At 34.3% G+C, this 72,089-nt stretch overlaps 3 protein-coding genes and 1 long non-coding RNA gene across 4 annotated transcripts in view; 1 reads left to right on the top strand and 3 right to left on the bottom strand.

Moving 5' to 3' along the window:
- Window positions 1–15,864: 15,864 nt before the first annotated feature.
- On the bottom strand, window positions 15,865–17,803 carry LOC131605859 (uncharacterized). The gene is made up of 3 exons (XR_009284697.1): window positions 17,542–17,803; window positions 17,146–17,245; window positions 15,865–16,353 (listed from the first exon to the last, which is right to left on the bottom strand). It is a non-coding gene; the product is annotated as an uncharacterized LOC131605859 (long non-coding RNA).
- Window positions 17,804–39,448: 21,645 nt separating this feature from the next.
- On the top strand, window positions 39,449–41,854 carry LOC131637454 (AT-hook motif nuclear-localized protein 1-like). Its single transcript, XM_058908040.1, has 5 exons — window positions 39,449–40,117; window positions 40,523–40,590; window positions 40,687–40,818; window positions 41,148–41,309; window positions 41,448–41,854. The coding sequence occupies exons 1-5, from the start codon at window positions 39,715–39,717 to the stop codon at window positions 41,682–41,684; spliced, it is 1,002 nt and encodes a 333-aa protein (XP_058764023.1). The 5' UTR covers window positions 39,449–39,714; the 3' UTR covers window positions 41,685–41,854.
- A 543-nt stretch (window positions 41,855–42,397) lies between these two features.
- Window positions 42,398–45,630, bottom strand: LOC131637464 (ATP-dependent Clp protease proteolytic subunit-related protein 2, chloroplastic-like). Its single transcript, XM_058908049.1, has 9 exons — window positions 45,494–45,630; window positions 45,361–45,404; window positions 45,209–45,287; window positions 44,951–45,071; window positions 44,545–44,682; window positions 44,316–44,432; window positions 43,285–43,353; window positions 43,087–43,182; window positions 42,398–42,754 (listed from the first exon to the last, which is right to left on the bottom strand). Exons 1-9 carry the CDS (start codon window positions 45,547–45,549, stop codon window positions 42,617–42,619), a joined length of 858 nt encoding a protein of 285 aa, XP_058764032.1. The 5' UTR covers window positions 45,550–45,630; the 3' UTR covers window positions 42,398–42,616.
- Window positions 45,631–64,406: 18,776 nt separating this feature from the next.
- The window catches only part of LOC131637447 (protein cornichon homolog 4-like), a 10,647-nt gene continuing 2,964 nt past the window's right edge, over window positions 64,407–72,089 (bottom strand). Inside the window, exons 3-4 of the mRNA XM_058908034.1 lie at window positions 64,760–64,882; window positions 64,407–64,670 (exon numbers count right to left, since the gene is read on the bottom strand). Coding sequence (XP_058764017.1) covers window positions 64,634–64,670; window positions 64,760–64,882 — 160 coding nt within the window. The 3' untranslated portion in view covers window positions 64,407–64,633. The remainder of the gene's footprint in view (window positions 64,671–64,759; window positions 64,883–72,089) is intronic.

Genomic DNA, 72,089 nt, shown 5'->3' with positions numbered 1-72,089 from the left:
ATTTTTATTTTTATACTATATTATTTTTTTTAAAATCTCTTTCTTTCTTTTCAAATCTTTTTTTTCAAAATCAAATCCTAGCTTTATTCTATACCCTTTTTCTTTTCAAAACCTACCATACTTTTTTTTTCAAATCCTACTACTATTCAAACGGTACACTCCACTCCCAACGTCTCTATCTCTCTCTTTTCACTCTATAAATACTCCTCATTTTTTCCATAAATTCTCACATCAAATTTCACTCATCTCCCAAATTTCTCAAACTTCTATCTCATAATTATTTTCTCTTCTTCCTCGGCAAAAATGGCAAAGTGGATGGATACACTTTTTCTTATAGTCATCACTATTTTTACGGTGATCATGTCCTTCTTCTGTCTGCATAGTCCTGAAAAATGCGGACCTGCGATGGTTACACTTCCGATCATCTATTTTCTGTTGTTCATAGCATGGATTATTAATCGTCATTTTTAAAGTTTGTTGTATTTGTCGCTTTCAAATAGTGTACCGTTTATTTTATTTGTTGTACTGTTCATTATATTATGTAATATTTGTACTGTTAGTATTAAATGTTGTACTATCTGTCGTACGGTAGTTTAATTATCAAGATAATATTATGTGTGTTAAATATTTATTTTTCTGTGCATTAAATATTTTTTTTCAAGGTTATTATCTGTATTTTCGTTCGCGTACAGTATATTTTATTTATTTATTATGTTTGTGTTTTTCTAACAGCTCAGGTAAATAAATTTTTCACCATTAACACAACAAAAACAAAAAAAGAAAAAATTAACTTTAACTGTTGAATTTTCACTTTAACTGTTACGTTAATACCCGGACAGCTAGTTACCAGTCAAACCCGCTATCAGCGCAATTCTCCGTGTTTGTACCATCAGTCAAATCAATTTTTCGCACTTCAAATTTCCAAGATTTTGTTCTAGAAGTCTTCTGATAATCACGTGGTCAACAGAGACTCAACACTGCACAAAAATCAGGTACGCCTAACTGTCTCCTACACAAACAGTCCCTAACTAGGTTTTTTTATTTTTTTCAGGAGAACGAGTTTTTGAGACCTCAAATGGATTTCATGGATCTACATACGTCTCAAAGTACCACCAGACAAATTTTCAAACTTCGATTCGCTCGGACGCACAGTCAACAGCTCAAACAGTCAACAGACGACCAGTTTGACCAAAAAGTCAACAGACAGTCAAAAATGCAATTTTTGGTCAACATCCATATTTTGTCAAAAGATTCATCATGTGATCAATGGTTGATCATAATTCATCAAGAAAAGTTCAGAAATCGACAAAACTCAAAATTGCAAAATTAGAGTTTTTTACCTAAAAGTCAACTGAACTTTGACCGACCATAACTCTCTCATAATTTATCAGAAAAATTCCAACCAAAGCTCATTCTCAAGGAAATTCAATTCTCTACAACTTTGATGTTGGGACCAAGGTCAAGAAATGCTTCCGCCTAAGAGATATAAGCCAAAACATTACGGGTCATTTTGAAAGTCAACAAAAAGCAGTTTTTTGTCAAAGCCCATATCATCAAAATAACTTCTCCAAATGCAAAAACGCTTCCAAAGTGGCTTGTAGAGGACATCTTGGGCTTTCCAAAAAGTTAAAGAACACTTTCATAGGATCAAAATTGAGGGAGATATGCCTTGATGAAGTTGACCTTTTTTGGAAAAATGCATGAAACAAGTAATGACCAAAATTTGATTTTTTTTCAAAAAGGCCAATTCTTTTGTGATTCAATCTTGATTCTCATATGTTTAAAGGGCATCCACGACCCATCCATGATTCATGACATTTTTATTTCATTTTAATTAAATTTTATTCATTTAAAGTTTAATTAAAGTGAGATAATTCAAAGATATTATCAAAGATGCTTATGGTTGCCAATCAAGACCAATTCAAGATGTTTAAATATATTATTGCAAGATTGAAGAGAATAATACTTGAGTGTTTTAACCATGGTTAAGAAATACACTCATTGAAAATATTCCATTATCATATTTTTTCCACAAAATCAATCATGACAATTTCCACTTGCAAGGCTTCCAAGATCAGACTCTTTGCCTATAAATAGAACTTCATTTTCTTCATTCAAGGGAGAGAAAAAAGAGGAGGAGGAACAAGAGAAGAATAACAACACACTCCAAAAGCATAGCATAAGTTTTATATTTTTCAAAAGTTTCAAGAAACTTGTAAAAATCAAGGCTCATTCAAATAGCCACTTTCAATCAATTTCAATCACTCTATTCCACTCTTGGAACATCATAGAGTAAGTACAATGTAATTTTTAATATGTAGTAGTGTTAGGAGTTCATGAATTAAAAACTCCATATTTATGCATATTTTCAATTTCTCAAAAAAAAATTTTTAATTTTAGTTTTAAGTTGATAAAATGTTTATTTAATTTTTAACATAAAAATATTTTATTTCTTTTCATAATTAATTTATTTTGCTTAATTAATTAGTAATTATGTAAATATTGCTTTTTTTTTAATTATTTTCAACCAATCAAAAAACTCCAAAAATATTTTCCTTTTAGATTTAGGTTTATATTTTTATAATCTAATTTTTGACATAAAAAAGAATATTTTTTGTTAAGTTTAATTATTTGTATAATTATTTGTTTAATTAGTTTGTTAATTAACTAAAAAATCAATTCCAAGAAAATCACAAAAAATATTAAGCTTAATTTGTTTTATATTTATATTTATTTATTATTTGATATTATTTCTTATCTTTTTCTTTGTCTTGAATTGGGATAAAAAAGATCAAACATGGAAGAGAATTGTATGCGGTTGATTTAAGACTTATGGAATTTTATCGTGTAGTCGCTATGATTTTATCAAGCTTCTGATAAAGTTCCATTGAATTTAAATCCGAGAACATCCTTCACTCACCATCAATCTTTATTACTAACTTTGATAACATACTTGACAAGTTTCAAGATGGTTATCTTTAACATCTAACAATTAACTTTAAATTCCGCATTTTATTATATTGTTCTTTATATTTCTTGCTTTATACTTTATTTTATTATTCATATTATTTATGTTTCTGTCATTTTTTCTTTGTCCATTTGGACATATTATTTATGTTTATGTTATTTTTTCTTTGTCCACTCGGACATATTATTTATATTTCTGTTATTTTTTCTTTGTCCACTTGGACATATTATTTATATTTCTGTCATTTTTTCTTTGTCCATTTGGACATATTATTTATGTTTATGTTATTTTTTCTTTGTCCACTTGGACATATTATTTATATTTCTGTTATTTTTTCTTTGTCCACTTGGACATATTATTTATATTTCTGTCATTTTTTCTTTGTCCATTTGGACATATTATTTATATTTCTGCTATTTTTTCTTTGTCCATTTGGACATATTATTTATATTTCTACTATTTTTTCTTTGTCCATTTGGACATATTATTTATGTTTCCGCTATTTTCTCTTTGTCCATTTGGACATATTATTTATGTTTCCGCTATTTTCTCTTTGTCCATTTGGACATATTATTTATGTTTCCGCTATTTTTTCTTTGTCCATTTGGACATATTATTTATGTTTCTGTTATTTTTTCTTTGTCCATTTGGACATATTATTTATGTTTATGCTATTTTTTCTTTGTCCATTTGAACATATTATTTATGCTTCTGTTATTTTCTCTTTGTCCATTTGGACGTATTATTTATGTTTATGCTATTTTTTCTTTGTCCAATTGGACGTATTATTTATGTTTCTGTTATTTTCTCTTTGTCCATTTGGACATATTATTTATGTTTCTGCTATTTTCTATTTGTCTATTTTGCTAACATACAGGAAAGATCTTATAAATTAAGAGTAAGTAACTCCTAATTGCTTGCTCAAACACTTCCATTTTCAAACAACGAATTTTCAAAACTTCTCATCTATTTTCAAAACTTTCATCTGGTATTTGAAGGGCATTATTCCCGGTGAAACTCTTCAGAGACCTATGTGACCTATTGTCCATCTTCACTTCTTCTATTTTCAAATCAACAAAGCATTTAAAAAAGTGAGCTAAGCAATTAAGAGCCCATGGATAACCATGGATACAAAGGGTGCTTAAAACCTTCCCTTTGTATAACCAACCCCCCGAACCCAAAATCTGTCAAAAGGTCTTTCCTGTTCTTTTATGCCTTTCCTTTTTTGGATAAAATAAAAGTCGGTGGCGACTCTTGCAAAAAAATAATAATAATAAAAAATAAAAAATATAAAAAGAGCAAGGAGTCAGTTCGCCTCAAAAAACCGAGTTTACAGAACTGGCGACTCTGCTGGGGACTTGAAATTTTTTTTAGAGGGGTTACCTTATAGTTTTTGATCACTTTAATATCTGCTTATACTTGGTTATTTTGTACATACTTGTTATTTCATGCTATTCTTGATATATGTGTGGTTCCATCACTTGAGATACATTATGGACAAATCCTAACCCGGATTAAGTACACATAAGAATTAGGTGGAGGGTATAGTCATGTACAGGCGTACGTGAGAATCCTTCCGCTCAGTGGAGGTTCCTTGTTGGTAATATATGTTTAGCATGTTTCGTAGCTAAGACATTATTGCTTTCATTGAACTGTAGAAGCTGAGTTGGCTGTAGAACCCATAACCCATCCTGGCCTTATTAGGTTGTGGCGCAGAAACTATTCAGGTGAAGACTTGGATTAGTTGTCATGCGGAGAGCCACACTCAGACGAGTTTTTCTTGAGAATATTATTGGCTCACAAGTTCAGTTGTGCAAGCCGGTAATATCCGAAAGAAGAATGTGGACTCTGACGTATCAGTAGAACATGTTGTGCAGGTGATTAACCCCTAGTACTATCCCATGTTTGGTTCTTTGACCTCATGCTCGTGACGTTGAACTTTGGAACCTACCTTATGTGCACCATGTTTGTGTTACCATTTCTGTATATGTGGCATTCATGCATTCATACATTCATAAAAATCTTTTCCTTTGATTTCCAATGAACTCAGAGGTCTTTTTTGTAAACATCGTAAGTTTCATCAAACTCAATGGATCTTGGGTGTTGATAGGGTGAAAACTCTAATCCACCAAAATGGATGATTGATTTTGATGATAACTTGATCAATGCTTTAATCCAATGCTTGAATGTTTGCAAATTAATATCTTAAGTTCTTTGAAACTAAATAAAAAATAAAAACAACAATTGCATCATTTGCATACATACATCCAGGTTATCCATGAAACTTATCCTTGTCTGTCTCCATCTTCAAAGTTATCTGTCTACCATCGAGCTGATTCTTCCTCCTCGAAATCCTCTTCCATAAGGTTTTAGGTCTGATCTTCATTGTCCTTTCCATCAAGGGGCAGCAGGCCATGATTTAGAAAGATGTTTCCCTACTGTTTGCATTTCCTCAGTTATATTGTTTGCTTTTAAACTTTTTTCATTCCAGAATGTTAATTTTAATGAAATGAGCATCGTATTTTTGAATTCATTTTCATCTACTATGTCTATGTTTATGCTTCTTTTACAAAAAAAAAAAATCTATTTTGCTTTCTCTATCAAACTTGTGTTTTATGCAAAGATTGGAGGGAGGATGATGACAACGAAATACCCAGGTTGTTGAACTGTATGCTTTCAAATAAAACTTTGCTGACGATGTACAGGCATTGTTTCAATTCCCAAACACTGGAGAAATAAGGAAGTTAATCCCTCGTCAACCCCTTTGAGCCTAGAAGTTGGTGTTTCTTTCTGTACGAAATAACCCACATTTTAACCCGGGGCAGGGTAGTTCCCAGTTAATTTGGTTGTGCATTCTATTTTAAGAGAATCATTCAATACGCCTTTCAACAAGTGTTTCAATCACAAGCTTTCCTCCGCATACATCAAAGAAGTGCTGGAGATGCCAATCAAAAGCTGGTAATGGTTCATTATAATCATTAAGCAGAATAGTCACTATCTTTCAAAAAAAGTATCAAAAAAAGAAAATCGACGAAAAGCCTGCTAAGTCAAAATCAAAAATGACTTAGGCAAAAATTAAGGCATCCCGCTGACTGTAAGTTCAAAATAAACAGCTCAGGCAAAAGTTAGGGATATCAAAAAGAAAAATAGAGATAAGTCAATAAATTCTTGAACCACAAAATGTTGTGACTATCAAAAGGAAGAAGTGACTGGCATCTCCAAGTTTTCTTGGCTTGTGAACTTTCATCATTACAACAGGTAAAATTCCAGAAGTCTCTTGGTACCTGAATGCATATTTTGAATTAACTGGGTTTAGGAATGAAGATCATCACGGAGATGGGGTGGGTTACAAAAATTTTGAGCCTTATACCTTTTATTTTTTTAAACCGTGAACCTGACCACGTTACAACCTTCAAAAGCCCTAATTGAAGCAAGGTTTATTTTGAAAGCATACTACAACAAGGTTGCGTAAGCTGACTCCCAAGAGATTTACCAATCATTTATGTTGATACCATATCTTTGCTTTATCTTTCACGTTGATTGTCTTAACCTTTATGTTTTAACCAGTGATTCCATTTTCTTTACAAAGTGATTTTGATTTCAAAAATATGTTTTGAGCATTGCATTAAAATTACCATTCTTGAATGAACACTTTATTTGAAAGTAAGTACTTATCTTTCGGGAAGTTCAAACAGTCGAGAAACTTGATCAGTGATCCTATCAGGGGCACGTTCCTTCAAGATCCTGTTGTTCAGATGTTTAATCAAGATTTGTTGATCAGAATATCCTCTTCAAGATGTATACTATGGCAAGTCTTCCCAACATTCATTTCAAGAGTTGAATCTGTGATTAATTCATCCCCAACATAGTTCAATTGAAGCCATGATCAGTTAACTTGCAACAATTATTCAATCAGGGGCAATCTTCTTCAGCAATCCCCAAGCACAGTTTATCAGTCCTTCTCAAAGGATCATTTGTTTGATACAATTATCAGTGTGACCAGAAGTTTGTTCAAGCATCTTCTTTCCAAGCGGATTTTTTAGAATTCCCGTGTTGAGGAATCAAAGCTCCAATCTTACCTCACAAAAGAGTCAATTCCAGTCGTCATGAATAACTACATTGCATTGAGCATTCATCATGCATAGATAACTTTAACATCATGCATAAAAACAAAATCATGCTCATTTACATTCTTCTAAGGTCCTGTTGTTGTCAACATCTTACCTTGAGATCAAAGTCCAACTTACTTGGCACCTACCCAAACAAATTTATCCTTTTGATTCGTTTTGTCTGTATCTATCTGATATTCTTCATGATATGTCTTGTTTGTTCTGACAATTTTTCAGAACTTTGTCACCTTTTATTCAAAGCTTCTATGGATGTCCCAATTCCCAATAAAGTGTTATTACCTCATTCAATGTCACTCTTGAATGTCTCTGAGTTCAATCATGTTTTATCTTGATTGTCGTTTGATGCTGCTTCATTCATGGTGTATCTTGAAACGCTTTTGATATTTTCTTCTTAAAGTTCAAATCATGTTTTACCTTGATTGACCTTGGTGTTCTCTAATCATGTTTTACCTTGATTGTCACTTGGTATTCTCTAATCATGTTTTACCTTGATTGTCATTTGGTATTTTTCAATCATGTTTTACCTTGATTGTCATTTGATGTTATCCAATCATGTTTTACCTTGATTATCCCTTAATGACATCCAATCATGTTTTACCTTGATGGATCTGTGACGATTATCTAATCATGTTTTACCTTGATTGTCCGTTGATGATTATCCAATCATGTTTTACCTTGATTATCCTTAATGACATCCAATCATGTTTTACCTTGATGGACCTGTGATCATGTTTTACCTTGATTGTCCGTTGATGATTATCCAATCATGTTTTACCTTGATTGTCCGTTGATGATTACCCAATCATGTTTTACCTTGATTGTCATTCGATGTTGCCCAATCATGTTTTACCTTGATTGTCATTTGATGTTGTCCAATCATGTTTTACCTTGATATTCATTTTATGTAGCCACATTCATGTATGCCTCAGATATTCTCTTCTCAAAGTTCAATCATGTTTTATCTTGAAAGCTTTTGTCAACTGTTTCTTTCTTGTGTGAAGTCTGATTCTATTCCTAGATGACGTATACCTTTTCCCTAGCGGAGTCTGTTTACTTCTCCCCATTAGTGTCCTGTTTCCATCTCGTAGAAATCATGTGAATTCTGAAGGATAGAAAAACACTTAGAAAGGGGGGGATTGAATAAGTGTGACTTAAAATCTTGAGCGATAAAAATAAAATGCACAATTATTTTTATCCTGGTTCGCTGTTAACGAAGCTACTCCAGTCCACCCCCGCAGAGATGATTTACCTCAACTGAGGATTTAATCCACTAATCGCACGGATTACAATGGTTTTCCACTTAGCCGCAACTAAGTCTTCCAGAGTCTTCTGATCACAACCTGATCACTCCAGGAACAACTGCTTAGTTCACTCCTAAGACTTTTCTAGAGTCTACTGATCAACACGATCACTCTAGGCTTAGTTCACTCCTAAGACTTTCTGCTCAGCCAACTGCCAAGACTTCCTGCTCAGCCAACGGCCAAGACTTCCTGCTCAGCTAACTGCTAAGACTTCCTAGAGTATACTGATCAACTGATCACTCTAGTTCCTTACAACTTAATGTAATCAATTCAAGAGTTTACAAATGCTTCTTAAAAGCGATAATCACAACTGTGATATTTCTCTTACAATTTAAGCTTAATCTCACTAAGATATTACAACAGCAATGTAGTGAGCTTTGATGAAGATGAAGATTCTGAGTTTTGATTTGAACAGCGTTTCAGCAAGTTAATTTGAATTGTATTGGTGCGAAATCGTTAACCTTGCTTCTCATCAGAACTTCATATTTATAGGCGTTGAGAAGATGACCGTTGAATGCATTTAATGCTTTGCGTGTTCCGTACAGCTTTGCATTTAATGTTATACGCTTTTGTCAACTACCTCGAGCCTTGTTCACGCTGTGTCTACTGACGTAGCCTTTAGTAGCTTTAACGTTCCTTTTGTCAGTCAGCGTAGTCTGCCACGTGTACTTCCTTCTGATCTGATGTTTGTGAATACGACGTTTGAATATCATCAGAGTCAAACAGCTTGGTGCACAGCATCTTCTGATCTTCTGACCTTGAAGTGCTTCTGAGCGTGATACCATCTTCTGATCTTCAGTGCTTCTGATCTCATGTTCTTCTGATGCTTCCATAGACCCATGTTCTGATTCTGCTTCGACCATCTTCTGATGTCTTGCCAGACCATGTTCTGATGTTGCATGCTGAACCATTTGAGACACATCTTCTGAGCGCTGAATCATGCGTACTCTTTATATATATTTCCTGAAAGGGAAATTGCATTGGATTAGAGTACCATATTATCTTAAGCAAAATTCATATTATTGTTATCATCAAAACTAAGATAATTGATAAGAACAAATCTTGTTCTAACAATCTCCCCCTTTTTGATGATGACAAAAACATATATAAATGATATGAATTTGCGATCAGAAAGAGTAGACGGCAAAAGACAAATTACACAGCTATAGCATAAGCATATGAATATGTCTCCCCCTGAGATTAACAATCTCCCCCTGAGATAAATAATCTCCCCCTGAAATAAATACTCGAAGAACTTTAATAAAAGACTTCCCTGATTATTTCGGTAGAGACGATCATATGAGCTTCTGTCTTCAGAGAATCCATAGCTTCTGACTTCTGCTTCCATTGGACAGCTTCAGAACTTGAATTTCTTTGATCTTCAGAACATTCACAGCTTCTGACTTCTGCTTCCATTCAGGACAGCTTCAGAACTTGAATTTCTGGATCTTTTAGAACATTCACAGCTTCTGACTTCTGCTTCCATTCAGGACAGCTTCAGAACTTGAATTTCTGGATCTTTTAGAACATTCACATCTTCTGATTTCTGCTTCCCTCGGATAGCTTCAGAACTTTGAATGTCTACTAACATCACTTCATGCTAGATTTGTATCAGAACATTGTTGAATGTACCAGAGCATCATCTGAGCATCTCTACATCCTGAAATGTTACAGAACAAAAACTAAACGACAAAAGTCAGCATGAACGAGTTAGAACATAAAATGTATATTCAAATACATGATATGTATCAGAGCCAAATGTATCAGAGCATTTTAGGCTAAAAACATGTATCAGAGCAAATAATGTATCAGAGCCATAACATTATGTGTATCAGGGCAAATAGAATTTTGTCAGAACAGGATAGACAATGATATTCAAATTCTATTATCAGTGCTTCTGATTCATTCTTCTTTCTTGCTTCTGATCTCTGAAGCTTGACAGCACTCAGCTTGCTTCAGTTTCAATGGTTTTGCTTCTAGTGTTTGCTTTGAAGATTCACTTCACTTCTTTGTACCTGCAAAACACTTAAACCATATAGAACTTGCAGTTCTTGTTAGTGAATGTGTGGGAGCCTTTACCCAGCAACTGATAGATTTAATCACATCATTTATCATTTATCTTTCTCCCCCTTTTTTGTCATAACATCAAAAAGTATATATAAAAAGATTCAGATGTATAAGACAGAACACATGGAGGAAGAAGATGATTTCATTAAGGTTCAACCAATGGGTACAGAAGTACAAGATGAAAAAATCAGATGCACAGAAACAAAACAGATGCAAAGAAAAGAAAGAAACAACATAGACTCAATCTAAGATGGCCCTAGTCTTGACAAGATCTTGGCCAGCATCTGTTTGACATCATTGTTGTGTTCTTCTTGCCTCTCAATGAAAGCATCATACTTCTCATTGAGTGAACTTTGATCATCCTGTCTCCTCTGAATCGCTTCTAGAGTCCTTGCAAGACGAGAAGGTTCATCAAGAGAAGTTTCACCGCTTTCAACCACAGGAATGACACGTTGATCTGCAGCTTCCATAGAAGTATCATTTGCTGGGATATCCTCAACAGGGTCTGATTTAGCAACAAGATCTTCAGCATCTGCTTCTTGCATAGAAGCATCTCCATACTCTGCAGCAGGAATTTCAGAGTCTCCATTCTCTAGAGCCTGAAGAATGGCAGCTAAATTCCTTGGAGCAGAGGGACCTTCCACTTCTGGTGGGTCAACAACTTCTGGAATGACCAAGCTAGGGTCTTTCTTAGAAGGGTTTTCCCTCAGAAAGTCAAATAAGGTCATGAAGTCTCCAAGCAGAACAGGATACTCAGGAATCCAGATAACCATGTCCCTGCATGGGTTTGCTTCCATTTCAGCAGCCAGTCTCAATACTTCCAATTCATCCACAAAGGGCTTCTCTTCCAAAAGATATCTTCCTTTGAGGCGAGCAAACCAGAAGTCTTCATAATTCCTCAGAATTCCACGAGGCCTTGGAGCAGCAGCTACACAGGCTTCTTGAAGTTCTAAAAACAGAGCATCTGATTTTCTGCGAAAGATCCTCCAGAAGTTCCGCATAGCAACATCATTCAATCCAGAACTTTCAGCAATTCTGAGAGTATCAAAGGTACTTCTGAGATTCTTCTTTATGTTTTCAAAAACTACACCAATAGGATATACAGGGCTGGATTTTAATTGGGTTTTTGAAAAGGCAGGGTTGGAGGTGAAGTATGGAAGAGGTTCTCTATCCAACCTATAAGAAGATTCTGCTTCAGTATCAGAATCTAACACTACCACTTCAGCTTCAGGACGAGGCTTGGGAGTGTAGTTGCAATCACGGAGCAGTTGCTCATGTGATGCAGAGGTTGGAAAAGGAGAATCACAAGGATTGTTTTGAGAGGTGGAGGGAGTATGTTCAAGAGTGGTATTGGGTGAAGGTTGAGAAGGAAAGAGAGTTTGAAGGGGTTGTATATTCAAAACCAGATTGTCAACAGCTTGGTCAGAGACAAGATTAGTGGAGGGTGAAGGAGACGGAATGGATTGAGGAGATGGTGGAGTTTTTGTAAGGGGAAATGGTGAGGGAGGAAGAGAATTGGATTTGTTTGCATGTGAAGAAGGAATGGTTATAGGGGAAGATGGTGGTGTAAGAATATGGACAACAACGGGTGATTCTGATGAGGCTTTTTCTGGTTCAGGGGTAGGTACAACTTCTATTGGTGTAACTTCTGATCGAACAACAGGAACAGAAATAGGTTCAGAGATGCATATTCCTTTGGAACCTTTCAGAAGCGCTTTGGTCACATCCTCCGTTTTCTTCAGCTTTTTACTCTTCGGCTCTTCAATAATCTTTGCTTTGCCTCTAGAGATTTCTTTTCTTCTGGCATAAGCCTGAACTTCTTGTTGTTTTTCAGCTTCTTGAGGGATATTGTCTTCATCAGAGCTTTGAATAATCATTTTCCTCTTCTTGGTTATCTTCTTTTCAACAACTTCAACTATCTCATCATTTTTGTTTGACTTCTTCTTCTTTTTCTTTTTCTCAAAGTCATCAGATACGGCCTTAACAACATTAGCAATCACCTTTTTAGAAACCTCTTGTTTCTTAGAGACAACAGAAGGATAATCATGCTTTCTTTTAGTTCTTTCTTCCCTCTTGCGATTTACTTTGAAAGGGGCACCTTTGTCTTGATCTTTAAAGCTCTTATTCTCTTCAAGAGATTTCAGATAAATAGTTTTGACTTCAGGTACCTCACTATTGAAGAAGGTTTCAAAGTCAGCCAAAACTGGTTCTCTTATGGTTCTTGTTCCAGCTAGAGGATCAGGAACTTTGAGAAAAGTGTCAATGATTTTCATCTTCTTTAAAGAGAAAGCATTCAGACAAGATCCAGTGGTGACAGCAAGATCTTTGATGATACCTTCAGACTCCAGACTTTCCACAATCTTGGAATGTATCAGAAGGTTTGTAATAATCCTACCAAAAGGAATGGTTGTTCCAGCATTTTCCTTTCTGAAGGCATTTCTGGAATCCTTTACTGCTTTCCACATATGATTGAAGATAATGTAAATCGCATCAACCTTCTTCTGAGTGGCAATGCAATAAAGAATATACCTTTGATCATTACTGATGAAGTCCGGGGCATGAGTTGATTTCCTATGGTAGAAACACCCGAGAAGGATCTTTGTCCAGATTCTGTAGATATCCTTCAAATTCTTAACATGTGTAGTTTTCTTGACATTTGAATAGAGAGTGGATAGAATATCTTCCACATCTTCTCTTTGATCAAATTCAAAAGCCCCTTCAGGATTTTTCAGATCAAACATCACTCTTAGGATGTTTTCAGTAACAACGACAGACTTTCCATGGACGAAGGAGAGAATAGCTTTTGGTGCAACCACAGCATGTACCCAGAACTCTTTGACAAGATCCGGATAAACAGGTCCAACGAACTCAGCAAACAACGAGGTCCATCCTTGAAAGATGATGTCTTCCTTAAGATGAAATTGATTTTCTTCAAGGTTATCAAAGTCGACCATGAGTTCACACAAAACTTCCAATTTATCTTTGGGGATGGAGCATGCAACAACAGGGGTGAGTTCCTGGTGTGTTTCATCGTGCATATGAAGAAGAGTAGATGAACCAGCAAAATGAGATGAAGAAGCAGCCATTGATGCAGAATGAACGAAAACGAGCAGGAGAAGCGAACTAGGTTTTCGATTAGGGTTTTTAGAAAAACGGCTAAAAACTTTTCAAACGAGAGAATGCAAGAGGAGAAAGAGACAAAGGAGCGAAAAAGATGTATGATATGATTTGAAAAACATATATAGGGACGGATTTAAAAAATTGAACAGTTTCAGAATCAAAGGAAATCAATTTTATTAAATGATGAGTGACGTGAGGAGAGAGAACGTGGTAAATGAAATAATTAAAAACAGTTACCTAGGTCGGCGTCTTTTCAACTGCACGCTTTGTACAAACCGTACAGACACGTGTTCATCATTTGATAATAGATGACAGCTGTAAATATCAGAGGGATTTTACGCCTTCAAATTCTGATCACTGCTTCTGAGTTGATCAAGTTTCTCTTCTGGAAATACTCCTTCTGAAGTGTGCAGATATAAGACTGAATGATCTTATGATCCATTACTTCTGATATACACAGCTTCTGGAGGTTTACTTCTTTGTTCTGCAGCTTCTGATAGGACACAACTGTATCTGCAGAAATTCTTAAGCTCTTTGTTTCATCAGAAACAAGTTTATCATCAAAACAGATGTTTACTGATTTGTCCACAATTAATGTTTCAATGTTTTGTATATTCTGTAGTATCAAGAATGAAACATCAATGCTTCAGAGACAGACAAAAACAAATGGTTCCAAGACTGATAAACTTTCTTTTCTGAATTCCTACAAACAAAGTTTCTTCAACAGATTTAAGAACCAGAACTTGAAAGACAATCTTTCTTCCTTTCAAGTGTTGAGACCAACTTGAATCCAGGTGTCAAGTCATGTTGAATGTTGTCTTCTTTGTTATCAAGAGAATCTGCAAAAGAAATAATCTTTTTCTTTGGTACCCACATCTTCTTGGGTCCTTTCTTGTTAGATTTTCTCAAGTTCTGATTGAACTTGGGTTTAACATTGTAAGCAATAGGAGGAACATCATGATAATTCTTAATGTGAGTTTCATGATATTTCCTAGGTTGTGTCACATGCTTCTTAGTGTGTGTACTGTGAAAACTTTGTGCATGTGAAGTGTGCCTAATATCATGTGAGTGGCCATACTTGAACTGATCATACAATGGCTTGTATGTAATTTTCATTTCATCAACAGGTTCAAGTTTGTATGGGGTTTCACCCTCATAACCAATGCCAACTCTTTTGTTTCCAGACACAGCATATATCATAGAAGCTAGCTGACTTCTGCCAATACTTCTAGATAGGAACTTCCTGAAACTTAAATCATATTCTTTCAGAATATGGTTCAGACTGGGAGTGGATTTTTCTGAATCAGAAGGAGATCCAACATTATTGGATAATTTTAACAGTTTTTCCTTTAATTCAGAATTCTCCAACTCAAGCTTCTTTGTTTCAAATTCAAATTGCTTTTTCAGCTTTTTGTATTTGAGACTGATCTGAGACTTGAGTTCCAGAAGTTCAGTTAGACCGGAAACTAACTCATCTCTAGTAAGTTTAGAAAATACCTCTTCAGAATCTGATTCTGATGTAGATTCTGATCCGTCATCTTCTGTCGCCATCAGCGCACAGTTGGCCTGCTCATCTTCTGAATCATCTTCTGACTCATCCCAGGTTGCCATAAGACCTTTCTTCTTATGAAACTTTTTCTTGGGACTTTCCTTCTGAAGATTTGGACATTCATTCTTGTAGTGTCCAGGCTCATTGCATTCATAGCACATGACCTTCTTCTTGTCAAATCTTCTTTCATCAGAAGATTCTCCATGTTCAAATTTCCTTGAACTTCTGAAGCCTCTGAACTTCCTTTGCTTGGTCTTCCAGAGTTGATTTAGCCTTCTGGAAATCATGGACAGTTCATCTTCTTCTTCAGATTCTGATTCTTCAGGATCTTCTTCTCTAGCCTGAAAAGCGTTAGTGCATTTCTTGATATTAGATTTTAATGCAATAGACTTACCTTTCACTACAACAAAAATGAGTTTAGACAACAGCTGAAAACCGCGGCCGAAAATGGAATAACCGCGGCCTAAACGTTTAGGCTACGGCTTTCCAGGCGTGGAGTATGCGGCCGTTGCCTATTCCCTTAGCCGACGGATTTTTGACTTTGGACCACGAAACACAAAATGCGTAGTCTAAAATATTGAATAAACGACGGATTTTTTGTTCTGTTTAGACCGCGGTTTTATTTAGCCCACACAAAAAAACTGTTGCCTTTTTTATTGACCACGATTTAAAATTTAATAAATATTCTTTCAGGAACACTTGTAAAGCGTTGCATATTCTTCAATTCATACTTTAATATTCAATTCCATATATTGCTTATACGTACTTTAGGGTCACAATTGTACTGAAATTGTATTTCACAATACTTTTTAAATTATACTTCTTATGAAAAGATTTATTCATTACATAAAAAAGAATTCAAGTATAAATAATTGTACATAAAGTTTAACTCTAAAACTAAATATACAATAAACGTTGTTAACATCCCTAATGAGTGATCTCATTCCTAAATTCCTGACTGCAGCTTTTAGACTCCTAAAAACACTATACTATACAAAGAATTTTGCTATTATCCTATAATTACCTAAACTACTCAACTCTAATCAAAAGTCAGAAAGTACTACTAAATAATAGATAGTCTTCAACAGTGTTACTTCTCAGAGGTAATATAGTGACCCATATACTCAAATGAAAAATCAAATTCAATCAAGTGAATTCAATTGTCAAGATTAACAGCGCTTGAAGATTTTGTTGCACAACCCGTTGGATTAATCATTTCTGCAAAATGAGAAAACTTCATTAATTTTCAACAAATTAAAATACAAAACAAAGTTTGTAGATTAAGCATTAATGAATCAAATGACAATAGATTTCTCAATGAGAGATACAGTAGGTCTCTTAGTCTCTTAGAAGAAAAGAATCCAATCCTAAATTTAATAGCCTCACCCGAGAAGGATTTGTTGCATCGTGTTATCAAATGTTTGAGAGACAAATTCTGATACTCTTAGAGAAGTTAAGGAAGACTTAAAAAATAGTTGATCTTCAGAGAGACAAATTCTGATAAAAGCCATCTAGCATAAACTTTTGAATACCAATTACTTCAAAGCATAAGTGACAAACATTTAACAAGGGTTAAAAGGATCAAGATTCAATAGAAGAAAATTGTATGAACCAAATAATAAGTGACAACTGAATTTTAACATCATAAAAAAAAACACTATTTGGTTAGCCAAAAGGTCTATAGTTACGGTTATTTGGTTAGCAACGGTGTGGAGTATTTGGAATAGGCGAAACGTTATTATTTTTAAGAATGACTTGTTTAGCTTTACCGAATGCATGTCGGAGTTAATTTTTATTGCTTGGAATTGGCTTTACTCTAGTTATAAGCTAGCGGATAATTGTAACTTTCATGTGTAGAATATTCTACCGCTCATTTGTTTTGAGTAGTAGAAGCTTTGAGTTTTGTAATCGGGTGGAGTATCCCTTATACTCTGGTTTTAATCCCAGCCTATTGAAAAAAGAAAAAAAAATTATAAATCATGCCATAACTCCAAATAGATAGAATCAAACCTCGTAATCACATCAACAGAATTTCAATTGCTTATCTCTCTAATCCATCTCTTGTGTGCATAGAGGAAAGGTCCTTTTTCCATTGTTCCTCTTGATTTCCCTGAACAAAAGAATGAATCATCTTTAAAACGGGAGAAAAGTCCCAAAGCCATATATAAACTCAATAAATTAATAATACATTACAATCTGACCCAAATCCCTAACTTCTATAGGAAAGAAAACAGAATGCCAGACTGACCAATTACTTCATTCGCCGCAGTACCGATGGAATTTTGTATTCAAATGGAATGACATAATCTACTTACTCTTCCAAGCTGAACAATGAGTTCTTAGCATGGAAGTTGAGTTATAAATACAAAATTGGGCTATTTAAAAGAGAAAATGAAAGGAGAATACCTTGAACAGTGACTAATCAAACTTGAGTGATATAAATTTTTGTTCTGGTGATGGCAGAGAGAAGATAAGAGCTTACGGTGAGGCATCCACTCAATAATGGAGGCAATAACACGAAATTGAAGGAGCCTAGAATCGGAAAGGGACGAAAACCAGAACGCAAAAGGATGTAGGTGAGATGGTTGTCGTAGGCGAAAGGAACGGCAAGAAGAGGAGGGCGAATACGGCTAGGGTTCTATGAGGAAATGACAGCGACAGAGATAACATATTTTATGGGCCTGAATGGGAATACATTTATATCTTTTATTTTTTCTAAATTTTTAACTTAAAACATATTCATTTATATTTATATTTATACTATTCATTTATAATTTAATTAATTAAAATAGCATTCCAATATTAAAGTTTAATCGAGTTAAAAATTACTATTTAGATTAAATTAATGTTTTATTAATCTGAATACATTCAAACCTATAACTAGAATTTTTTTTTATTAATTTTTTTATGATACAGTACATGCTCGTATACATTATATATAAAAAAATTTCTAATTTTGTAATTAAGTTTTTAAATTTATTTGTGATAGAAGTTTTATATTGTTTAATCAAGTTTATAAAATATTACCAATTCAAAAAGTAATTAATAATTTATTTTGTTTTTAGTAATTATTAAAAAAATAATTTTTTTACTAATTTATTATAATGATAATTAGTTTTATATTTGTCAAACTAAATGATAATTATTTTTATATTTGTCAAACTAAATAAAATTATTTTAAAATAATTTAATAAACTAAAATTTATAGTTTTAATTCCTTTTCATGTTTTCATTAAAAAATTAGTTACTTTTAGTTCCACGCGGATAGAAGACAAAATAATTATATCTTAACTAATCAAATAAAAAGGAGAAGGAAAACAAATATAATATAATTAATAAAATAATAAAGAGAGTGATTAAGTTTAGGCTACGTTTGTAATTGAATAAGAATATTCCACGCTTATACAATGTTGCTTAAAATATCTATGACAAAAAACTACGGTATATATAGAAGAGGCTGCGGTTTTTTTAAGCCGACGGGTCAAAAAGCGTAGCTTATGATTAATAGGCTACGGATATTTACAAAAATCAAAAAACTGACCAACACGTTAAAATGCGCGCTCTATTTCTCTTTTGGCTACGGTTTTTAAGCTGTTGTCTATACATCCGTTGCCTAAAGTCAAAAATGGTGTAGTGTTTCTTTTGAGGCTCATTTGCGTCCAGCTCAATCTCATGGCTTCTCAAGGCACTGATAAGCTCTTCCAGAGAAACTTCATTCAGATTCTTCGCAATCTTGAATGCAGTCACCATCGGACCCCATCTTCTGGGTAAGCTTCTGATGATCTTCTTTACATGATCAGCCTTGGTGTATCCTTTGTCAAGAACTCTCAATCCAGCAGTCAGAGTTTGAAATCTCGAAAACATCTTTTCAATGTCTTCATCATCCTCCATCTTGAAGGCTTCATACTTCTGGATTAAGGCAAGAGCTTTTGTCTCCTTGACTTGAGCATTTCCTTCATGAGTCATTTTCAAGGACTCATATATGTCATAGGCCGTTTCCCTGTTAGATATCTTCTCATACTCAGCATGAGAGATAGCATTCAGCAAAACAGTTCTACATTTATGATGATTCCTGAAAAGCTTCTTTTGGTCATCATTCATTTCTTGCCTTGACAGCTTCACGCCTCTGGCATTTACTGGATGTTTGTAACCATCCATCAGAAGATCCCATAGATCACCATCTAGACCCAGAAAGTAACTCTCCAGTTTATCTTTCCAGTATTCAAAGTTTTCACCATCAAATACCGGCGGTCTAGTATAACCATTGTTACCGTTGTATTGCTCAGCAGAGCCAGATGTAGATGCAGGTGTAGGTATAGTCCTTTCACTTTCATCAACCATCTTTTAAATGAAGCGTTTTTCTCTTCCTGAATCTTTTCTAAACACGGTTAAGTGCTTGCACCTTAGAACCGGCGCTCTGATACCAATTGAAGGATAGAAAAACACTTAGAAAGGGGGGGATTGAATAAGTGTGACTTAAAATCTTGAGCGATAAAAATAAAATGCACAATTATTTTTATCCTGGTTCGCTGTTAACGAAGCTACTCCAGTCCACCCCCGCAGAGATGATTTACCTCAACTGAGGATTTAATCCACTAATCGCACGGATTACAATGGTTTTCCACTTAGCCGCAACTAAGTCTTCCAGAGTCTTCTGATCACAACCTGATCACTCCAGGAACAACTGCTTAGTTCACTCCTAAGACTTTTCTAGAGTCTACTGATCAACACGATCACTCTAGGCTTAGTTCACTCCTAAGACTTTCTGCTCAGCCAACTGCCAAGACTTCCTGCTCAGCCAACGGCCAAGACTTCCTGCTCAGCTAACTGCTAAGACTTCCTAGAGTATACTGATCAACTGATCACTCTAGTTCCTTACAACTTAATGTAATCAATTCAAGAGTTTACAAATGCTTCTTAAAAGCGATAATCACAACTGTGATATTTCTCTTACAATTTAAGCTTAATCTCACTAAGATATTACAACAGCAATGTAGTGAGCTTTGATGAAGATGAAGATTCTGAGTTTTGATTTGAACAGCGTTTCAGCAAGTTAATTTGAATTGTATTGGTGCGAAATCGTTAACCTTGCTTCTCATCAGAACTTCATATTTATAGGCGTTGAGAAGATGACCGTTGAATGCATTTAATGCTTTGCGTGTTCCGTACAGCTTTGCATTTAATGTTATACGCTTTTGTCAACTACCTCGAGCCTTGTTCACGCTGTGTCTACTGACGTAGCCTTTAGTAGCTTTAACGTTCCTTTTGTCAGTCAGCGTAGTCTGCCACGTGTACTTCCTTCTGATCTGATGTTTGTGAATACGACGTTTGAATATCATCAGAGTCAAACAGCTTGGTGCACAGCATCTTCTGATCTTCTGACCTTGAAGTGCTTCTGAGCGTGATACCATCTTCTGATCTTCAGTGCTTCTGATCTCATGTTCTTCTGATGCTTCCATAGACCCATGTTCTGATTCTGCTTCGACCATCTTCTGATGTCTTGCCAGACCATGTTCTGATGTTGCATGCTGAACCATTTGAGACACATCTTCTGAGCGCTGAATTATGCGTACTCTTTATATATATTTCCTGAAAGGGAAATTGCATTGGATTAGAGTACCATATTATCTTAAGCAAAATTCATATTATTGTTATCATCAAAACTAAGATAATTGATAAGAACAAATCTTGTTCTAACAAATTCATAATCATAAGCATTACATTGCATCTCAGGTTCAAAAATTGTGTTTTTTTATATATTTAAGTCTCTTCCATCACGTTAAAACGAAGATTTACAATCATCGTGTCTCCGGATAGAAGAAACTTAAATAGGGGCATCTGTTGCACCCCAATTTTTGACCTCTGAGATCCCATCATTTTCTAAGTGTTATGATCATTATTGTTATACCCCAAAATTCGCCCTCGTTCTTTTTTCAAAAAAAAGAAGTCAACAGACTTCAGTCTAAAAATTTGGATTTTTATACAATCTTGGATTTTTATTTCATAAATATCCTGATTTTATGAATACTCAATTTTTAGAATTTTTTTTATACAGTATTTTGGTTCGCTGTTAAATTTATCCTTTCATAAACGCCAAATACTGTTTATCACTTCATACACTGTTTATTTGAGATTTATTTTCAGATAAATAATGCTGACGCAGTTCGTGCAGAATTAAAATTTGCAGGCGCGGAGTCCGGGTTTCAGATTATACTGGTAACAATTAAATTATTCTTGGTTTTATTTCCCACTAATTTTTATTTTTATACTATATTATTTTTTTTAAAATCTCTTTCTTTCTTTTCAAATCTTTTTTTTCAAAATCAAATCCTAGCTTTATTCTATACCCTTTTTCTTTTCAAAACCTACCATACTTTTTTTTTCAAATCCTACTACTATTCAAACGGTACACTCCACTCCCAACGTCTCTATCTCTCTCTTTTCACTCTATAAATACTCCTCATTTTTTCCATAAATTCTCACATCAAATTTCACTCATCTCCCAAATTTCTCAAACTTCTATCTCATAATTATTTTCTCTTCTTCCTCGGCAAAAATGGCAAAGTGGATGGATACACTTTTTCTTATAGTCATCACTATTTTTACGGTGATCATGTCCTTCTTCTGTCTGCATAGTCCTGAAAAATGCGGACCTGCGATGGTTACACTTCCGATCATCTATTTTCTGTTGTTCATAGCATGGATTATTAATCGTCATTTTTAAAGTTTGTTGTATTTGTCGCTTTCAAATAGTGTACCGTTTATTTTATTTGTTGTACTGTTCATTATATTATGTAATATTTGTACTGTTAGTATTAAATGTTGTACTATCTGTCGTACGGTAGTTTAATTATCAAGATAATATTATGTGTGTTAAATATTTATTTTTCTGTGCATTAAATATTTTTTTTCAAGGTTATTATCGGTATTTTCGTTCGCGTACATTATATTTTATTTATTTATTATGTTTGTGTTTTTCTAACAGCTCAGGTAAATAAATTTTTCACCATTAACACAACAAAAACAAAAAAAGAAAAAATTAACTTTAACTGTTGAATTTTCACTTTAACTGTTACGTTAATACCCGGACAGCTAGTTACCAGTCAAACCCGCTATCAGCGCAATTCTCCGTGTTTGTACCATCAGTCAAATCAATTTTTCGCACTTCAAATTTCCAAGATTTTGTTCTAGAAGTCTTCTGATAATCACGTGGTCAACAGAGACTCAACACTGCACAAAAATCAGGTACGCCTAACTGTCTCCTACACAAACAGTCCCTAACTAGGTTTTTTTATTTTTTTCAGGAGAACGAGTTTTTGAGACCTCAAATGGATTTCATGGATCTACATACGTCTCAAAGTACCACCAGACAAATTTTCAAACTTCGATTCGCTCGGACGCACAGTCAACAGCTCAAACAGTCAACAGACGACCAGTTTGACCAAAAAGTCAACAGACAGTCAAAAATGCAATTTTTGGTCAACATCCATATTTTTTCAAAAGATTCATCATGTGATCAATGGTTGATCATAATTCATCAAGAAAAGTTCAGAAATCGACAAAACTCAAAATTGCAAAATTAGAGTTTTTTACCTAAAAGTCAACTGAACTTTGACCGACCATAACTCTCTCATAATTTATCAGAAAAATTCCAACCAAAGCTCATTCTCAAGGAAATTCAATTCTCTACAACTTTGATGTTGGGACCAAGGTCAAGAAATGCTTCCGCCTAAGAGATATAAGCCAAAACATTACGGGTCATTTTGAAAGTCAACAAAAAGCAGTTTTTTGTCAAAGCCCATATCATCAAAATAACTTCTCCAAATGCAAAAACGCTTCCAAAGTGGCTTGTAGAGGACATCTTGGGCTTTCCAAAAAGTTAAAGAACACTTTCATAGGATCAAAATTGAGGGAGATATGCCTTGATGAAGTTGACCTTTTTTGGAAAAATGCATGAAACAAGTAATGACCAAAATTTGATTTTTTTTCAAAAAGGCCAATTCTTTTGTGATTCAATCTTGATTCTCATATGTTTAAAGGGCATCCACGACCCATCCATGATTCATGACATTTTTATTTCATTTTAATTAAATTTTATTCATTTAAAGTTTAATTAAAGTGAGATAATTCAAAGATATTATCAAAGATGCTTATGGTTGCCAATCAAGACCAATTCAAGATGTTTAAATATATTATTGCAAGATTGAAGAGAATAATACTTGAGTGTTTTAACCATGGTTAAGAAATACACTCATTGAAAATATTCCATTATCATATTTTTTCCACAAAATCAATCATGACAATTTCCACTTGCAAGGCTTCCAAGATCAGACTCTTTGCCTATAAATAGAACTTCATTTTCTTCATTCAAGGGAGAGAAAAAAGAGGAGGAGGAACAAGAGAAGAATAACAACACACTCCAAAAGCATAGCATAAGTTTTATATTTTTCAAAAGTTTCAAGAAACTTGTAAAAATCAAGGCTCATTCAAATAGCCACTTTCAATCAATTTCAATCACTCTATTCCACTCTTGGAACATCATAGAGTAAGTACAATGTAATTTTTAATATGTAGTAGTGTTAGGAGTTCATGAATTAAAAACTCCATATTTATGCATATTTTCAATTTCTCAAAAAAAATGTTTTAATTTTAGTTTTAAGTTGATAAAATGTTTATTTAATTTTTAACATAAAAATATTTTATTTCTTTTCATAATTAATTTATTTTGCTTAATTAATTAGTAATTATGTAAATATTGCTTTTTTTTTAATTATTTTCAACCAATCAAAAAACTCCAAAAATATTTTCCTTTTAGATTTAGGTTTATATTTTTATAATCTAATTTTTGACATAAAAAAGAATATTTTTTGTTAAGTTTAATTATTTGTATAATTATTTGTTTAATTAGTTTGTTAATTAACTAAAAAATCAATTCCAAGAAAATCACAAAAAATATTAAGCTTAATTTGTTTTATATTTATATTTATTTATTATTTGATATTATTTCTTATCTTTTTCTTTGTCTTGAATTGGGATAAAAAAGATCAAACATGGAAGAGAATTGTATGCGGTTGATTTAAGACTTATGGAATTTTATCGTGTAGTCGCTATGATTTTATCAAGCTTCTGATAAAGTTCCATTGAATTTAAATCCGAGAACATCCTTCACTCACCATCAATCTTTATTACTAACTTTGATAACATACTTGACAAGTTTCAAGATGGTTATCTTTAACATCTAACAATTAACTTTAAATTCCGCATTTTATTATATTGTTCTTTATATTTCTTGCTTTATACTTTATTTTATTATTCATATTATTTATGTTTCTGTCATTTTTTCTTTGTCCATTTGGACATATTATTTATGTTTATGTTATTTTTTCTTTGTCCACTCGGACATATTATTTATATTTCTGTTATTTTTTCTTTGTCCACTTGGACATATTATTTATATTTCTGTCATTTTTTCTTTGTCCATTTGGACATATTATTTATGTTTATGTTATTTTTTCTTTGTCCACTCGGACATATTATTTATATTTCTGTTATTTTTTCTTTGTCCACTTGGACATATTATTTATATTTCTGTCATTTTTTCTTTGTCCATTTGGACATATTATTTATATTTCTGCTATTTTTTCTTTGTCCATTTGGACATATTATTTATATTTCTACTATTTTTTCTTTGTCCATTTGGACATATTATTTATGTTTCCGCTATTTTCTCTTTGTCCATTTGGACATATTATTTATGTTTCCGCTATTTTCTCTTTGTCCATTTGGACATATTATTTATGTTTCCGCTATTTTTTCTTTGTCCATTTGGACATATTATTTATGTTTCTGTTATTTTTTCTTTGTCCATTTGGACATATTATTTATGTTTATGCTATTTTTTCTTTGTCCATTTGAACATATTATTTATGCTTCTGTTATTTTCTCTTTGTCCATTTGGACGTATTATTTATGTTTATGCTATTTTTTCTTTGTCCAATTGGACGTATTATTTATGTTTCTGTTATTTTCTCTTTGTCCATTTGGACATATTATTTATGTTTCTGCTATTTTCTATTTGTCTATTTTGCTAACATACAGGAAAGATCTTATAAATTAAGAGTAAGTAACTCCTAATTGCTTGCTCAAACACTTCCATTTTCAAACAACGAATTTTCAAAACTTCTCATCTATTTTCAAAACTTTCATCTGGTATTTGAAGGGCATTATTCCCGGTGAAACTCTTCAGAGACCTATGTGACCTATTGTCCATCTTCACTTCTTCTATTTTCAAATCAACAAAGCATTTAAAAAAGTGAGCTAAGCAATTAAGAGCCCATGGATAACCATGGATACAAAGGGTGCTTAAAACCTTCCCTTTGTATAACCAACCCCCCGAACCCAAAATCTGTCAAAAGGTCTTTCCTGTTCTTTTATGCCTTTCCTTTTTTGGATAAAATAAAAGTCGGTGGCGACTCTTGCAAAAAAATAATAATAAAAAAAAATAAAAAATATAAAAAGAGCAAGGAGTCAGTTCGCCTCAAAAAACCGAGTTTACAGAACTGGCGACTCTGCTGGGGACTTGAAATTTTTTTTAGAGGGGTTACCTTATAGTTTTTGATCACTTTAATATCTGCTTATACTTGGTTATTTTGTACATACTTGTTATTTCATGCTATTCTTGATATATGTGTGGTTCCATCACTTGAGATACATTATGGACAAATCCTAACCCGGATTAAGTACACATAAGAATTAGGTGGAGGGTATAGTCATGTACAGGCGTACGTGAGAATCCTTCCGCTCAGTGGAGGTTCCTTGTTGGTAATATATGTTTAGCATGTTTCGTAGCTAAGACATTATTGCTTTCATTGAACTGTAGAAGCTGAGTTGGCTGTAGAACCCATAACCCATCCTGGCCTTATTAGGTTGTGGCGCAGAAACTATTCAGGTGAAGACTTGGATTAGTTGTCATGCGGAGAGCCACACTCAGACGAGTTTTTCTTGAGAATATTATTGGCTCACAAGTTCAGTTGTGCAAGCCGGTAATATCCGAAAGAAGAATGTGGACTCTGACGTATCAGTAGAACATGTTGTGCAGGTGATTAACCCCTAGTACTATCCCATGTTTGGTTCTTTGACCTCATGCTCGTGACGTTGAACTTTGGAACCTACCTTATGTGCACCATGTTTGTGTTACCATTTCTGTATATGTGGCATTCATGCATTCATACATTCATAAAAATCTTTTCCTTTGATTTCCAATGAACTCAGAGGTCTTTTTTGTAAACATCGTAAGTTTCATCAAACTCAATGGATCTTGGGTGTTGATAGGGTGAAAACTCTAATCCACCAAAATGGATGATTGATTTTGATGATAACTTGATCAATGCTTTAATCCAATGCTTGAATGTTTGCAAATTAATATCTTAAGTTCTTTGAAACTAAATAAAAAATAAAAACAACAATTGCATCATTTGCATACATACATCCAGGTTATCCATGAAACTTATCCTTGTCTGTCTCCATCTTCAAAGTTATCTGTCTACCATCGAGCTGATTCTTCCTCCTCGAAATCCTCTTCCATAAGGTTTTAGGTCTGATCTTCATTGTCCTTTCCATCAAGGGGCAGCAGGCCATGATTTAGAAAGATGTTTCCCTACTGTTTGCATTTCCTCAGTTATATTGTTTGCTTTTAAACTTTTTTCATTCCAGAATGTTAATTTTAATGAAATGAGCATCGTATTTTTGAATTCATTTTCATCTACTATGTCTATGTTTATGCTTCTTTTACAAAAAAAAAAAAAAAATCTATTTTGCTTTCTCTATCAAACTTGTGTTTTTTGCAAAGATTGGAGGGAGGATGATGACAACGAAATACCCAGGTTGTTGAACTGTATGCTTTCAAATAAAACTTTGCTGACGATGTACAGGCATTGTTTCAATTCCCAAACACTGGAGAAATAAGGAAGTTAATCCCTCGTCAACCCCTTTGAGCCTAGAAGTTGGTGTTTCTTTCTGTACGAAATAACCCACATTTTAACCCGGGGCAGGGTAGTTCCCAGTTAATTTGGTTGTGCATTCTATTTTAAGAGAATCATTCAATACGCCTTTCAACAAGTGTTTCAATCACAAGCTTTCCTCCGCATACATCAAAGAAGTGCTGGAGATGCCAATCAAAAGCTGATAATGGTTCATTATAATCATTAAGCAGAATAGTCACTATCTTTCAAAAAAAGTATCAAAAAAAGAAAATCGACGAAAAGCCTGCTAAGTCAAAATCAAAAATGACTTAGGCAAAAATTAAGGCATCCCGCTGACTGTAAGTTCAAAATAAACAGCTCAGGCAAAAGTTAGGGATATCAAAAAGAAAAATAGAGATAAGTCAATAAATTCTTGAACCACAAAATGTTGTGACTATCAAAAGGAAGAAGTGACTGGCATCTCCAAGTTTTCTTGGCTTGTGAACTTTCATCATTACAACAGGTAAAATTCCAAAAGTCTCTTGGTACCTGAATGCATATTTTGAATTAACTGGGTTTAGGAATGAAGATCATCACGGAGATGGGGTGGGTTACAAAAATTTTGAGCCTTATACCTTTTATTTTTTTAAACCGTGAACCTGACCACGTTACAACCTTCAAAAGCCCTAATTGAAGCAAGGTTTATTTTGAAAGCATACTACAACAAGGTTGCGTAAGCTGACTCCCAAGAGATTTACCAATCATTTATGTTGATACCATATCTTTGCTTTATCTTTCACGTTGATTGTCTTAACCTTTATGTTTTAACCAGTGATTCCATTTTCTTTACAAAGTGATTTTGATTTCAAAAATATGTTTTGAGCATTGCATTAAAATTACCATTCTTGAATGAACACTTTATTTGAAAGTAAGTACTTATCTTTCGGGAAGTTCAAACAGTCGAGAAACTTGATCAGTGATCCTATCAGGGGCACGTTCCTTCAAGATCCTGTTGTTCAGATGTTTAATCAAGATTTGTTGATCAGAATATCCTCTTCAAGATGTATACTATGGCAAGTCTTCCCAACATTCATTTCAAGAGTTGAATCTGTGATTAATTCATCCCCAACATAGTTCAATTGAAGCCATGATCAGTTAACTTGCAACAATTATTCAATCAGGGGCAATCTTCTTCAGCAATCCCCAAGCACAGTTTATCAGTCCTTCTCAAAGGATCATTTGTTTGATACAATTATCAGTGTGACCAGAAGTTTGTTCAAGCATCTTCTTTCCAAGCGGATTTTTTAGAATTCCCGTGTTGAGGAATCAAAGCTCCAATCTTACCTCACAAAAGAGTCAATTCCAGTCGTCATGAATAACTACATTGCATTGAGCATTCATCATGCATAGATAACTTTAACATCATGCATAAAAACAAAATCATGCTCATTTACATTCTTCTAAGGTCCTGTTGTTGTCAACATCTTACCTTGAGATCAAAGTCCAACTTACTTGGCACCTACCCAAACAAATTTATCCTTTTGATTCGTTTTGTCTGTATCTATCTGATATTCTTCATGATATGTCTTGTTTGTTCTGACAATTTTTCAGAACTTTGTCACCTTTTATTCAAAGCTTCTATGGATGTCCCAATTCCCAATAAAGTGTTATTACCTCATTCAATGTCACTCTTGAATGTCTCTGAGTTCAATCATGTTTTATCTTGATTGTCGTTTGATGCTGCTTCATTCATGGTTTATCTTGAAACGCTTTTGATATTTTCTTCTTAAAGTTCAAATCATGTTTTACCTTGATTGACCTTGGTGTTCTCTAATCATGTTTTACCTTGATTGTCACTTGGTATTCTCTAATCATGTTTTACCTTGATTGTCATTTGGTATTTTTCAATCATGTTTTACCTTGATTGTCATTTGATGTTATCCAATCATGTTTTACCTTGATTATCCCTTAATGACATCCAATCATGTTTTACCTTGATGGATCTGTGACGATTATCTAATCATGTTTTACCTTGATTGTCCGTTGATGATTATCCAATCATGTTTTACCTTGATTATCCTTAATGACATCCAATCATGTTTTACCTTGATGGACCTGTGATCATGTTTTACCTTGATTGTCCGTTGATGATTATCCAATCATGTTTTACCTTGATTGTCCGTTGATGATTACCCAATCATGTTTTACCTTGATTGTCATTCGATGTTGCCCAATCATGTTTTACCTTGATTGTCATTTGATGTTGTCCAATCATGTTTTACCTTGATATTCATTTTATGTAGCCACATTCATGTATGCCTCAGATATTCTCTTCTCAAAGTTCAATCATGTTTTATCTTGAAAGCTTTTGTCAACTGTTTCTTTCTTGTGTGAAGTCTGATTCTATTCCTAGATGACGTATACCTTTTCCCTAGCGGAGTCTGTTTACTTCTCCCCATTAGTGTCCTGTTTCCATCTCGTAGAAATCATGTGAATTCATAATCATAAGCATTACATTGCATCTCAGGTTCAAAAATTGTGTTTTTTTATATATTTAAGTCTCTTCCATCACGTTAAAACGAAGATTTACAATCATCGTGTCTCCGGATAGAAGAAACTTAAATAGGGGCATCTGTTGCACCCCAATTTTTGACCTCTGAGATCCCATCATTTTCTAAGTGTTATGATCATTATTGTTATACCCCAAAATTCGCCCTCGTTCTTTTTTCAAAAAAAAGAAGTCAACAGACTTCAGTCTAAAAATTTGGATTTTTATACAATCTTGGATTTTTATTTCATAAATATCCTGATTTTATGAATACTCAATTTTTAGAATTTTTTTTATACAGTATTTTGGTTCGCTGTTAAATTTATCCTTTCATAAACGCCAAATACTGTTTATCACTTCATACACTGTTTATTTGAGATTTATTTTCAGATAAATAATGCTGACGCAGTTCGTGCAGAATTAAAATTTGCAGGCGCGGAGTCCGGGTTTCAGATTATACTGGTAACAATTAAATTATTCTTGGTTTTATTTCCCACTAATTTTTATTTTTATACTATATTATTTTTTTTAAAATCTCTTTCTTTCTTTTCAAATCTTTTTTTTCAAAATCAAATCCTAGCTTTATTCTATACCCTTTTTCTTTTCAAAACCTACCATACTTTTTTTTTCAAATCCTACTACTATTCAAACGGTACACTCCACTCCCAACGTCTCTATCTCTCTCTTTTCACTCTATAAATACTCCTCATTTTTTCCATAAATTCTCACATCAAATTTCACTCATCTCCCAAATTTCTCAAACTTCTATCTCATAATTATTTTCTCTTCTTCCTCGGCAAAAATGGCAAAGTGGATGGATACACTTTTTCTTATAGTCATCACTATTTTTACGGTGATCATGTCCTTCTTCTGTCTGCATAGTCCTGAAAAATGCGGACCTGCGATGGTTACACTTCCGATCATCTATTTTCTGTTGTTCATAGCATGGATTATTAATCGTCATTTTTAAAGTTTGTTGTATTTGTCGCTTTCAAATAGTGTACCGTTTATTTTATTTGTTGTACTGTTCATTATATTATGTAATATTTGTACTGTTAGTATTAAATGTTGTACTATCTGTCGTACGGTAGTTTAATTATCAAGATAATATTATGTGTGTTAAATATTTATTTTTCTGTGCATTAAATATTTTTTTTCAAGGTTATTATCGGTATTTTCGTTCGCGTACAGTATATTTTATTTATTTATTATGTTTGTGTTTTTCTAACAGCTCAGGTAAATAAATTTTTCACCATTAACACAACAAAAACAAAAAAAGAAAAAATTAACTTTAACTGTTGAATTTTCACTTTAACTGTTACGTTAATACCCGGACAGCTAGTTACCAGTCAAACCCGCTATCAGCGCAATTCTCCGTGTTTGTACCATCAGTCAAATCAATTTTTCGCACTTCAAATTTCCAAGATTTTGTTCTAGAAGTCTTCTGATAATCACGTGGTCAACAGAGACTCAACACTGCACAAAAATCAGGTACGCCTAACTGTCTCCTACACAAACAGTCCCTAACTAGGTTTTTTTATTTTTTTCAGGAGAACGAGTTTTTGAGACCTCAAATGGATTTCATGGATCTACATACGTCTCAAAGTACCACCAGACAAATTTTCAAACTTCGATTCGCTCGGACGCACAGTCAACAGCTCAAACAGTCAACAGACGACCAGTTTGACCAAAAAGTCAACAGACAGTCAAAAATGCAATTTTTGGTCAACATCCATATTTTGTCAAAAGATTCATCATGTGATCAATGGTTGATCATAATTCATCAAGAAAAGTTCAGAAATCGACAAAACTCAAAATTGCAAAATTAGAGTTTTTTACCTAAAAGTCAACTGAACTTTGACCGACCATAACTCTCTCATAATTTATCAGAAAAATTCCAACCAAAGCTCATTCTCAAGGAAATTCAATTCTCTACAACTTTGATGTTGGGACCAAGGTCAAGAAATGCTTCCGCCTAAGAGATATAAGCCAAAACATTACGGGTCATTTTGAAAGTCAACAAAAAGCAGTTTTTTGTCAAAGCCCATATCATCAAAATAACTTCTCCAAATGCAAAAACGCTTCCAAAGTGTCTTGTAGAGGACATCTTGGGCTTTCCAAAAAGTTAAAGAACACTTTCATAGGATCAAAATTGAGGGAGATATGCCTTGATGAAGTTGACCTTTTTTGGAAAAATGCATGAAACAAGTAATGACCAAAATTTGATTTTTTTTCAAAAAGGCCAATTCTTTTGTGATTCAATCTTGATTCTCATATGTTTAAAGGGCATCCACGACCCATCCATGATTCATGACATTTTTATTTCATTTTAATTAAATTTTATTCATTTAAAGTTTAATTAAAGTGAGATAATTCAAAGATATTATCAAAGATGCTTATGGTTGCCAATCAAGACCAATTCAAGATGTTTAAATATATTATTGCAAGATTGAAGAGAATAATACTTGAGTGTTTTAACCATGGTTAAGAAATACACTCATTGAAAATATTCCATTATCATATTTTTTCCACAAAATCAATCATGACAATTTCCACTTGCAAGGCTTCCAAGATCAGACTCTTTGCCTATAAATAGAACTTCATTTTCTTCATTCAAGGGAGAGAAAAAAGAGGAGGAGGAACAAGAGAAGAATAACAACACACTCCAAAAGCATAGCATAAGTTTTATATTTTTCAAAAGTTTCAAGAAACTTGTAAAAATCAAGGCTCATTCAAATAGCCACTTTCAATCAATTTCAATCACTCTATTCCACTCTTGGAACATCATAGAGTAAGTACAATGTAATTTTTAATATGTAGTAGTGTTAGGAGTTCATGAATTAAAAACTCCATATTTATGCATATTTTCAATTTCTCAAAAAAAATGTTTTAATTTTAGTTTTAAGTTGATAAAATGTTTATTTAATTTTTAACATAAAAATATTTTATTTCTTTTCATAATTAATTTATTTTGCTTAATTAATTAGTAATTATGTAAATATTGCTTTTTTTTTTAATTATTTTCAACCAATCAAAAAACTCCAAAAATATTTTCCTTTTAGATTTAGGTTTATATTTTTATAATCTAATTTTTGACATAAAAAAGAATATTTTTTGTTAAGTTTAATTATTTGTATAATTATTTGTTTAATTAGTTTGTTAATTAACTAAAAAATCAATTCCAAGAAAATCACAAAAAATATTAAGCTTAATTTGTTTTATATTTATATTTATTTATTATTTGATATTATTTCTTATCTTTTTCTTTGTCTTGAATTGGGATAAAAAAGATCAAACATGGAAGAGAATTGTATGCGGTTGATTTAAGACTTATGGAATTTTATCGTGTAGTCGCTATGATTTTATCAAGCTTCTGATAAAGTTCCATTGAATTTAAATCCGAGAACATCCTTCACTCACCATCAATCTTTATTACTAACTTTGATAACATACTTGACAAGTTTCAAGATGGTTATATTTAACATCTAACAATTAACTTTAAATTCCGCATTTTATTATATTGTTCTTTATATTTCTTGCTTTATACTTTATTTTATTATTCATATTATTTATGTTTCTGTCATTTTTTCTTTGTCCATTTGGACATATTATTTATGTTTATGTTATTTTTTCTTTGTCCACTCGGACATATTATTTATATTTCTGTTATTTTTTCTTTGTCCACTTGGACATATTATTTATATTTCTGTCATTTTTTCTTTGTCCATTTGGACATATTATTTATGTTTATGTTATTTTTTCTTTGTCCACTCGGACATATTATTTATATTTCTGTTATTTTTTCTTTGTCCACTTGGACATATTATTTATATTTCTGTCATTTTTTCTTTGTCCATTTGGACATATTATTTATATTTCTGCTATTTTTTCTTTGTCCATTTGGACATATTATTTATATTTCTACTATTTTTTCTTTGTCCATTTGGACATATTATTTATGTTTCCGCTATTTTCTCTTTGTCCATTTGGACATATTATTTATGTTTCCGCTATTTTCTCTTTGTCCATTTGGACATATTATTTATGTTTCCGCTATTTTTTCTTTGTCCATTTGGACATATTATTTATGTTTCTGTTATTTTTTCTTTGTCCATTTGGACATATTATTTATGTTTATGCTATTTTTTCTTTGTCCATTTGAACATATTATTTATGCTTCTGTTATTTTCTCTTTGTCCATTTGGACGTATTATTTATGTTTATGCTATTTTTTCTTTGTCCAATTGGACGTATTATTTATGTTTCTGTTATTTTCTCTTTGTCCATTTGGACATATTATTTATGTTTCTGCTATTTTCTATTTGTCTATTTTGCTAACATACAGGAAAGATCTTATAAATTAAGAGTAAGTAACTCCTAATTGCTTGCTCAAACACTTCCATTTTCAAACAACGAATTTTCAAAACTTCTCATCTATTTTCAAAACTTTCATCTGGTATTTGAAGGGCATTATTCCCGGTGAAACTCTTCAGAGACCTATGTGACCTATTGTCCATCTTCACTTCTTCTATTTTCAAATCAACAAAGCATTTAAAAAAGTGAGCTAAGCAATTAAGAGCCCATGGATAACCATGGATACAAAGGGTGCTTAAAACCTTCCCTTTGTATAACCAACCCCCCGAACCCAAAATCTGTCAAAAGGTCTTTCCTGTTCTTTTATGCCTTTCCTTTTTTGGATAAAATAAAAGTCGGTGGCGACTCTTGCAAAAAAATAATAATAAAAAAAATAAAAAATATAAAAAGAGCAAGGAGTCAGTTCGCCTCAAAAAACCGAGTTTACAGTTTGAGAAATTAATATGACTGGTCGGTAAGCCAGATACCACGAGTGGTATTTATATCATATTCAAATAGTTTTTGTACCATCAGAGGATGTATTTCTAAACCGATTACCTACCATTGTTTGATCCTGGAGGCGTCATGGTTGAGTGAGTGCTTTGCATAATTTTGGACAGTGATGCAAGAAGTCTTAAAGAGAATGATGTAGTCCACGACTCAACCTGGTCATTTCTTTTGTGGCAATATTTCTAAACCATAAAACAAGTATTTTAAGACGTTTTGAACTGCCATGGTTACGAAAGAAATTAACGGTAAGAAATCTATTGATTTAGATGGAACACTTAATTGTGTTGAAGGTGAATCTGATGTACATATTTAATCAAATGATTTACAGCTCAGGACAAAAAATAACATTATGGGAAAAAATGATTATCCTTACAAAATCGTATTATGATTGGACTAGTAGATGATCTATATGATTATTACATTAGCTGCGATATTACAAAACATGTTTAAGAGGCTTGGATGACACCGAAGAAGTTGGAGCAAAGTAGTATGTAGTTAGCGACTATGTAAAGTATTAGATGGTATGGATGAAAGGTCTGTGAAGATTCAGTGTTACGAACTTTAAAAAAAAATTGATTATGAGATCATCATCAAAGATATGTATTTAGAAGAAGTCTTTCAAATTACTTTTATTATTGACAAACTACCACTAGTTTGAAACTTTTTAGAAAAAAAAAATCTATTTTGCCACAAAATAAATAAAAATTTAAGTGAGAATCTGATTATTCACTTTCGAATTGAAGAAGAATCTTAGAGACAAGATTAAAAAGAAAACGTCTTGGTTGTTTCAAACAACAAAAAGAAAATGTTAGTTCTGAAGCCATTTGGAAAATGGTTAAAAAATTAGAACCGCAATGTTGTGAACCTAATTAAGAATGAGAACCCTTCAAGGGCCCCAATTACGCCAATTGATAGGCAACAACCACCACCACCATAAAGAAATGACACTGGTGTTTTATCTGGCTTTAGTTATGGAAAACCAGGTCATATGATTAAGAGATGTAAGATATGGCTTAAGCCATGCGTTATCCCTATTGCACAAGTTAACCTAACTATTGAGCAACTTATTGCTTTGATCACTAAAATCAACATGATTGGTGAATTTGATGGTTGATGGATTATATTGACTCCTTTGTCATGTTTGTTATGATCGTGGAATATTCAAAACACACACACATAAGAAAGTATTGTTGGAAGTTGTCTACACCATTAACATTGTCGATATTAGAGACGTGGAGTTGAAGTCCACCTCCGAAAAGAATTTAACCTTGAAGGATGTCATGCATACCTATAAGATTATAAAGAATCTTATCTCTAGTTTTCTACTAAATAAGACAGGGTTTAGTCAATGCTATATAAGACTTTTGTAAATGAAATTGAAATTCAATTTAGTAAGAAGATTAAGAAACTCCGTAGTGACAAGGGATCTAAATATGATTTCAGTTTATTTAATGAATTTTATAAACAACATTGAATTGTACATGAAACGTCTGCACCATATTCTCATGAAATAAATGGTAAAGTAGATAGAAATTATAGAATTCTTATTGAACTTATTGTTGCAATTATGTTAAATACTAGTATTGCTCTTCACTGGTGAGGGAGGGGAAATTTATTAACTATTTGTTATTTCATGAATAGAGTTCTCAAGTCTAAAAATAATATATCTCCTTATGAGATATTGAAGAAAAGAAAACCAAACTTGTCTTACTTTAGAACTTGGGGTTATTTGACTTAAGTCAGAATTATGGATCTGAAGCGAGTTTAACTCGCTAGTAGAGCCTATGAATGTGTATTTATTGTATGTGCAGCTAAAAGTAAGGCATATAGGTTTTATGACCCAAATGTTAAAGTGATCTTAGAATCAAATGACGTTGGGTTCTATGAAGATAAATTTCCTTTTAAATCGAGAAATAGTGTGGGCACTGATTCGAGTCATATTCTTAGGATAAGAAGCACATAAAGCAACGACGAAGTAAAAACATAATTTCGATGTAATAAAAGAGTAAGAGTTGCTTAAGACTATGGGATCAATTATACGATTTATACTATATAAGAAGATCCAACAAATCTTCAAGAAGCCTTGTCATCTTTGGATGCATATTTGTTTCAAGAAGCTATTAACAATGAGATAGGGTCTATAGAATCTAACATGACATATAACTTAGTAGACTCGCCTCCCGGTTGCAAACCAATCGGTTGTAAATGAGTTTTGAAAAAGAAACTAAAACCTGATAGAACAGTTGATAAGTGCAAGGCTCGACTTGTAGCCAAAGGTTTTTGGCAGAGAGAAATTATAGATTTCTTCGATACTTTTTCTCCATTCACTAGAATTACATCCATTAGGGTTTTGATTTCAATTGTTACTATTTATAACTTAATAATACACCAAATGGATGTTAAAACATCTTTTTAAATGGTGACTTAGAAGAAGAAATCTATATGGATCAACCAGAAGGGTTTGTAATTCATGGGCAAGAAAACAAGGTCTTTAAATACTGAATTCATTGACTCGACGAAGTTCGTTGTCATGTGACCCCAACGCCGACCCTCGTCAAATGCCCTTGTCCATTTTTCTATTGAAATATTTTCTACCCACCTTAAAGCATGACCATTAGCCAAACCAATTTCACTCCAGTAATATTGAAATTTTGGTTGGTTTAAAGCATACCCTATAAGTTATAAAAAATGGGTTAATGTTATAATATATTATTGACTAAGATATAATCTTAGAAAATATATACTTACCCATGTTAATAAAAAAATTCTGAGGTTTATGTTTTGGATTTCCCTCATGAAATTTTGTGCAATGTGTCTGATACAGTAGACATGCACAAATGACGGATTATGTTAACCATTATCTGGATTATTTTATGCACTTTCGATCGATGCATGTCTTTCTAAAATCAAACATATGCCTGGTTGAGGAGCAACATACATTCTCAAGTTATTTAGAAAGAACCCCCAACCATCAGCCCTCTCACTTTCCACAAGGGCAAAAGCAACTGGAAAAATATTACGGTTGTCATCCTTTTCTACCGCCATAAGTAGCGTACCCTTGTACTTACCATATAATCAGGTACCATCAATTTGAAGTATAGGCTTGCAATATGAAAAACCTCTTATGCATGGTCGGAATGCCTAGATAGTCGGTGGAAGATTTGTTTCCCATCAATAATAGTGTCGTCATCTGTATATATGGGAAGTGTTTGCATTTCTACCATAATAATTTACCCCGTGTTCATCACAAGAGCATTACGTCCCCTTCATGCAAACCACAATGTCTACCACCACCCAACAAAACTAGAATAACGAGGAAACCAGGTTAAGTTATGGCAATGCGACGACGACTGAATTTATAAATGAAGAAATGGTCGACGACTGGATTTATAAATGATGACATGCCTCGTAAAATGTCTACGCGAATTTTACAAACTCCTTACCGTGACACTGGTCATCGATTACTCCGACCTCGTCAAGATCAATTTATTGTAATTTTATTTTTATTTAATTCTTATTTAATTATTATATTAATAAATAAAAAATAAGCACATTTTAGAAGGTTCTCCCATAGCAATGGGTGTAACCTTTCTTTTTTACACTCTTCCGCCCAATCAAAGGGCGAAACCTCTTTGTCAATAACCATTTTTTTTTAAAACTATAGTATATATATATATATAAACACATAATATAAAGATAGAAACAATATATTTTGTTAGACAGTATAGCTTCTAAGACTCTTGTTATTATGAGTTCGTTTGTTTTGATTTTTATTTTAAATATTTTTTTTTATAATTTCACATAATTTTGTGTAAATGTACAAAGAAACTTTTCATAAAAGCTTTAACTAAAAATTTGGTATGAATAGTTATTTTAAGTATTTTATCGTTTTATTAAAACTTTTTTTGGATATCATTTCAAAAAGTCACTTAATTTTGAAGCTATTTTAAATAAAGTTTCATCAAAATCAATTTTGAAATATAACTTTTTTTTAAAAATTAAAATTTTGTCTATGTTTTGGTCTTTAATAATATTTGTTTATGTTTTAGAATATTAAAATTAATGTTTTAATTTTAAAAAAAATATAAGAAATTTTATAATATTTAAAAAATGATTTTGTAAAATTTATTTTTAAAAATATAAAAAAAAATCTATTTTTTTAAATCTGAATAACTAATATTAAAAAAAAAAAAGTGCTTGAATGAAGTCAACAATTAGGCATGGTTGGACTTTGAAAAATAAGTCGTTTGTGGTGGAAAAATATTGGAACTTAAGCAAACACTTTAATACTATATGTATATGTTTTGTGTATGCTATACTACCTACTTGTTTGTTTTTTTTTTTTTTTTAATAGGCAATGAAATTCACATTCACACAGAGTATAAGGGATACTCGCCCTACTTGTTTGTTGACTCATTCATAATGTATATACTCCTCTCTAATTAAATGAAGACACAATTTATGAATGATTTGCTTTACAATTTTTTCCACTCATAAATAAACAATTATTTATTTTGCTTAAGCGTGAAAAAACAAAAAAGCCAGAGTTTTCCTTTCCTTTCCAAGACAATTTCTTTATTTCTAGGCAACCTATTTTACTTTACCATTAAATATTAATCTAATCTAATATAATAATAATCCCATATGGTAATCTCTATTTTATTTTCCCCATTTCCATAAAATATAATTTTAAAATGGGGAAAGAAAAAGAAAGCCCTCCCAACAACTTTAAAATTATTTTATATATTTCTCCACCAGATTCCAACCATATCCTAATAATTATTTATGTTAAATATTATTTATTCATTTAATATTAATTCATACAAATAATATTTTAATACAAATCTCTCCTTTTCCTGTTTAATTTTTTAATCTCAATTTGGACACACTTAGGAAAGTTAGGACATTTTATTAAATTGGACATTTTCATTTCCTTTGGAAACTCCAAAAATTTTCAAATTTCACTCCCTTATTTTCCTTCTATTTTCTCAAAACCAGATTTTTTTTTTCTCTTTAAAATTCTGCAATTTTTTTAACGATGAAATTTATGCAAATGGTGCAATTTTATGCTCAGATTTTTTAACTTTTAATTTAAATTTTAGTTTTAAGTTTTTCATCTGTTTTTATTTTTGGAAAAAATATTTACCAGCATAGCAGTGAAGTTTGAAGAAAATAATGAGAAATTGAAGTTAATAACTGTTTGAAAACATGGAGGCTGGCGGCGGTGTTAGTGGTGGCGTTACGGTGGTGGGATCGGATGCTCCGTCGGAGTATCATGTAGCACCGAGAACCGACAACCAAACTCCGACCGGTGGATCGGCAGTTCAGTTTACTACAGCGGTTCAAGGAAATTCTCAGCCGCAGAATCCGCCGCAAACGGCGGTGGTGGCGGTGACGGTGTCTCCGGTAGATACGACGGTTCCTGAGAAAAAGAAGAGAGGCCGGCCGAGGAAGTATGCAGCGGACGGTTCGGTGAGGATGGCGCTGTCTCCGAAGCCGATATCTTCGTCTGCTCCGTTGCCGCCGGTGATCGACTTCACGGCGGAGAAGCGTGCGAAAGTGCGGCCAGTTAGTTCGGTGAGCAAAGCGAAGTTCGAGTTGGAAAATATAGGTATTGATTGATAACTAACTATTTTGAGTATGAAATGTTACTATTTTGGATTGTGTTGTGTTTGTTTGGGTCTCTTTGTGTTGTTGAAAATTTGTAATCGGTTGTTGACTTATGTGGAAGTGGTTTTAGATGTGGGACCTTTGATAATGTGATGTAGTCCTAAAAGGTGACTTAGCTTTGTGGGTCTGTAGTGTATTGTAGGGTGGAATCTTGTTATGTCTGATATTCAGAAGCTTTCAAACTTCAACTTAAACTTAATGCTTCAAATCACTTATAACCATAATCAATTTAACATTATCAATTCAGTCAAAATCAATTTACTAGTAACTAACTTACGCATTTAAGTGGTCCTTCCTTCCAATACATCTATAGCTTACTTGATCATATGGATTGTTATGACTTTAGGTGAATGGGTTCCTAGCTCAGCTGGTTCAAATTTCACACCTCACATCATTACTGTTAATACTGGAGAGGTAAATTTCAGAAGAAGTAATCTATTGCCTATACTGTGATAACTGGAAAATAGTCTAACCGGCGATGGACAATGATTTTTCTTTTGGTTATCTTAGGATGTTACTATGAAGGTGATATCATTTTCTCAGCAAGGGCCTCGAGCTTTATGCGTTCTTTCAGCAAATGGTGTCATAAAAAGTGTCACACTTCGTCAGCCCGATGCTTCTGGGGGCACATTGACATATGAGGTGAAAAGTTTGTGCATATTTATTGTATTGTTTCTTCTCATAGTAGAGACTTTCATATTGCTCCATTATGCATTTGAGCATATCCTGGAATTGGATTATTTTTGCACATTGATCAGTTACATGTTTCAGTCGTTGATTGAATATCAGGCAACTCATATTTAATCATGTATTTTAAATTCGATTTAAAATACAAGTGTTGGATCTTCATCAAACATCCATGTTTTCCATTCTGCATTTGTGTTTTAAGTATTACTGCTTCTTTAGCCTTCTGAAACTTGTGATGTCCTTTATGGGTGAAAATCTCATCTTCCTTGCTGCTGTTTCTACAGGGACTGTTTGAAATTCTTTCTTTATCTGGTTCTTTCATGCCAAACGATAGCGGAGGAACACGGAGCAGATCAGGTGGTATGAGTGTTTCTTTATCAAGTCCTGATGGCCGTGTTGTTGGTGGAGGAGTAGCTGGTCTATTGGTGGCTGCAAGTCCAGTGCAGGTATGTGTTCTTCTATCCATAAGAGACAACTCCATTTCTAGCAACATGCATTTGCATTACCTAGTGATTTTGTATTTTCTACTTCATACCAGGCTTATTTGACTCTGATCATTCTTATTTCAAACATGTCTCAATCAGGTAGTGGTTGGTAGTTTTATGGCAGAAAACCACAATGAGCAAAAGGCAAGAAATCAGAAACATGATGTGATATCAACTGTGACAACGGCTGCTGTTGTTCCCATCCCTACTCTTGATCCAATACCTATTCTATCATCAGTAACTTCCTTCCGTGGAGATAATTGGTCTGCTGTGCAAGCACCAGAAGCGAAGGAAAAACCTGTTTCTGACATTAATGTAGCACTTCCTGGCGGTTGATTTCTTAAGGAATCCCTTATACATATGCATTTGTATTTAGCTGCTTACAACACTAATGGGGTTCCTAATTATTGTCTCGCTTTTCCTTGTTTGTTTGTTGTGTTAAGGTTATTGAACTCTGGATGTATCAGGACCAGCATATGTTTTATCTCACTTTCTTTTTCATTTTCTTTTTCTTTCTTATTACATGACAGTACCTAATGCATTTTAATCGTCATTTTACTTCCTTCTTTCGTTTTCAATCCCTACTTAGCAGGGTCAGAAATTCATTTTTCCATGGCCATATTTTTTGTGTTTGTCACATCAATATGTTGTTAACCTACTTAGCAGTGTCAGAAATTCATTTTTCCATGGCCATATTTTTTGTGTTTGTCACATCAATATGTTGTTAACTTTGTTTTGAAATTTCAAATCGCTTTGATTCCAATAATTTTTTTCTGGTTTTGTAATAAAATTGGAAAATGTTTATTGCTATAAGAAAAAAAGTTTGACAATGAAAGGGTACTTAAAGATTAACTTACTATAGAAAAGTATTGATCAAAAGTAAACAAAACTTTGTCGCAGTTATAAAACCCACAATATTGCATAAGTCTGAAAACTATATAGAAAATAGTCATATTTTCCATTGCAAGAAAAGAAAAGTTATAGCCTAAAGAGTATCATCTTAAGTAATCCAGACATGTATGAAAAAAGACTGGTAAAAGCTGTAAAGGTTGTTAATAATGTACTGAGATGTGATAAATTTTCAAGAGAAAATAGAGGACATCGTAAAGTTTCACAATGAAGAGTTGGAATTCAAGCAACGAGCATCAAGATATGAACAACAGAATATGACTACCCCAAGATTATACATATTCCCAAACTTGATTAAGGAAATAAAATGAGAAACATTCTGGTTCTGCAAATATAAACGGAGTGTAAACTAAGAGGTCTTAACCAATGCCTGTGCCTGCATTCCTGCTAGGTGCCTCGGGTTTTATGCGGCGTGGCCTGATAATTTTGTCAATGAGCCCATAGTCAAGGGCCTCTTGTGCATTGAATCGTTTCATCCTATTCAAGTCTTCAGTAATCTGAAGAGATGCATTAAAAACATTAGTTTTCCAGCAAATACAATTTCTATAAAATTTTAACATAAACGTCTAGGAAAGAAGGAACTAAGATACACAAAACGAGGCTTAAATAACAAAAGGTTGAATTAACATATATCCTTGTGGAAGCAGTGTGTCAGTTGAATTTGACTTCATCTGCAAAGAAAATCTAATGATTTATCGAGAACTTCTTTTTTTGTCTTGCAGTAAGTTCATAGGTCAAACAATTATACAGTCATGATATAGAAACCATAACAGAAGTTTCAAATACTTATTTATTTCCATGAGTTACATTCATTGTAAAGTGAACTGACCTTCTCACGGGGCTGGCCGGTTTTGCTAGCTAACTCATCGAAAAGGTAATCTCTGACTCTAAGAAGTTCATCTGCTTCATTTCGAAAGTCATCAGCCTGAAAGTTTTCATGATGTTAGCATCAAAATTAAAAGCAACACATTCTTACATAAACAAGGTATTACTGATGATGTCAATCTCGGACAAAAGACAGACATACCCGGCCCCGAGCAGAGCCTGCTGGAGATTGGAGAGCAACTCTTGAAAGAGGCATTGCAGTACGATATCCCTTCAATAAGACAGAACATTGCAAAAGATTAATCGATCATCAAAACAACTTTCATAACACGAGATGTCAATGGACTCAACACAACAAGCGCAAGGCACAAGGACTCAACACAACAAGCGCAAGGCACAAGGACTCAACACAACAAGCGCAAGGCACAAGGACTCAACACAACAAGCGCAAGGCACAAGGACTCAACACAACAAGCGCAAGGCACAAGGACTCAACACAACAAGCGCAAGGCACAAGGACTCAACACAACAAGCGCAAGGCACAAGGACTCAACACAGCAAGCACAAGCGCAAGGCACAAGGACTCAACACAGCAAGCGCAAGGCACAAGGACTCATCAGAAGAACATCACAAAACCAATTAGACATGAATGCAACAACAAAGCAGAATGGAGCATAAGGTTGAAGATTGGGAGTAAGATTTTGATTCAAATTGATGAGTGAAAAAAAAGTAGAATTTTATTACAGTCCTTTCATCTCATTTAGCTTGCCTTTCCGAATTTTCAAACTATCGAACCTGCCAACTTTTTCATTTTAACATGCAATCCACAATAGGTATTGCAGATACTATGATCATTCACCATTGGCTATAAATATAATACATGCGAGGCACTCACCATTGGCTACAGAAGCTGCAAAATAACTTATTTTCTTCTTTTAAGGTTGTATATAATGATATGATACATTCATTTTAAATATATATAAATGTCAAGCATGACCCTTAACCATATTTGTGTATAATGCAAAAGTATTACTTCTGTAGGTAAGTACTAAGTCCATTCAACATATGTCATCCCTAATTATATTGATAAGGTAAATCTCTAACTATACAACTCCTTAACATAGATAATCTTTGATTATATTAAAATTGCAAAATCTCTAACCATTAAACTCTGTACTATGACAAGCTTAACTTCTACAAGTTGTATCAATAGACAGTAGAATAATACAACACCTTTTCTCCAGCTGCAAGAAGAAACGCTGAAAAATTATAAGCTTGGCCAATACAATGAGTTGCTATAGGAGTCTTCAAGCTCTGCATGGTATCATAGAGAGCCATGCATGGTGTAAGCTGCAAATGTTGAAAGTTGAAGCAAGTTAAATACCCGATAGTCTAAAGGAACATGAAGCAAGAAACAGAAGGATACAACTATTGATCTCCTAACACTAGAATCATTACTTACATCCCCACCAGGACCATTAATGTACATATAGAGCTTCTCGGAGCTATCTATACTGTCCAGATACAGCATAGTTGCCAATATTTGATTACTAAATTGCTCATCTATATCTTGTCCAATGAAGATAATACGGTCTCGATACTGCATCAAATAATGCAAAGTCCTTTGTAGAAATTAACTTCATAAAAAAGTATCTGATATTTATATGAGATCCATAACTATGTGACAAAGGAGTGTTTGCATCAGTGTCCGTGTCTGACACCGACATTTGTGATTTCGTTTAATTTATTCATTTTTTCAAATTATTATTGGTTCGAGGTGTGAGTGTTAGTATCGTATTTCTGGTGTTTGTGTTTCATAGTCTATGAGTATTGCCTAATGATAAATATATCGAGATATAACAACTTACAAGGGCATTCCATAAATCAACCCATTGCCAACCTCCTTCACCAGGTGTTTTATAGGGGACTCTAGGAGTTCCAATGGGCATCATTTGAATTTGTGCCCTAACTGGTTTCTGGTTAGCATACCTGAGAACATGAAAATTAGGCACTGCTTATATCAATCTTTTTATACAACCATATATATAACTTTTGTAAAAACCCTTCTAGTGTAATGGCGTAAACAAAAACACTGTGTTTTCAGATTTAGGGTTTATGAGAATTACCGGAAATTGAGAACTTTGTAAACTTTACCGAAAAACTGAGCATTTACGTTAGAAGAAACTGAGAGCGCTCCAAGAGGACCTGCAAATGAAAACAGTAAGCGAAAAACGAAAGAAAGGGGTGAAATTGAATAAGAAGAAAGAAAAGGGCACACGTAAAGATTGGAGTTTCAATCCAGAGTTGATTTTAGTGGAAACACTGCATTGGTAAAAGCGAAAACGCAGTGAGAATTAGTTGAAATTGAATTGAATAATTTAGAGGATTGAATAGAAGAGTGAGGTTTTGACCTAGGCGGAGAACAAACACGCGGTGTTGAAACGGCGGCGTAAGGTGAAACCGCCATGTTGAAGTGAACGATGATGGGTAGAATATCGGATAGGGAAATGAAAGTTGTGTTTCAAAACTTTGACAAGGAGTAAAATGTCATTTTGACATGGTCTTCATCTTACTTTATCTTTATATATTAGATAAATAATTGATTATTTCATATATAAAAATATTTAGATCAATAATAAATTTTTTCCCGTGTATATAAAAATATTTAAATCAATAATAGATTTTTTTCCCGTATAGAGACTTCATTTTTGTTAAGGTATCATTTACAAAAATATTTGGATCAATAGTAAATTTCGTATATAAAAATATTTAGATCAATAATAAATTTTTTCCCGAATACCATTTTAAATGAAAAATATTTGGGTCATAAATACCATTTTTCGTAAATAATAGTTTTTTTCCGTATACAAATATTAATTTTGTTTAGGTATTATTTACAAAAATATTTGGATCAATATTAAATTTTCGTATATTAAAATATTTAGATCAATAATATATTTTTTCCCGTATACCATTTTCTGATCAAAAATATTTGATCATAAATACAATTTCTCGTATATAAAAATATTTAAGTCAATAATAGATTTTTTCCCGTAAACAGACTTCATTTTTTTTAGGTATCATTTACAAATATAAGGGTATTTTGGACTTTTCCACAACCATTAATTTTCTTATATTATAGATTGATATATATTTTTTGGAAGAAAGAAGTGAGAAAGTGATGAAAGAGAAAAAAAATAGAGAATAGAGAGAGGTTTGATAAGTTTGATAAAATATAAAAGTTATATTATTTTAATAATAAAATTAAAAATTTTATGGTACAAAGACCAAAAAACCACAATTTTAACGTAGTGGCAAAAAAATAAATAAGGGTATTTTGGATTTTTCCACAACCATTAATTTTATTATTTTATAGATTATAGATTGATAGTTTTTTTTTTGAAAAAAGAAGTGAGAAAGTGATGAAAGAGAAAAAAATAGAGAATAGAGAGAGATTTGATAAGTTTGATAAAATATAAAAGTTGTATTATTTTAATAATAAAATTAAGAACTTTATGTTACAAAGACCAAAAAACAACAATTTTAATGTGGTGACAAAAAATCAAATAAGGGTAATTTGGACTTTTCCACAACCATTAAGTTTCTTATATTATAGATAGATTGATAGATTTTTTTTGGAAGGAAGAAGTGAGAAAGTGATGAAAGAGAAAAAAAAATATAGAATAGGAAGAGATTTGATAAGTTTGATAAAATATAAGACTATGTACAATGGTTACATTATTCAACACCCTACTTTTCACTTTTTATCTTCCACATCATCTTCTCTCTCTTCCACCTAATAATTCAACACCTATTCAATTTTTTTTCACTACAATAGTTTTGTTTAATAAAATTCAACACCCTACCTCACATCATATTCTTATTTTCTTTTAAAGTTTTGTTTTTATGATTATATATTAATATCTATTATCAATTAAAAGTGAATTTTTTTTATGAGTCCAAATCAAATGAACCAAGTCTCTATTTATAGAGGAAAAAAAATAATGAATTTTGATAAAAATAAAAATAAATAAAAAATTTATTTACTATGAAATAATTAATTTTAAATGATTAAAAGAAAATAAAATCTAAATAATCACAACAACCAATAAAATTGTGTAAAGTGTTGCATGTGGCCCCACTTTTTTCTCATTCAACATGTTGAATCTTTTCAACACCAATTAATCCACATCATATTAAACACCTCATTCAACAAACCATTGTAGACATTCAACTATTGAATAATTTTTTCAACACCCCCATTGTAAATGGTCTAAGAGTTGTATTATGTTAATAATAAAATTAAGAACTTTATGGTACAAAGACCAAAAAACCAAAATTTTAATGTGGTGGTAAAAAATCAAATAAGGGTATTTTGGACTTTTTCACAACCATTAATTTTCTTATATTATAGATTATAGATTGATAGTTTTTTTTTTTTTGAAAAAAGATGTGAGAAAGTGATGAAAGAAAAAAAAATAGAGAATAGAGAGAGATTTGATAAGTTTGATAAAATATAAGAGTTGTATTATTTTAATAATAAAATTAAGAACTTTATGGTACAAAGACCAAAAAACCACAATTTTAATGTGGTGGCAAAAAATCAAATAAGGGTATTTTGGACTTTTCCACAACCATTAATTTTCTTATATTATAGATTAAGAAATTTATGGTACAAAGACCAAAAAACCACAATTTTAATGTGGTGGCAAAAAATCAAATAAGGGTATTTTGGACTTTTCCACAACCATTAATTTTCTTATATTATAGATTATAGATTGATAGATTTTTTTTTTAAAAAGAAGTGGGAAAGTGATGAAAGAGAAAAAAAATAGAGAATAGAGAGAGATTTGATAAGTTTGATAAAATATAAGAGTTGTATTATTTTAATAATAAAATTAAGAACTTTATGTTACAAAGACCAAAAAACTACAATTTTAATGTGGTGACAAAAAATCAAATAAGGGTAATTTGAACTTTTCTACAACCATTAATTTTCTTATATTATAGATTGTGGAGTAAATTAAATTAAACAATCAAAATGAATGTATGACTTTGAAAAAAAACTCCAAATTTGATCAAGAATATGATGTTATAATTTCATGAGTATTCAAATATGTATTTTAAATTCATTTTGTATGAATGTTGGTTACTAAATAAATGTGTGGATGGTAATAACGTGATTATTCAATGTATTGTTGACGATAAAAATGATCCATATTTTAAGGCAACATTTAGTATTTTTTTTTAATGATATCTTTAATCATGTAAGATAATTTAATTAGTATAATTAAAAAGTATATTTGATTTTTTATTATAGAAAATTTGATTTGACACTTTTTATTTCTCTAGTTAGAAATTGTGGATCTTTTAGAGAAGTGCAAAGACTCGTGTAAAGAGGAACAACACACAAGTTGTGGTTTTTTTTCCAACTATTTTTATATAATTTTGATTATATTATTTGAGTGAATTTTCAACTTAAAAAAAATTGTTTTATCCTCTTTGAATTATGATGGAATGATATTCCCACATCGGTTTTAAATGGGCCATATTAAAATATGAAAATTTCTTTGTTGACCTCCCTTCTTTCTTGACCACTCTCGCTGAAATTCTCTAAATGCCTATTTACTTTGGAAATGCATTTCCGAAGTTAAAAAAAAACTGATTTCGGAGATCCATTTCCGAAATCACTTTTTTTTTACATAATTTTTTTTTCAAAAATGTATTTCCGAAAACAACATTTCAAAAATGCATTTCCGAAATATTGCGCGTTCTGCTGTTTAAACAAAACAGCCTCCCCCAAAACACATTTACCCTAAATCACTTTCAATCTCAACCTCTCTAAGATTTTCAGCAAACCAACTTCCAAGGCTACTTCAAAGGCTTCATCTACTTGTTCTACTACATTCTAAAGCATCACAATCACCTTCAATTTGTAAGTTTCTAAAACTTTAGATCTATGATTGAAATGCATAATAGGGTTTTTAGGAATTAGAAAAATGATATAGGGGTAGGTTGTTAGAAGTCTCTAGGGTTGTTTAGAAGCATAAAAACTGGTTTTGAAGTGTTTAGGGTGCCTGCCATGAAACCTGCAAAAATGGTGTTCGCGGGGGGGTTACGAAAGTTCATTTCTGAAAACACCTCCCTCACCAGTTTCGGAAATGAACTTCCGAAATGAGTCAGAATTGCATTTTTTTTTTAATTTTCTTGATTATTTGCATTTTTTATTTTCTTGATTATTTACTATGATTATTTTTATTTTCTAAACGATTTCAATTTTTTCAGGAAAATGGCAAGCAATTAGGCACGTCATAGACATGGCAGAGAGACACAGACAACATCGTTTAGACGCGAGCGTGTGGCGCAGCTGGCATCGACGCAGAGACGGGTAGAGTACGAGTACCCGACCAGATGGATGAGCCTGGTTCCTTGTCTGGATAAAGGAGTTGGCTGGCTCGAGTATCTTCTTTCCATCAGGAGAAGGTGCGGGAGGAGGAGGAGGAGGAGGAGGTGAGATACCAGGAGGACGAGGAGATACCTGATGCTGATCCTCCGCACAGGGAGGAGGAGGAGGAGGGCTACATGGGAGGGCCTAGGGACACTTCCGTGCTGATTTCCTACCACGAGCACGTCGCTCGACGTGCCTGGGAGGGAGAGGTATTTTTTTAAATTTATCCGACTTTATTATTTAACCATTTTTTTATTTAGCTTTTTATTTCACATTTTCTTCACGGTCTAATTAACAATATTTTTTTTTTGTTTTTGTTGTAACACGAAAAGGCGACGCTAAAAATGGTGAACCACGCGCGAAATTTTTTTGATCTGTTTAAACCAGAGGCGCAGTGGTTTAATGATGTGGTGACTGCTTCTGGTCTCGGTGGGTTGTGCATGACCGGGTATATCACTATCAGCCATGACATGCAGGGGGATTTCGTGGAGCGGTGGCATCGGGAGACGTCTTCTTTCCACTTACCGGTTGGGGAGTTGACGATCACATTACACGATGTTCATTGTCTGCTCCACCTGCCGATCAGAGGGAGACTGCTGCACCATTCCCGGATCCAGAGGGTCGAGGCGATCGAGTGGATGGTCGACTATCTAGGTATGGACTCATACATGGCTGAGTTTGAGTGCAGGACGACGAGTGGGGCCCATATCCGGTTCTCCAGCTTGAAAGAGTTGTATGAGAACCACCTAGTGGCGGCGGACGAGTTCGAGCAGGCGAAGGACGAGCTTTTTACGGAGTATCATCGTGCGTGCGCTCTCTGGTGCTGGTTCATGTTTTTGGTAGGCACTGCACTCTTTGTGGATAAGAGTGCAACATACGTCAACATGACTTATCTCTGCTACTTCATGGACCTGACTATCATTCACCAGTGGAACTGGGGGTCAGCTATTCTGGTATACCTATACCAGAAGCTGAATGAAGCCTCCAACTGGAGGACCAGGCAGTTGACTGGATCTGCCACACTCCTAACGATACGTTTCTTTTTAATTATTTCACAATTATTTATGGTTCATATTTATTTTTAACATATTATCGTATTTATGTTTCAGGGCTGGATCATCTCCTACTTCCCCCGCATCCACGGCTTCGCCATTGGTCCTGCGTACGATAATGTAATGCCCAGGGCCGCCCGATACTTTTTCCAAAAGGGGAACAATGCAGTGGGACCATATCGCGGGTACCTGGACCGTACTGCTCACGATGATATCCGTTGGACGCCATTCACCGACTACACTGCTGTTGTCCCATTTGATCGCATCGCTTTATACTCTGGATGGTTGGCATGCGGGGCCAACACCATGGTTAGGTATTTGCCGGAGCGGTGCATGAGGCAGTTTGCATGTGTGCAGATGATACCTAGGTCACTGTTTGAGGCTGCTCCCGACACAGTTACCCGAGTGGAGCTCACTACCATATTTGATGACAATCGACGCTCCCGGCGCTCCTAGGCCAGAATATGAGGAGATCTTGGAGAACCAGCAGGTTAAGGATGACCATGCCACTAATCTCCTTCTGATATTCCAGCGGATAGAGATGCTCGGGCGGGACGCATTGGACCGAGGTATCATCGCGCAGGGCGGTCCAGAGGCGGTTGCAGTCGTGAAGAGGATGGTCGGTGACGCGGGCAGTGCGGCAACATATACCAGGCAGAGGAGGTCCCAGGGCATTAGGGTTAGGCAAACTCAGTAGGGGGTTCCGGTTTTTTTCTTGGACTTTTTTGTATTCGGTTTGTATTTCTTGACATTTACGTACATTTTCACACACTATTAGTATTTTATTCGGCTTGTATATATAATATTAGTATTTTATTTTGATATGTCGCTTATTTTATTCAGGTTATATTTTATTTATATCAATCATTGTTTACTGCAAGCGTTTTCGTTTAATTAAAAATACGGGACTAAACGTTGTTTAGAAAAACTAAAAAAAAAAAAAAACAATTTTTGCATATTTCAGAGATGTATTTCCGAAACGATCCAAAAAGTGAAAAAGGTGTTTTCGGAAATGCATCTCCGAAAACACTCCCCATTTGATGTTTTCGGAATTGTATTTTCGAATTCTGGGAAAATTTTGAAAAAAAATTTACTTCGGAAATGCATTTTCGAAGTAGGGGTATTTTTGGTTTTTCGCTGGAGGTTCTCCCCATGGTGGGTCTCCAAAGAAATTCTCTAAAATAGTTACCATGAAAATTATCTACTAATCATGCAAGTATGTTTAAAATTAGCTCGGAAGTTTTAGTTGACGGATTTGACAGAGAGAATGATAATAATCACGTCTGAAAAATAACTAAGTATGAGACTTAATCTTCAACAACTAGTCACGTCGACCAAAATGGTTCGACTAACTTATTAGGCTTTGTTTGGAAGAGTCTCTAGAACAGATCATCAAGATTATGATCACTTTCTTTTCAAAACTTGTCCAGAATCTCGGAAAATTTGTGCAAATCAATTCTTCAACAAGGATTCAAATTCGACGTCTATCACATGTTAGGGTCTTAGTGTATTTTAGTCTAGAATTCAGCTACATTAAAGATATTTCAACAACACTATTGGAGTCGACCATAGAATCCCGACAGAGGCAGTTAGGGGGTTAAAAGGTACTCTCTCAGTCCCAAAATATTTGTCATAGTTGATCATTTCACACAGATTAAGAAAATGTGATAAGTAAAAGAGACATAATAGTATTTTTACAAAAGTATCCCTGTTTATTATTGGTGTATTTGAATGATCATAAATGCAGAGTGAGAGAATAATAAATTAAGAGTATTAGTTAGAGGGCATAATTAGAAGATAAAAATTAAAACTACATTGGAAACTTAAAGCGACACTTATTTTGGGACAAATAATTTTATCAAATGTAACACTTATTTTGGGACGGAGGGAGTAGTTATTAGCGTGATGGGTAGTTTGCAGCAGTTTAACCATTAAAGATGTGTGGAAGGAAAATAGGAGGTTGAAGCCAGCGTAAGGGGATATGTGATGGAAATAACCGTTGTCAATGATTATCATTGTATTAGTATATAAGGGATGTTAATTCATGTAATCGAGGTCGCAAAAATTACTTTTTCTATATAGAACTAGAGTACATAAGTCACAGAGCGAAATAGTTTGTGAAAAAATATATGAGTCTGCGTCCATCTCTTTAAATTCTTTCAGTCTTTTCAATTAACACATTTATTTTAATGACATTTACCATGTTTTTTGTCTGGTTTCTTCTTCCAAAGAAACTTTATATTGTTTCCTTTAGAGTTTACGTTCAGTTTATCAACGTTCAAACATTTAAGTTCCAATCACAAATGTTTTGTATTATACTTTTCTCCACAAATTTTCTCCAAGATTTTTTATGGTTTAATCCATTAAATGAACTAAAATATGTGATTTGATTTACTAAAAATATCAGTAAACAAATTGGTATGCCCGATAGTTCCCATTTGTGCAAGAAAATTTTAAAATTTCTACATAAAAGCATTATCTTTTATTGTCTGTTAGTTATTGATACATGAAATGTTGTCAATTGTTGAGTGTGTATGCGTCTGGGGAGTGGTAGTACTATTCCTAAAATGGCTCGTCCAAAGTTAAACAATCCTCCCCTCCCTATAATAATGTTCCAAATGTAGAAAAACAACCAATCAAATCGACAGTTGGTAATGCAACAACTTCAACCATTGTTGGAGTATCCTCTACTACTATAAGGCAAATGCTCGTTTGGACAATATTGCTCGAAGTAAAGGTTTCCCCACCACCACATTCAGCGTCTATTCCAACTACCATCAAGGCCACACAAGCAATAATGGGAGACCTTATGTTGTCTTTTCTCTCAAGATTTTATGTTACCCCTTGGTAGTAAAGAATATCCTTATGGCATGCCAACCACAATGATGGCAAGACTGCAAACTAACGCATCGACATATGCAGATAATGCAATGTCTATTGCGTCACCTCTTCATCCATACTTAGCGTCAGGATCTGCAATAAGAAATCATAGTCGAATGGAACAACCACGGGGAGGGTTAGGATATATCACTAGATGATCTTCACGAATCAAAAGAGAATTTTTCTTCGATGACGATGCTCACGAACCAAATAGATGCTTAAACAAATCACCAAATAAAAACAAGATATTTTAAAATAGTTTAAATCCTAACCAAAATAAAAACTTATTAAGGAAGAACTATTTACCTAAGAGAAAAATCTACTCTTACTAAATTTACAAATTTGTCCTCACCTAGAATAACATTCCTTGCTAAACTCAAAAACATTCATAAAGCATTATGGCTAAAATATGTAAGAAAATATGAGAGACTTAAAGAGGCGATGAGAGAAATAAAAAATGTTTTTTCACATATTCTAGATGTGAAAAATGAGATAGAGAAGCTCTATATTTATAGGCCAAGACGTTGTATAAATCTTGAACCAGAAATAAGTGAAGGAACGACAGTGATGGTTGATCACAACTTCTGATGCTGTGAAATAGGAGGGACCTGCAAGGTTATCACTCTAATGCTCAAGTTCATTTGTGAGGGAGAATAATGAAATGAAATTGTATTTGAAACTTATTACTTCAATTTGGCGCTTTCTCTATATATATAAAGAGAGGAAAATAACAAACTCGTTATTTGTTAGGAGTGAAATACGAAGAACCGTTGGATACAGTTTCAGTTGAGATCTCTAGTGATCATTAGGGTAATAATCCTTGTGTACTAAGAAGATTATGGAAGTAGTGAGGCCCCTTCCTGGTGGTCGGCCTAGAACAAAAACAACCCATGGGCCTTTTAACTCACCTAATTTGACTAAGCACGTCAAATAATTGATTGTTGATGCTTAAAATGGAAGATTTTATTATATATTTGTTACCAATGAATTAAGAGACCGTTACAATGTATTATAGAATCAATTAAGCATCATCTAATTGATTAAGAAAAAGATCTAATTGATTAGACAGTTATAAAACATCTTATAATCAATTGAACACTCCTCTAATCAACAGACTAGGACCCAAAAACATTTTCTGGTGATTTAATTTTTTAAAATTAGAGGCTTATCAATATTTTTAGTGCACCTGATTTAGCCATAATACTTTCAAAAATTCCCTTGTGTCCTTATGAGACATTGGTCACTTAAACAGACATGATCAGACAAACTTTCACACTTCCCCACTTTCATACTCAAAAGCTTCAAGTCTTGTTATCAGTCACACAAGAACCTTGAGTCTTCTTGATTAGGCTTGAGATATCTCCATGTTGATTACCATAATTTGAGAGTATGATATTTTAAACCATCATTAACCTAAGTCTTCACTTGAGAGTCATTGGACTACAATGTTGACTTAAAAAATGTCTAGCTTGATCTGGAAGGATATATTTACCAACCATCATGTGTATCTTTGACCGCTTGAGCTAACTTCAACAGTTGCTTAACTTCAAGTGTTGTTATCATCAAAACTAAGCAATCACTAGTTAACTTGTATTCTTTCTATCCATAAACTTTACCATCATGGATAACTTCTTAATTATACTTGCAAGAACATAGATCCACCAAAACAAATGATACATTGGAAGTCTTGCGTGAGGGAACTTGAAGTCTCACCGGAGGGACCCATCTTAAAGTCTCGTCTGAGGGACTCAACTTGAAGTCTCACTTGAGGGTCTCAACTTGAAGTATCACCTTAGGGACTTAACTTAATATTTCGCATGAAGGACTCAAACAAAATAATTTTTCCCTTTACAATCCCTCGTGCTTGAGGTACTATGTACGTGGATAATTTTTTTTTGCTTGGGAGACAATACTCTAAATGAAAGCAAAACAAGTCACAAACATTTTTGTCAGGAGAAATCAAATCTAGCATCATATGTTGCCCAAAGTTGGGTTTTAGTCGCCCATTTGCCGCACAACACGCCCATTGGTCGTAACACTCGCCCTTGGGCCAGACCGTACCTCACCCACTTATAAAGTTTGGGGATTGAATTGTCATTTCTACACTAACATTATGAAAAGCTTAGTCAAATCAGGAAACTATGTTCTCCAAAATAATAAGGAGAATAACGATTTCCATATTCCACACTCCTGAGAGAGTGGCAAAATTTCTAGGTCTAAAGATCTAGGCCGGATAGACTTCTATAAGTACCTCAACCACATGGTTGAGGAAAGAGAATTGATTCATTGAAAAATCATATATACAAAGGTTTTCACCACTCTGTGTGAGCTTGATCTAAGAATTATAAACAACCCCAAAACAACATTACAACCTCCATATACATGGCTACATTTATTGTATGTTTTTAGAAAGTGCAATTTCCATACTTACCTGGATTGATTTTAATAAGTTTAATAAAATAAGAAGAGATTTGAAAAATATTATGAGTGTGCGTTATTGCCTTAGTATCTCAAGACTTACTTTGGTCTCTTTTATAATAAATTGATCACTCTAAAGTGCTAAGCGCGGGACCATGCAAGCTTTCACACTTTCTCACTTTCACAATCTTAATAGTTCAAGTTCTTCTTCTTGATTCAACTATTGATTAACACTTTAATTTAAACTTGAATAATATGTATGATTCGACTCGAGATATCTTCTTCTTAATCATATGCTATCATTTGAAACAATTGGACAATTGCAATTAACTTTCCCTCCCCTTTGACAGTTGCCAGTGAGAACTCTTGAATAGTGCTATCAACCTCCAAAAACTGTTTGACTTATGGAGTAATTGTCTGCTTGACAATTGTTGTCAATTCTCATCATCAAAACCAACTGACGGTTATACTTGCACTACACGTCGATTGCACTACACGTCGATTCACACTTCTTTCTCTTGTTTTGAGCTAGTGGCATTGTCATGATCATCATCCTTCACATGTTAGTTGTTCTAGTACTATAATGCTTAATTATGAATTTGTTATTATAACTTACTTAAAGATAGGTGATAATACTTATCTAGTTTGAATATGTTCCATATAGATTAAAATTTTATGAACATGCTGGTGCTTTTAGATTTATAATTAATATTAGGGCTGTCCATGGTTTGCTTCTATCAGAAAACTGAACTGAACCGAACTGAATCATTATATAAAGGCATTCGAACCGTATCGAACTGTTTCAATTTTTTTAGAACCGAGCTGAATCAAAAATTTTGGTTTGGCATAACGGATCGGAATTCCGAACCGTACCAAACCATTAGAAGACAATTTTTCCAAACCGAACCATTTACTAAAGAACAGGACCGTTATGCTTAGTTTTAATTTTTTTAAATAAAAAATCTATTTAAATTTATTTTTAGCATTTTCTTATAAGCTTTTTTAATATACTATTATTCATAATTTTTAACTTAATTTTTTTTTTTATCTACAATCATAATCAAAATTTAAATTAATTTAAAATTGTAAAAGTCAAAACTCGTTAAAAAAATCATAAATTAGTCAATTTTAACAATGTTTAGGACTGTTTGGATAAACAACTTATTTACAACTTATAGCACAAGTGCTTATAAAAATAATCACTTATGAATAAGCTTGTATAAGTCATTTTTATAGCAAAAAAATAAAAATAAGTTGTTCTCGTAAGCTAACTTGAAGTTTATAAAAATAAGCTAAAAAAAACTTATAAAAATAAGTTGTTCTCATAAGCTGTTTTGATAAACTCTCCCAAACAGTGTGACAAAACATATATCAGTAGATATGCTCGAAAAAGTCAATCCTAGTATCTAAATACAACTTTGCTTAAACCAAAATTCAATCGAACCATTTCTTAAACCAAAATTCATTCGAACTAGTTCTTAAACCAAAAGCAACTAAAATTAAACTAGGGTCTTCTGAAACTCTTTTAACTTGCAAAATCTTCATCATCATCAAAATTAACCAATGTCGGCGATGTTATCTCTACAAAACAAAATCAAAATTACAACAACAAGTTAGATATCACATAACCATAACCAAGTTAGATATCACAACAAAAATGTAAGCCAAAATTACAATGACAATCAAGAAAGATATCAACATAACCATAACCAACATTTCTTCCAAAATTAGCACTTAAATGTATCTGAGTTTAAGAATAAACTACAAGTATCAATCGTTTTCGAACTTCAAACTATTCAATTGATTATTTATTTTCAATTATCTATTCAATTGCCTCATACCACATGGAAACTCAAGAAGCACAACAAGATGACTTTATATCAACAATCATCTTTCCAATCTTAATTCACATATAACATCTAACTAATCATGTAACACAGAAAAAATACAAAACACTAACAAAAACAAGAATGATACTTTCTCAGACTTTATTTGAAAAGTTATCTACAAAGTAAATTCAACTTAAACATTACTCATAGATCAATATCTATCCACACCATATCTATCCAAAATGTGACTTCAACTTTTTCTAATAGACTTTCTTAGATGCTGCATCATAAAGTTACATCCAAGTTAAAGTAAATAATTATTCCTTGAGGCATATACTTAAAAAAATTGAAAGTAAAATTATAGACAAAAATCAATTTATCTTTTAAATAATCCTCTGATATTCTTTTCACTATGTGGTCCGTTGTAAAAAAGAAGGGGGCAAATTTCAAAAAGGAGTGAATCTAAAATAAAGCAAATATACCCTAATGTGAACATAAATAATTTGAGCTTGTGTGAGAATTGAGTTATGCCAAACATTACTCATAGATCAATATCCAAATTGTATGAATATGAAATTGAATGCCATCAACACACAACCAAATCAGAAACTCATACACACTATTCGCACAAAATCACAACATAAACAACTGCATTTGATCTAGATATTTCAGTCAAGAGGTTAAGGAAGTATAAGTTGAAAAATTATAACTATAAAAAAGGTTAGAAAATTGATTTACCTTGATCTAATTGATGGATCTCGTCAAGGTCCTCCTTAGAAAATAAGGAGATGGATTTTCCTTTCAACCAGTCTTGCATGCAAACAAGCGCTTCCACCATTTTAGGTGTTAGACAAGTGCGATAATCACTAACAACCCTTCCACCCGTGCTGAAAGCATATTCAAAAGCTACAGTAGATGCGGGAATAGCCAACACTTCTCGAGCTATGCTTTCCAAAATAGGATATCTAATTAAGTTGACTTTCCACCAACCTAAGATGTCAAACTCAACTGCTTTAACATATGGTACCCGTGTTTCTTGTAGATATGATTCAATTTCAGTCTTAGGATCAAACTTATGCCCAGTTTCTTGACTATAGTGACCGAAAAATATACATAACCAAAATTTATTCCACTTAGTAAAATGAGCAACATAGATCAAATTTCACCGCAATACTCTATACAATTCACTAACGAGATTCATGACAGAATTATTTCAAAAAAACTGCAAAAACTCTGCATCAATCCATGAGAAAATAATATAACTCAAATCATTCATCATAATGGAACAAACCAAGGCAAAATTCATAGCTCCAAACAAATAAACCAAGTTTGGGTGTTGAAAAACACCTTCAAAATCACAGTAACCAAACACAAATATGATACAAAATATACACTCTTAACCCAATAAAAGAGAATCCAAGCACAAAAGAAAGAAACTCTTTTATTACCTTCAAGTTTGGGTTATGAACCTTTGAAGGATGAAAATCAACACAGTACATAGGAGATGGCTGAAAGCTGAACTGGAGCGGAACGACGGCGCGGTGAGGAGCTTGTGATTTGGTAATGAAGATGCGAATGCGACTGAGAGAGGGAAACACACCTTCAATGATTTGGGAATTTAGGGTTCTTCATCTTTGGAGCTTCAACAATTTGGGAATTTAGGATTCTTCGTAACTTCAACAATTTGAGTTCAGTTTTTGGTGTTTTGGTTTTCAACGATGGTTTCAGTGTTTTGGTTTCAACTATAGTTCAATATTGATCTTTTAAAATTAATGGTTCAGTTTTGGTTTATGTTTTGTTAGTTTTAATTTGGTTCGGTTCTAGAACCGTTAATAAAATAGGGATTCGGTTCACTAACCAAATATAATGGTTTGGTTATTTTAACTTCAGTTCGGTTCAGTTTAGCGGTTCAATTCATTTTGTGAATTTTTTTAACAGTCCTAATTAATATGCTCATTAGTTTTTAGGGATGACCTCAAAGGTAGATTAGTGTGATGTGTCATTCTTTTATGACGAGGTGAACACCTTAGATCTTGTGGATTTTTGTCTCGCTAGACATGCTCTGATTTTTTAGATGTGGAATTTCTTGGTAGACAATCCATAATATATTTGAGTTTGACTATTTAGGTAGGCTCATACCATTACAAAATGTGAGTTTGTCACATTGTTGTCATAATCCTAAGTAAATGAGATACTTTACTCCATCTTTAATATCTTTCTCCTATTCATTTCGTTCAAGGTGTTTTCTAGTATTTCATTTATGTTGTTCTGCTTCCTGGACGATGGCATATTCTTACGCTTAGATCTCTGATCCATGTTTATGTGCGTCTTCTTGTTGAAAATGAATTTTGACATCTGGGACATCCGTTCAGGACTTTTGTACTTCGATTTTTCATTATTGACTCTGATTTGAGTGTTCTAAAGCTATGTTTGAGAGTTTGGAGGAGAAGGGAGGGGAGAGTTTTGAAAAATAAGAAAGATTGGAGAAAAAGAATAGAAAAATTTTAGTTTGGAGGGTTTTAGAGAATTTGATTTTCTTCATAATACCAAAAACCTCATAATTTGGGGGAACTCAAAATTTATATTAAAAGAGGGTTTTGGAGGGCTTAGACAAAATGTTCAAATATAATTTTTGTTGTTATAATATTTCAAAAAGTAAATATACATTAACAATAAACAATATTTTATCATTCTAAACGAAATCTTTTTTTCAAAAAATATTAAAAATTTCTCTATATCTTTTTAAAAAATCAATTTTCGAAGCTCTCCATTGTCCTCCACTTCAAACTCTCAAATATGGCCTAGGAGAGGTCGACTTCTGGTGACCTCCTACTAACAAGATACTCCCTCCATTCTCTACTTTTTAGATTTTTATTCGATAAATAATGTATCTAGTCTATATTTAGTTCAAATACACTATTTATTGAATGAACCTAAAAAGTAAAATTTACTTATAAAAGAGAATGGAGGGAGTATTAAATTAGAGAATTTCTTTATTGACCCCCCTATGAGGGTGACCCCCAGCGAAATTCTCAGGTTGCCCCTGCTTCGGAGATGTATCTCCGAAGTATATTTTTTTAAAGATTTTTCCAGACTCGAAAATGCACTTCCAAAAATACCAAATGGAGGGTGTTTTCGGAGATGCACTTCCGAAAACACCTTTTTCACATTCTTTATTGATCCCCCTATGAGGGTGACCCCCAGCGAAATTCTCAGGTTGCCCCTGCTTCTGAGATGTATCTCTGAAGTATATTTTTTTAAAGATTTTTCCAGACTCGGAAATGCACTTTCGAAAACACCTTTTTCACATTTTTGGGGGTTTTCGGAAATGCACTTCCGAATTATGCAGAAATTGTGTTTTTTTTAATGTTTTTCTTAACAGTCTCGTATTTTTAATTAAACGAAAATGCCGAATAAAATAAACGACATATCAACATAAAATACTAATAATAAATACAGGCCGAATAATATATACAAGCCGAATAAAATAGTAATAGTGTGCGGAAGTGTACGTGAAGTGTGCGAAATACAACCTGAATACAATAAAATCCAAGAAAAATAATCCAGAACCCCTACTGTGTATGCCTAACCCTAACTCCCTGGGACCTCTTCTGCCTCCTATATGCCGCCGCACCACCCGCATCACCGACCATTCTCTCCACCACGACGACTGCCTTTGGACCACCCTGATCAATGATACCTCACTCCAACTCGTCCCGCCCAAGCATCGCTATCCGCTAGCATATCAGCAGGAGATCAATGGCATGGTCATCCCCGGCCTGATGGTTCTTCAGGATCTCCTCGTATGCTGGCCTAGGAGCGTTGGGAGCGTCGGCTGTCATCAGAGGATGTGACACCCGATAGAACCATGTGACGTACCCCTCTACACAATGCCACTCCTGGGTGGCCTACATGCGACGATACTCTTCGGGGACCAAATGACGCTCCCAGTCCTCAAATATGGCAGTGAGCTCCACACGGGTAACTGTGTCGGGAGCAGCCTCAAACGGTGACCTCGGTATGATCGACAAATATCCAAACTGCCGCATGCACCGCTCAGGGAGATACCTCACCATAGTGTTGGTCCCGCATGCCAACCATCCAAAATATAACGTGATGCGGTCAAAGGGGACAACAACAGTGTAGTCACTGAATGACCTCCAACGAATGTCATCGTGAGTTGTGCGGTCGAGGTACCCACGATATGGTCTCACTGCATTGTTCCCCCTTTGGAGAACGTATCGGGCGGCCCTGGGCATGGCGTCCTCGTACGCAGGATCAATGACGAAGCCGTGTATGCGGGGGAAGTAGAAGATGATTCAGCCCTGAAACACAAACACGATAATGTATTAAAAATAAATACGAACCATAAATAAATGTGAAACAATTAAAATGAAACGTATTGTCAGGAGTGTGGCGGATCCGGTCATCTGCCTGGTCCTCCAGTTGGAGGCTTCATTCAGCTTCTAGTATAGGTATACTAGAATAGCTGACCCCCAGTTCCACTAGTGAATGGTAGTCACGTCCATGAAGTAGCGGAGGTAGGTCATGTCGACGTGTCGTGCACTCTTGTCCACAAAGAGTGCAGTGCCTACCAAAAACATGAACCAACACCAGAGAGCGCAGGCACGGTGATACTCCATAAATAGGTCGTTACCCGCCTCCTCGGAATCGGCTGCCACCACCAAGTGGTGCTCATACAGCTCGCTCAATGTGGAGAACCGAATATGAGGCCCATTTGTTGTCCTGCACTCATAATCAGCCATATAAGGGTCCATACCCAGATAGATCTCTATCCACTCAATCGCATCGACCCTCTAGATCCGGGAATGGTTCAGCAGCATCCCCCTAATCGGCAAGTGGAGAAGACAATGCACATCGTGCAAGGTGATCGTCATCTCCCCAACCGGTAAGTGGAAAGAAGACGTCTCCCTATGCCACCGCTCCACAAAAGCCCTCTGCATGTCGTGGCTGATGGTGGTATACCCGGTCATGCACAACCCACCTAGCCCGGAAGCAGTCACCGCATCATTAAACCACTGCGCCTCTGGTTTAAAGAGACCAAAAATCTTCCGCATGTGGTTCACCATTTTTAAAGTCGGCCTTTCCTGTTACAACAAAAACAAAAACATTGTTAATGAGACCGTTAAGAAAATATGGAATAAAAAGCTAAATAAAAAAACGGTTAAATAATAAAGTCGGATAAATTATAAAAAAAATACCTCTTCCTCCCAGACACGTCGAGCGACGTGCTCGTGGTAGGAAATCAGCACGAACGTGTCCCTAGGCCCTCCCGGGTAGCCCTCCTCCTCCTCCTCCCCGTGTGGAGGATCAGCATCAGGTATCTCCTCCTCCGCCTCCTGGTATCTCACCTCCTCCTCCTCTCGTACCTCCTCCTGACGGGAAGAAGATACCCTAGCCAGCCGACTCCTCGATCCAGACGAGGAACCAGGCTCGTCTGTCTGGACGGGTGCTTGTACTCCACCCCGTCCCCTCGTCGATGCCAGCTGCGCCGCCCGCTCGCGTCTAGCCGACGCTGTCTGTGTCTCTCTCCCCTGTCTAATTCTAGCTGGGTTGCCTGCCATTTTCCTGAAACAATTGAAATCCATAAGCGAACAGGTTAAAAGGCGAAACAATCAAGAAAATAAAAAAAAAAACTGGGTCAACTGTGGAAGTGCATTTTCGAAACTGGTCAGGGAGGTATTTTCGGAAATGCACTTTCGAAAACACCTGCGACACCATTTTTGCAGAAAACCCAAAAGCTTGCCCTAAGTGCATCAAAACCTCAATTTTCCTATCTAAACAACACCAGTGACATGTAATAAATTAAATGAACTACACTATAACACCCCTAATATCAATTTCAATCCTACATTGAAAGTTTAGAAAACTTACGGATTTGAGATGTTGTTGGAGGTGTTTTAGAAGTAGTTTAAGAGCCTTTGGAGTAGTCTTTGATGGTCTTTGAATTTTCTTTTGGTGGTTATGCAACTGGTTCAGACGAATTTTTGGATTTTTGAATGATTTAGGGTAAATGATTTTGTGGGGAGACTGTTTTGTTTAAACAGCAAAAACGCGCATTATTTCGGAAATGTATTTCCAAAATATTGTTTTTTATTGGGAAAAAAAAGTGATTTCGAAAATGCATTTTCAAAATCACTCTTTTTTCAACTTCGAAAATGCATTTTCAAAGTAAAGGGACAATTACGAAATTTCGCTGAGGATCACCAAGAAGATAGGGAGGTGGATAAAAAAATTCTCTTAAATTATGGGTTAATTTTTATCAAGCTCCATCATGGTGGACTCTAATATTCATGTATGGAACAGAGATCACTTGGATCAGTGTTGTGAGATTCAAATATGGTGCTTCCATCTCCGTTTCTTCTCATACTTTTCAACTTTAGTTCTAGTTAGTTGTCACGCTGATAGTGGCAAGAATGTGAATTTTTTAATGTTAGTAACCTTCAAGCAACATTTCTCGTTCCAACTCTTTGCTCTTGCCTTATGGTTTTTTAATCATTTGATCTCCCTAACACCATAAGATATAATCCTTGGTAGCTGCGTTAACTAACTAGAGTGTCACACTATATTCCTTGTACGATTTCGAATAGCATTACTCATTCATCAGGTACTTCTTCTAGAACAATGACAAGTTGGGCAGAGAAGTTAGTACTGAGGAGTTTGCATTATCAATGTATAAAAAAAGATAATCTGCATCATAAAACCAATTTAAATATAGCAATATACAGCCACGTATGTTTTATTGTCAAACAACCTAGCGGGGAAGTGTAGGCAACCCAGACCTAGAGTATAAGTTAGTCCATAATCGACGTCGAATATGGGAAGTAATTAGCTCTACTCATTTGAACATGTCAGGTAGCTCACTTCCAGAAAGCATTCCATAAAACAAGCAATCAACACCAACTAATCGTCATGGTCGTCCAATGATGTGTAGATCAACCTGCGGCAAAACACAAATGCAAAAGTAGTAAGTTAATTGTGCATTTTTTGAATTTTGATGAATAAGAAGCCTTCTTTCAAGTTACAAACCAAAATAAGGAGAGGAATAGGATAAAAATTAGATAGAAGAGTTTGAAAAGCCGTTGCTTCTTTTCCCGAGGGAGCATGTTGAATATCTCTGTAACATCAGCAAGATGCTTTCCTTGTCTGTACCTGATCAAAGTAATGAAAAATGCAATTATCAGGACCTTACTAAGCACATTACAGTTTATTAAGCTTTCGAGAATAATTAAAGGGAAAAAACAAGTCACTCCATTATAAAATAACAGTACACAACACAATTGTGATACATTGTATAAAACTAGCACTACACCTTATAAAGGTGATAAGAAGTTATGATTTTTTATGCAACTATCATCATATAGCCATCTGTAATAAGATACAACAATCAATCTTTATCCACAATCAATCTTTATCCCACTAAGTTAGATCAATTAAATGGATCAAATTTCACAATGATGTTCTACCCAAGACCATATTTCTATTCAATTCATTAATACAAAAAAAATTCTTAATAGTTTCTCTTATCGTTTTTCTAAATTTTCCTTTACCTCTAATTATTCGACTTCTCTTCATCTGATCACTCTCCTTACAACAGAATTTATAGGTCTTCTCTCTACATACCCAAACCACCAAAGTCTATTTTCCACTATTTTTCTATTATAAGTGTTACCCGAGCACTCTCTAATATTGTCATTTTTAATCTTCTCTCGTCTAGTCTTACCATATATCAACCGCAACATCCTCATCTCTGTTACACTAACTTCATTATTGTGTTGACTCTTAACCGCTCAATATTCTGTCTCGTACAACACTATAGGTCTTAACGTTGATCGATAAAAAAATTTGTGCTTGAGCTTGAGCGGTACTTTTGTGTCACATAAAACCCCATCGACCCTTCTCCATTTCAGCCACCCAACTTGAATTTTATGGTTTACATCCCTATTTATTTCTCCATCATTTTAAATTATGAATTCAAGATATTTAAACCGTGTGTCTTGTGGTATGATATGGTCTCCAATTTTCACCTTTATGTTAAAAGAACTTCTTTTGTTAAACTTACATTTCATATACTCCATCTTACTTCTGCTTAGGCGAAAGCCATACACTTCTAAGGCTCCTCCAAGTCTCCAACCTATCGTTTAAATCCTAATTTGACTCTCTAAGTAGGACTATATCATCTGCAAAAAACAGACATCTCGGTACTAGCTCTTGGATGTATTTCATGAATACATTCAAAATTAAAGTAAAAAGGTAAGGGTTTAGGGTTGAACCTAGGTGCAATCCTATTATAATAGGGACATCTGTCTCTCCACTTTGTGTCCACACACTAGTGGATACCCCCTCATACATATCTTGAATAGTTCGAATATAGGCAATCCTAACCTCTTTCTTCTTTAGAGTTTTCTACAAAATCTCTCTAGACACTCTATCATACGCCTTCTCCAAGTCAATGAAAGTTAAGTGTGAGTCTTGTTGTTTCATCCGATACTACTCCATCACACATCGTAGTAGATAGATCACTTCCATGGTCAACCTCCAATGTATAAAACCAAATTGATTATCAATAACTTGAGTTTTCTTTCTTAGTCCCCTTATAATTTGCACAATTTTGCAGATCCCCTTGTTTTTATAGATTTTATTAGAGTAATATTTAGAATAGAGTAAGATTGTAAATCAGCTATTAGACTGACAGTTGGCAGTCACCCTATGGTGTAACCTGCTATTGTAAGTCACAGCTTGCATCTATATAAGCAAGTTGTGGACTCATTGTGTAACCAACTTTTCATAACACAAAATCAGTTACAATTGAAAATGAAAGTTCATCTATCACTTTCTAATATGGTATCAGTTTAGCTTCACCGATCCATGGACTCACTGCAGGGATCACCGTCTTCCGCTCACGTTACGTCCTCCGTCACGTCGTCTCCAGTTCGCGCTGAAGATCGCGTACAAACTTGACGAAAAGAACTTCCACCTATGGCGTCAACAGGTTGAGCCATACATCAACGCACACAACCTCACTGATCTGGTTGTGTGTACGCGCATTCCTCCCAAATTTCTTGACGACGAAGCTCGTCGCCTGGGAACCGTCAGTCCTGTATGCTCGTCGTGGCTTCAGAAGGATCAGTTGCTATTGTCATGGCTGCAATCGACGCTCTCGAGCGAAATCATGCCTCGCGTTCTCGGATGTGTTCATTCACATCAACTTTGTGATCGCTTGTTCAACTACTTCCAAAAACAGACTCGCGCGCGTGCAAGACAGTTTTGTGTTGAATTACGAGCAGCAACTCTTGATTCGCAGTCGATTTCTAATTATCTACTGAAGATTCGCATGATCGTGGATGCGTCATCCTTGATTGGAGATCCTGTTCCAGTCACGCATCACATTGACGTCATTCTCGAAGGCTTACCGAGTGAGTATGCTTCTGTTGTTTCTGTAGTTGAAAGTAAGTTTGGCGATATGGACTTAGATGAAGTTGAGATACTTCTCATTGCGCATGAACTAAGGCTTAACAAGTTCAAGAAGCAACCAGTTCCTAATTTGGCTTCCTTGAATCTCACTCATGCCACTGCTCAAACTTCCTCACCTGATACAACTCAATTTGGCAATACAGAAACTCCTCCATCCAATCCTCCCTCTCACACACCTGAACCTGATTATTCTACCTTCAGAGGTGGAAGATCCAATAGAGGGAGAAGTGGCAGAGGTAGAGGTGGCATGAGTCCTTGAATTCAATGTCAAGTGTACTCCAAAGTTGGACACACTGCCTTGTACTGCTGGCACAGGTTTAACCAGCAGTTTCAACCTCAGGTGGCCTATACTGGTAATCAAGTGGCCTATGCTGGCACTCCCTACTCACCTGCTCAGTGGTCTACACCTCAAGTAGCCTTTGCTCAATTTCCTGCCAATGTGTGGACAAGGCCTACTGCTACTCCTCAAGCCAGACCAGCTATTGCTAGGGGTGTTCATTGGTTCGGGTAAATCTGAACCAAACCAGAATCCGAACCAAATCATAGTGTTTGGGTTGGATTTTTTTCCAGTTCGGGCAAGAACCGAACCAAACCAATGAAATCCAATGACAATTGGTTCGAGCATTTTCAATTTTCTACCCGCAAGCCCGACCCAAACCAACCATAATTAATTATCATGAAAATTACTACCAAGCATTCAACTTCAATAAGAAAAAAATAAATTGTTGTGTGTGGACAAGTTATGCTATTTTAATTTGTTATTAGAAAATTGATAGTGTAATGAGATAAATGAACATAAAGCTATAAAACACATTCATTATCATATTAATTCAAGTGACTAATTATAGATTCAAATGTCTTAATCTTAGATATTTTTCTGGTTAGATATTTCTGAATCTATCAGGAAAAAATTTCTAATCTAATATTTAAATTTGAACACTATTAATATTATGAAAAATTAATTTTTGTAAATAAGTTATTTTTTAAAAATATTTTTGCATTTTTTTATCTAACCGATCAATCCAACCCAAACCAATCCGTTGTTTCTTGGATCGGTTTGGTTTGGGCTTTATCGCAAAAATTTGTAAATCCAATCCAAACCAATCCATTTAATTTTAATCGGTTTGGGCATTGGATTCTCTCAAAACCGAACCAAACCGGCCCGCGAACACCCCTAGCTATTGCTATAGCCCCTAGCACATTCATTGCCAATGCTGCTCTTGCTCAACCAGCTGCAGCCTGGTATCTTGACTCAGGTGCTTCTTTCCATGTCACAAATGATGCTAACAACCTTCAACAGCTTACTCCTTTTGAGGGGCATGACCAAATTCTTATAGGAAATGGTCAAGGTTTAACTATTGATTCCGCTGGCTCTAGTCAATTCCTTTCTACCACACATCTCTCACACTAAAAAATCTCTTACATGTTCCATCCATCACTAAAAACCTAATTAGTGTCGGTCAATTCTGTAAAGATAATCAAGTTTATTTTCTATTCACTGCTGATACTTGTCTTGTGAAATCAGAGGTGCCTAATGGTGTTCTTCTGGTTGGTAAAGTTGGCTCAGATGGTCTCTATGAGTTTCCTCCACTTGTTGTCTCTAAGTCTGTCTAGTCTTTAGTTAATTCCAATAATGTTGTACCTACTATTAATGTTACTACTATTTCTCCTTTGTCCAATGTATGGCACCTAAGACTAGGCCATCCTAATGTCAATACTCTAAAGCTTGTACTGCAAAGCTGTAGTATCTCTTTCCATAATAAAATACATGAGTTTTTCTGTTCTGCTTGTTGTGTTGGTAAAGCTCATAAATTACACTCACCTCTCTCACACACCACTTACAAATCTCCTCTTGAACTTGTGTATTGTGATCTTTGGGGTCCTTCTCCTCAACCCTATACTCAAGGGTTTACTTACTATATATCCTTTGTAGATGCTTTCTCAAAGTTCACTTGGATCTATTTGCTCAAATCCAAAGCTGAAGCTCTTAATGTCTTTAAACAGTTTAAAGTCTTGGTTGAATTGCAACTTGGACTTCCCATTAAGGCTGTAAAGTCTGATTGGGGTGGAGAGTTTAGGCCATTTTCCAAATTTCTTGCTGACCTGGGCATTCAACACAGAATTATCTGTCCTCATACACACCACCAAAATGGTGTGGTGGAGAGGAAGCACAGGCATATTGTGGACACGGGCCTTACTCTGCTGAGTCATGCCTCTTTACCTATAACCTACTGGGATTTTGCTTCTACTTCAGTCTCTACATCACCAAATCTGTCTAATAGACTGGTCTCTCCTGCTACTGTCACTGAGTCCAGTTCCTCAACTGCAGTAAATGAGGGCCTCTCTACTCCTCAAAACTCTTCTGACTTAACTACATCTTGTGCATCTGAAGCATCACCCATTATACCTTCCAATGTTGTTCCTGTTGCACAACGGCCTGTTAATCATCATCAGATGATCACTCAAGCTAAATCTGGCTTCACTCAACCAAGACTACAACCTACATTGCTGCTTACTCACTCTGAGCCCAAGACCATCAAGCAGGCTCTTGCTGATGATAGGTGGAAAGATGCCATGCAAGCTGAGTTTGATGCCCTGTGTAAGAACCAAACTTGGTCTCTTGTTCCTCTTCCTCCAAACAGGCAACCCATTGGTTGTAAGTGGGTTTTTCGTGTCAAAGAAAATCCTGATGGCACTGTGTCTGTGAATAGGTATAAGGCACGCCTAGTTGCCAAGGGTTTTCATCAAAAACAGGGGTTTGACTATAATGAAACATTCTCTCCTGTTGTTAAACCAATTACCATCAGGCTCATTCTAACTGTTGCCCTATCTCAGAAATGGTCAATTCAGCAGTTAGATGTCAACAATGCATTTCTCAATGGCTTACTCACTGAGGAGGTCTATATGGAGCAGCATTCTGGCTTTGTTAATTCTGATCCTTCTCTTGTATGCAAGCTGCACAAGGCCCTGTATGGTCTAAAACAGGCACCTAGGCAGTGGTTTGAAAGGTTACAGCAGGCTCTGATTAAGCTCCATTTCAAGCCAAGTAAATGTGATCCTTCTCTTTTCATTTTTGCCTCCAATGGAGACACCATCTATCTTTCGGTGTATGTTGATGATATCATCATCACTGGCAGCAATTCAGGATTATTGCAGGATGTTATTGCCAAGCTCAATGTTGCCTTTTCCCTCAAGCATCTTGGTGCCTTAGATTACTTCTTAGGCATAGAAGTCAAAGCTGCTTCTAATGGCTCTATGCTCCTCACACAATCCAAGTATCTCAGAGATTTACTGCACAGAACCAAGATGACTGACTGCAGCTCTGTGAACTCTCCTATGCAGTACTCTTGCAAGCTTACCAAGACTGGTTCTCCTGCTCTCTCTGACCCTTTCATGTACAGGTTTGTTGTAGGGGCCCTTCAGTATGCAATCATTACCAGACCTGGCATAGCTTACTCTTTTAATAAAGTTTGTCAGTTTATGTCTCATCCTCTTGAGGCCCACTGGGTTGCAATGAAAAGGATCCTCAGGTACCTTAAGGGCACACTTAATTATGGGCTTCATCTGTCTCCTCTTTCATCCACTCATCTGCCTACTGTCAAGGTGTTTTGTGATGCTGACTGGGCATCATATCTAGATGATAGAAGGAGTACCCCTGGAGCTGCCATCTACTTTGGTACAAATCTGGTTTTTTGGTGGTCCAAGAAACAACCAGTTGTTGCTAGATCCAGCACAGAAGCTGAGTACAAAAGTCTGGCTCAGGCTACTGTAGACTTGCTATGGCTTTAAACTCTATTCCATGAACTTAGCATTCCCACTCAGCAGCCCATTGTGCTATGTGATAATCAGTCTGCTGTTATGTTAGCCCATAATCCCATTATGCATTCTCGCACCAAGCACATGGAGATTGACCTCTTTTTTGTCCCGGAGAAAGTTTTTGCCAAGAAGATTACAGTTGCCCACATTTCAGGAGTGGATCAAATCGCTGATGCCCTCACCAAGCCTCTTCCTTCCTCCAAGTTCATAGAATAGAGCTCAGACACAAACTCAGGGTTGCTAGCTCCCCATGAGTTGGGGGGGTGTATTAAAGTAATATTTAGAATAAAGTAAGTAAGATTGTAAGTCAGCTATTAGACTGACAGCTAGCAGTCACCCTATGGTGTAACCTGCTATTGTAACTGTAAGTCACAACTTGCATCTATATAAGCAAGTTGTGGAATCATTGTGTAACCAACTTTTTATAACACAATATCAGTTACAACTGAAAATGAAAGTTCATCTATCACTTTCTAATAGATTTGAACAAAAGTGTTTTTTCTTCATTCATCAGACATTTACTTTGACCTCATAATTTCATTAAAGAGGTTGGTGAGCCACTTAATGCTTCTATCTCCACACAAAAATCCACAAAGGTATATTTTCTGACCCAACCACCTTCCTGTTACTCGTCATTTTAAATGCTTCTTTTACCTATTGTTTTAAATCTAAAATAAAAGTGTAAATACAAATAGCAGTAACAGACCCCTGTGAGAATAATGGCGGTAATACATCCAACACAAATATGACTATAACTTTGAGTTTAATGTGCTTCTTTTGGTCTCGAAGTTGCTGCAACAACAATAGGTCATTTTTCGGCTCAAAGTTACTAATTCAGACATCAAACATTTCCCTCGGGAAACATGGAAGACATTTAAGCAATATTTTTAAAATCAACTCTATTGAGAATCATAAGGTGTTTGAAAAATTGTAACTAGAGGATCGTAAAATCCTACTTCCTACCATGTTACATAATTATACATATACACCTACATATGCATCAAAACATAAGAAAAATAGTCTATAATCATAACTTTATCTATTAATTAGTAAGTTTGAAAAAATGAGA

This window comes from Vicia villosa, linkage group LG1, assembly GCF_029867415.1.
Source record: "Vicia villosa cultivar HV-30 ecotype Madison, WI linkage group LG1, Vvil1.0, whole genome shotgun sequence".
Classification (NCBI taxonomy): Eukaryota; Viridiplantae; Streptophyta; class Magnoliopsida; order Fabales; family Fabaceae; genus Vicia; species Vicia villosa.
Note: the sequence above shows the minus strand (reverse complement) of the source record. Positions and strands in the feature narration are given on the sequence as shown.

Excerpts from the sequence above, each read along its gene's own strand:
- LOC131637464 (XM_058908049.1), bottom strand. The coding sequence starts at position 45,549 with ATGGCGGTTTCACCTTACGCCGCCGTTTCAACACCGCGTGTTTGTTCT. Across the intron at positions 44,433-44,544 it reads TTAATGGTCCTGGTGGGGAT|CTTACACCATGCATGGCTCT; the intron begins GTAAGTAATGAT and ends CAACATTTGCAG. Across the intron at positions 42,755-43,086 it reads CCGGCCAGCCCCGTGAGAAG|ATTACTGAAGACTTGAATAG; the intron begins GTCAGTTCACTT and ends GCATCTCTTCAG.
- LOC131637454 (XM_058908040.1), top strand. The coding sequence starts at position 39,715 with ATGGAGGCTGGCGGCGGTGTTAGTGGTGGCGTTACGGTGGTGGGATCG. Across the intron at positions 40,118-40,522 it reads GTTCGAGTTGGAAAATATAG|GTGAATGGGTTCCTAGCTCA; the intron begins GTATTGATTGAT and ends TTATGACTTTAG. Across the intron at positions 40,819-41,147 it reads GGGGCACATTGACATATGAG|GGACTGTTTGAAATTCTTTC; the intron begins GTGAAAAGTTTG and ends CTGTTTCTACAG.